Source organism: Lathyrus oleraceus, chromosome 5 (genome assembly GCF_024323335.1).
Source record: "Lathyrus oleraceus cultivar Zhongwan6 chromosome 5, CAAS_Psat_ZW6_1.0, whole genome shotgun sequence".
Classification (NCBI taxonomy): Eukaryota; Viridiplantae; Streptophyta; class Magnoliopsida; order Fabales; family Fabaceae; genus Lathyrus; species Lathyrus oleraceus.
Window position 1 is genome coordinate 358,067,784 of NC_066583.1, and position 72,089 is coordinate 358,139,872.

The following is a 72,089-nucleotide window of genomic DNA, read 5'->3' on the forward strand; positions in this document are numbered from 1 at the left end:
TGATCAAAGATTGATCAAGTAACCAACAATGTCGCTTCAATTCAATGTTATCACGCTATTTCTTTGAACGAAACCACTTGTTCTTCAAAGCATTCACTAGGTCGAATTAATTCCAGGCACACGCTTCTTGAAGCCTAAGATTTTCCAATGCGATCCAGCATCACACCCTACTCCCTTGCAAGGCACCCCTTGTCTCAAGGCTTTCAGTCGATCGGATCCGAATTGTACAATCTTGTCAAAAACCTTCAAACCCTAATGATCTTGAAGGAAAACCCCACCTTAGTTTTTTGATTTAAAGTTCTCAACCCAATATCAACAGTACAAGCAACCTACTTCGATGTTATCAACCCTAATCTATATGGCACCCAATCAAAAAATGATCATGTGTAGTTTGATTGTGTGTATGCATAGAAGAGAGGTTGAAGATGATGATAATGCTTTGAAATTCCGATTTCGTATAGGTTTTACTCACTAGAAACCTTACTAGACTATGATGCATGTATGAAGTATTTATATGTAAACACCTTTGAAGCAAATGGAAGGAAAAAGGAATAGAAACAAATTCATTTTTTCAAGAACTTTAATCTATAGGTTGACCTATACAAGTTATGTGTCGACCTATACATGTTATGTGTCGACCTGTATAAGTAGTACATGGGACAAAACCCACAACCATTAATACTGCAGCATGGGTATCGACCTATGCATCGTATGTGTCGACCTGTAGTTGAAAAAATTCTTCTACAGGTCGACCTATAATCGTAAGTGTCGGCCTGTGGAAAGTTTACCTTTTTATAGGTCGATTTGTACAACGCATGTGTCGACCTATATATAGTTTTCCACCTCAAAAATGAAAGTTTTGATGCACAAAACAATTTATTGATGCATAAAACTTTTCTAGACCATTTTCAAACATGTTGACATGCTTCCTAATGCTAAAATGCACATGCACAACTAGAATCAGATGATATCGTCCAATGTACATAAACGCTAAAGTTTCCTAGTTTTGACATCATACAAAACACATCTAAACGGAAAGTTGCACTCACATATAGTTGTTGATTTGAATCAAATTTATTTTTTCAATTATGTTTTTATTTTATTTTTTTATTTATATCACTTAATTTGTTTGATATGGTCGTTCTTTTGGCTGCTTTTTTATATGTTTTATTTTGTTTTTTTAATACATTTTAAATATTAGAAATCAATTTATTAATTTTAATTTTATAGCTTTGGAGTTATGATTTTATTTTTGAATGTTATATTTTTTATTCTGGGTTGTTTACTCGTCTCACGATGGAAGGTCTAGTGCCATATATCACACGAAAAATGTGAAACATGTAGGGTCTCATCCCAGCTGAAGACATGCGATTATGGACTCCAACACATCTATTATAGTTGGATTTGATTGGACGACAACTAACATGAGGTTTCATATACCACGGGGAAGGTAATAACCACCTGCACTATATAAAGTCCAAACACACATCATTTATGGTATTCTTTTATTGATACACTTATATTGCTTTATTAGTCATTTACTGACTTGGACATTATAGTGCTAACTTTGCAGGATCACCATTGCTCCTTCGTCGTACCCCAAACTCACTTTACCGCGCCAAAACTTAGTCCCACTCGATCTTTACAAAAATATTTTCCAGTTCAGAACAATGACGCTATCTATGAGAGCCAACTTCTGATTCTCGTAAAACTCCACATTAAATTATCATCTCTTCATCAGCATTCCTGATTTTTTTATCTCTTATATAACAAAACATTAGTCTTTCCCCCTTTACAACGTAGCTCAAACAAACCAGACACGCGGTTTGGGCTTGATTACTTTGGTGTAAGTTACTAATTGTTTTGGAATGTTTCCATATAGCCTGAAGCATTTCAAAAACCGATTCTTCTTGGTTGTTCCTCTCCACAAAAGGGTTCATGCAACAATGTGTACCATATGGACCATAGCGAAAGACATGTGTATCGGCCTGTTTCACAAGTACTGGAATAAAGGTCATTTCCTGATGGGTAACTGAAAGTGTGTTGATAAGAAGGGCGATCAGTCTCAATAGGAGCTTTATTTGAAGAAATGGTTTGTTTGTTTCGTCAAAGAGTTGGGTCATGCTAAGGGTGTCAATCCTCGAGATTAGGCATATCAACAGGGCGGGTCGAGGACGGTTTTTACATCCCCTAAACCCAAACCCAATTTCACAAATAATTCCCATTTCTTGCCTTGATACCCAACGGGGATGAAGAATTAAAATCCAAACCCATCCCAAATGGGTTCGGGTATCTCCGCCATGCCACCATCCATTTAGTGAAATCAAAATTTTTTATTTGAAATGTTTATTTTTTTAACATCAAATTATATTACAAATAATAAAATAAAACAATCTCAAAAAATTTCTTATATACATTTCAAATATTTTAATAATAAATACAAATCAAAATATAAAAATGTTAACCACATATTTAATATTCTAAATTATCAAAACTAAATAATAAAATACATAATGAAATAAACAGAGTGCGTTCGGAGTGGGTACTAGTGTCCCCATTATCGAACCTGTCCTCATATTTTGTAATCGGAGAAGACCCAAATCCGAACCCAAACCCAGTCAAAACGGGTTTTCTCTGTCAGATTCATGAGGGTTCAGGTGGGTCCCCGCAGGTGCGGGTTATGAATCTTCAAAGAAACATTTAAAATGGCTAATTGAAACCTGCTTGTAGATTGACACTCGTACTAAGGAGGAGAGGAAGGTCTTCTTTGGTAAGTTCTTGACATTCTTTCCCCCTGCCATCAATTTGGCTGTCTGTAATGCTCTTAACTTTGATGATCATTATTTGTATATGAAGGAGAATAGTGATCCAAGACGCAACGGAATTTAAATTTTTTCCCCTTTAGTGATCCTTACGAATAGGCATGATCAGTGATAGAATTGTTACCTCTTGTGGCAATTGAAACCTTTGATGTAGATCTAAGGAGTGATCACGAACGTTGAATGGTGACAATGCCTCTACTCAATCCACACGAACAAATTCCTTCAGTCTCAGTGCTAACTGCTACGAATGAAGGCTTTGAGTGTGAAAGAGAAAGAGAGAGAGAAACGAAATTTTCATCTAATCCAATGCTTATGCACAAGGGTTCTATTTATAGAACCACTTGTGTGGGTTGTAAGCTAAAAAGCCCAGTTAAGTGTATGTGGCCCATATCTTATGATATACCAAAATCACTTTAGCGCGTGGTACCTTACCATATTTTGTAATCTACTTAAGTGCATTGTACCTTACGGTGTTCTACAATTCACTTAAGTGCACGGTACCTTACGGTGTTCCTTATTTACTTTACCTCTCATCAATCCGTACTTTTGTGTGTGACCCTGTAGGTTCTCGCGACATTGGTAATTATATTAAATCATGTATTTAACATAATAAACAGTGAGCGGTATCTAGCAACACATCAGTGCTACCCAAGACACGAAAATGTCATGTGATCTGACAAATCCTTTTGTGATAATACTTATGTGTATAATTACCCTTTTGCCCTTATGTCTATATTAAACACAAGGCATATACCGTTCCATCCTTGTTCAGTTCAATATTGGGCCCTTAGACATTTATCCTGTTACGTAGGATGGGAAAATTCCATCTAGGTCACTCATGTCCCTCAGCATGCTTCGTGGAGTATCCATCAACTGTCTTTATGGTCATCCAGTTACAGACAATGTTTGATCAGCAATAAGCCATTGGACTCTACATCTAGGGTCCATAGTAGTTTCAGGTCGAAGGGTGGTGGTATACACCATTATCACCATGAGAATAACTTATAACACTTTGCATAACATTCTATATAGTATTCACATAGCGGGTCAATCCAGTATAAATATTACTCTTAGTATTCATACCTATGTTTAAGACTTGATAACTCCTTATCCATGATCCATGAGATGTGATCATCAGTCTATATACATAATAGTCTTAATGCTTTAATGTTATCCCACTTCACAATAAAGCTCGACTACGGATGCTTTAAGAATAACGTTCTTATGTTTAATGGGATCTCATTATTAAGTCACATTTGATACATTAAACGGACTAGCTATTCGAGAGACTTTATTAAACAAACATAATAAAGAAAAAAGACTTTTTATTATTAATAAATAATTCGATACAAGTACCAAAAGTATTGGCCTCTAGGGCTTACACCAACAACATATTCGATTAAGAACGAGGAAGCAATCTTCTAACTAAGATGGGGAATCCGACTCACCTCGATTGTTGTCAGCCCTTAAAATATGTTGTCGTTGCGAATTTTGCAATGTAGGATTTTGATTGTTGTAGCCATACACATGTGGTGTTTATGATAACACCCTTAAGTCTTTGTGTTGGGGGCTTAAATTGCAAGAATAAAGTTCAACCTAAGAGGAGGGGAGGGTGAATTAGGTTTTGAGAAATTTTCTGTTTATTTTGCAGATGTTATATTTCTTTTATTTTTTTAAAGAAAAATGATGAACTTATGAATAATAGTGTAGAAAAATAAAAGTGCAGTAATGTAAATGAGATAAGATATATTCTGGTTCCCCTTTCTAAATAAGGATAGTTTAGTCCCTCCACACCCCATGAATTATTTCATTATGTTAGATCTTTTTACAAGCCTCACACAAATATATCTCTTACAATCTTCTAATATAAACACCAAACCTATAGTGGACTTTGAGTCTCCCCGATTCAAAGGACCTTTTTCCAGCAAACAAAAAGAATACCACTTTCTATTTGTAAATACCTGTAAAAAAGTACAACCACTTTCTTTACAGACAATGTCACCACACACTTGGTGAAAAATTTACAGCAGGCAAATAAATTGAATACAAAACAACATACATATGCTTTCCAATATCTTGAAGATTTAATTTTCTCTTTTAATGAACAATTCAAGACTAAATAAGAATTAAGTGCTCAATGGTTTATGAAACTTTTTCTCAAATGAATGAAACTTTTGTAGTAAGATTTTATTTGTTATTGTATATGGAAAGTTTAAAAATAGTAAGAATTGTTTGAAAATATGATGAAAGGGGTGAGTCAGAAATCTGGAAAATTATGCTATATATACATTACAAATGCCTCTAGAAATAGTGGTAACGTTTGAGAAAATGATCACGAGAACATGTAATGATTTGGAGAAGGTATCATGATCATATGCAATGAAGACGTATGTGATATTTTAGAATTTTTCAAGATGTTTCAGATGTCAATCAATTATATATATATATATATATATATATATATATATATATATATATATATATATATATATATATATATATATATATATATATATATATATATATATGCATTAGTTGATTGTTTCAATTGTAACGTTAAAAAAGATTGAACTTATCCTCTAAATTGATTGTCATTGAAAATATTGAACTAATTAATCGAATGACTCTTAACATTAATTGATTGATGCTTCCAATTTTTCAATTTTTCACTTTATAGAGCTGACAATAATCAATTGTTCCATTGTGTCAATCGATTGTTCCCTTTGAAATCATGAAACTTTGTTCTTTTTGAAATTTCTTTTGAATACAAATGATGCATGAATGGTTAAGAAACACATAATGATTTAGATGAAGATATTTTTTAGAGCCTAAAGCTTATATAGATATGAATTTCCAATGTACCTTAATCTTCATAATTCAATCATTTAATTTCCAAAGCTTATGCAATCTTGGTACTTGATTCCAATCTTTTTTTTCTTTGATATTTCTTCGTTGATAAACTTTTGTCTTCATCAAAACTAATCTAAGATAGGTGATGGACATATTTTTCACATAAATCCCTTTGGTGATACCCCAGACTCGTCGCTACCTTACACAATCACAAACAAAAGAGATATTTCATAACTTTTGGTTTGTTCATTAATAATGGAGAGATCACAATACACGTGTGAGTAATTAGTTATACAAGAAATAACATCAAAGATAAAATTGTAAATATAACCAAGTGGGCTTTCCATATATTATTCTCCCTGGTTTATAACTCGTCGGGTCAACCACTCTAGGCCATTGGGCTGGCATGACATGTTCTTCATGAGGGAGGTCAGATGTTTATGCTCCTTAGTTGCCAATGAGGGGAGATACAATGATTTATATGGATTCATGCTCCCCTTGGTCTTAATGTAATGCTTGGTAGATCCTTTTAGCTCACTCGAGGTCAGAATTAATTGTGTCTGGCTCACCATAAAGGTTGTGGAATTTAAGTTTGAGGTTGACCGGTGAGGCCACAACATTAAGAGCTGCCGTAAAAGGTCTTCCGAAGATGCAGTTGTAAACATTTCTACAAGGGACTACAAGAAATTGCAAGTTTATAGTTCTAACGTCTCTTCCTTCCCTCAATGATATCATTAATTCAATGTATCCCCCCTAGTGCATGGTCATGTTGTTCCAAGCTTGAAAGTCTGACTCTCCATACAGCCACACATTTTCATTCTTGAGGCCAATCTTCTCAAATAACTCTGAATACATTATATCACAAGAGTTAGTACTGTCAATAAGTATTTGTGACACGTCAAAGTTTCCGACCGTGGAAGTTATGACTAGGGGAAGATTTCATTCGCCCCCTAAATTTCTCACTGTCCAGAAACCCGAGCATTGTTCTATCTAAGGTTATAGTTAAGGATTTCACGTCTTTCTTATGGACAACCATCAATTCCAAAATCTTCCTATTCATTTTCCCTTTTGATGGGGGGTTCGCTAGGGGTGTTTCCCCAATGATGGTTGTAATAAGTTGGTGCTTCCTTTTACTTGCACCGTTATCTTTGTCATTGGTCCCTTCATCACTAGCCATGACATCCACAGTCTTGGATGGGGACTTGTTCTTCGCCGATTCTTCTCTATCTCTCTTATCGTCCTTCGTATACTCGGACAAGTAAACCCTCTTTATTAAACCATCAATGGCATCCTTCATCCAGATGCTTTCATTGGTGGTGTGAACGTGATGCTTATGAAAGCGAAAATATTACATCTTGTCAGTTTTAGAAGATTCTCTGCCAGGGAAGGGGTTCCTGATCCCGATCTTACGAAATTATGTGTTGGCACACCCATAATATATCTTCTCACGGGAAGTGTTCAAAAGGGTGTAATTTATATACCGACCGTGAGCTTCACAATCATATTCATCTCTCCGCCTATTGGAGTCTTTCTCGAGTGATCAACTGGAACCTACATCTTACACATATGTGTTGTCGAACCGGGAGGTAATTTTCTCCTCAAGTTTTATGTAGGGATATACCTTGCTCAATAATTGTTTCACGCTATGGTCCTTTATGCGCCCCAATTTCTATTTGAAGGAGTTATCTTGCCTTAGGCCATTCTTAGAGATCCAATACTTAAGGCCTTCTTCAGCTCCTTTTACTTCCATAACTACTTGCATGAAACTCTCAATGTACAACCACAAGCTCTCTTTCTCCCTTTGTGTTATCCCGATAAGGGTAGATATTTTTTATTGGTTGTCTCTTCCAAGCTCTAAAATGAGTGATAAAGCTCTCGCACAGGTCAGTCCATGACTCAATACTTATTTTCCATAACCCTTTGGACCAGATTATGGAATATCTCAATGTTTCTTCATCAGTGTGGAAGTAGCTCAAGCATTCATCAACAAGTTATATTTGATTGTTAGGGTTTCCCTTCCTGTAGTACTCTTTCAGCTTTGAAGGCTTCTTTAGCGACTTGGGTATTTGGATGTCCATGATGCAGGCACAAAGGGTTGCTTTCATGGAAAATACGGTAATCATAAGTTGATTCCCACAAACGACACCACTGTTCCATTATGGAACCAAAGTTGATCGAAGAATGGCGGTTGCAGGATGCAATAATGGACTTGAACTTCTTATGTGGTGAATAATAAATTGACCTACAAGGTTATCATCCTAACACTCAAGTCAGTATATGAGTGAGTTGAATAAATGAAGCTTGAATTTTAAATTATGTACCTAAAGAATGCCACATTTTTCATTTATATAAGGGAGCGGTTGTAACCATCAATTACTCTTTAAGTGTGAAATATGAGGAGTCGTTTGATGTATCTTGGATCTGGATTTCCTATGCTCTTCGACATGGTAACTGTAACACCTCAACTTATAATTAGAGTATTTTATTTAATTGTTCGTGTGATTTATTCATTATATTTGAATTTTGATGTTTTTTGGAGTGTAAGGGTAATTTGGTAATTTTCTAATTACGGATTATTGAAAACAATTAGACATAATTAATTATTTTGTAATAAGGCGTAATATATATATATATATATATATATATATATATATATATATATATATATAAAATAATTATTTTAATTGAATATTTATTTAAAATAAATATTTATTTAATTTAAATAATCATTTAAATAAACAAATAGGAGTTTGGACCATTTGTGGGAGTGGAGGGAAGTATGAGGTGAGATGAGTGAAGCTGGGAATAAATGGCCAAAAAGTGTGATTTTGAGAAATAGTAAAGCCATATAAATTCTAAAATGTTGGGAAATCTAGGTTTTAGAAATTCTATCTGTATGTGAAAAAGAGGCCGAAGAACAAAATGGGTTGTTGGAGAGGAGCGTTGTGTTTGAGAAGAGGGATTCACGAGAGTTACTAAGATCATCATCTTTGTTGGAAAAATAAGGTAATGGCAGGGGGAAATTATCTACTTATGGGTGAATTAGGCATGCAAGATAGTTAGGGTTCCTTACCCTCCTACCAACACCTTGGGGTAATATATTTTCTAATTAGGCATGCAGGATAGTCAGGATTCCTAAATGCGTGATAAACATTGTTCTATTTCCCTATTTTGTTATGAATCGATTAATTCAAGAAATTTTCCCAAATACAGGAAAACCTTAATTTTATGAAAAATCAGTTTTTTGGAAGAAACTTCAAAATTGGAAAATCTTTTTTCAAATAATCAGATTTTGGAAAAAAGTCAAAAAATCAATTCGGGGGATAGATCGCGACCGCAGAGGAGCCAGGTCGAGAGGGGCCGCGCGGCGGGTCACAAGGCGGCGATGACGACGATCATGTCGCGGGTCGCGCCGCACCGAAAAGGCGGCTCTTGCGCGATTTCGCCATCGAGCAATTTCACGATTTTCGCGATCGGGGTGTCGCGTTGCGGTCCGGCGGTTAGCGGTGAATTCTGGCGATTTCTGATTTCTGGCGTTTTTGACATTGTTTTGAGTTCAAATATTCTTGGCAATTTTTTGAGTTCGGAAGTCCTTCGATGATACTTTTAAGCATCTTGTGACATTAGAGTCCTTTTGGTGACCTTAGGGTTACTTTTGAGTAAATTGAGGGAAAACTGTCTGTCATTATCCTAGTAGAGTTATCATTTGTGAACCTTTACCCTTAGAGAATTTGGGTACTTTAGAGTAATTTTGGGGTACTCGAAGGTTATTTTGAGTATGATGAGTTTTGAGACTTTTGGAGTTTCTTTGAGAAGTTGAAAATTTTGGAAAATTACATAACTTTGCCCTTTTTGAAGAAAAATGAGTAAAATTATTTTAAAAAAATATTTTTGAGTATAGTAATCTAGACGGATTGCAGTGATGGCCTTTATTGACGATTTGAGTATAGTAATCCAAATGGATTACAATGATGGCCTGTGAATGACGAATTATAGGTTCAATAGTGGAACCTTTTGAGGATGTGTTGATGTTGTGATTTCATAATTCTATGATGTTGATGTTGTTGCATGTTTGTATTGTCCATAACCGTGCATCCATGTATTTTGTAGATAGTTATGACTTTAGTCCAAAGATGGCCTAGTTCAGAGAGGGACTATGACGGTCTCGCGTCCAGAGAGTGACACGATTCAGAGAGGAACCAAAAACATGGAAAAATCAATAACATACCTCTGATCCCAGTGACTTGGTATCACATACCCTTTGAGAAGGATTTATAGCATTAACATTGCATTTGCATTGTTATATATTTGATTGTTCTTTTGAGTGTGATTGATATATTTTATAATTCGTCATTACTATCCTGTTTTGATAAATCTCACTATTAACATTTGTTAGATGTATTTTCATCCTCTGTTTGTTATTGTGGCGACTGTGTGCTCTTTGGGAATACAGGCAATCAGATATAGGAGTAGCCACTTGAGTTAGAGGATGACGTTAATGCCTCTTTAGCTTTTAGCATTGGATCTTAGAGGAGTCGCTATGATATGTAGCACTAGGGTTGGGATGTTCATTCTTTATTTGTGTTATGTTTTTTTTTATGTTGGAGTTTTTGTTGTTAAGACTTATATGTCGAACTTGATGATTTATGCTACTTATTTTTATATGACCATTTTGTGTTTGATGTTTTTATACTACGGTGAAGCATGGGTGACATTCTAATTATGAACTAATTTATTAAATGTCGAATCGGGATTAAAGTGTTATAATAACACGTCTATGCTGTAGGCAATTGGGTGAATTGTTGCTTCCTCTAGGCCGTGGCCGTTCACATTATAAAATTTCAATGAAAAAATATAAAAAAGAGATCAAAACAATTTGAATTTGAAATAAAATAAAATGAAAAATCAAAATTGTAGTTAAACTTACAAAAATATAAAATTTCAAAACAAAATCATAACTCCAAAACTACAAAATTAAAATAAATAAAAAATGTCTAAAATACAGAAGCTAAAGAAAAATTAATATAAAATAATGTAAAAATCAAAATAATTATGTGAGATGATCAATTATAAACACATACTAAATCAGTTATAAAATAATGAATCAATTTTATAAATTGTATACATTAATCATTTTAATTGTTAATTGACAAATTTATCTTCTTTTTTTTTTGCTCTCCTTTCAATATTTACTTCATCATTAAAAAATCTATATATCTAACACACAAAAGAAGAGAAGATGAAAATTATATCTATAATAAAGTGTTTTAGGAGGAACAATACATTATTTATTCATTTAATCATAATTTTTTCAATTTTCTTTACCATATGTTATATATCTCTAACACTCTCGAAGTTTGAGTCGTGGATTTTTGTTTTTCACATAAAGATAATGTTAATGAATAAATCTTTTAGTCTTAATTAATCTTATAAATATTTGTTGGATTTATGCATGACAACCTCTCCATTGATTTACGTGCATTCTTCAAAATGCCTAAATTAAACCCTTCCATTTTTAAGTTGTACATAAGAAATTAATTCTCGCAAAAAGAAAATTGTAGGTAAGAAACTAAGCCTTCAATCTGGACGATGATCAGGTCAAAAATCAAAAAATAATAATTTTTTTTATTTTTATGTTTTATACTAAAAAAATAATATAATTAAATGAATCAATAATTTTATTTATAATAAGTAAAAATAATAAATTTTAAATAAAAGTTGTTTGTATTCATACGATAAATAGCATTGGTTTGCACGTAAAAAAATTAATTAATAAAATATAAAATAAGTAATATATTTGATTAATTAATAAAATATACTATATTATAGTTGAAATTATAAAATATAAATAATAAAAAAATTGTTTTTCAAAAACCAACTAAAAACTTTTAATTTAATCAAAGGTAATTATTATGATCATTATAGAATGGGTTTTGAATAAGTGAATGAAATGGTTATGATTAAAGTTTGTAAATTTTAAGCAAATTTAATATCTTGACTCAAATATTTAGTTTGTATTTTTTATGTTTTAATGAAGGTTCTGTTTTGTTTATCATAAATAATTATTATTTTATATTTTTTATGTATTAATGATAAATATTTATTCAATTTTTTTTTGTATATTCATTAGTGATAATTTTTTATCACTTTATATCTACTTATGACAAATATACTCGCCATATTTATTTTACGTAGTAAATATCCCTTCAATATATTTTTATATTGATATTTTTTCATACAATTTTTTTTTAATAATTTATCCTGTTTATCTGAGCTTGTTAGTGACAGTGATAATACCTGCTCTCTGATTTTTTATTGTATATATTTTTTTATAATTATTGATGAAAAATATTTATATTGTATATTTTATATTAATTGATGCAAAATATTTTTTAAAAATATATCATATTCTTCTAAATTTACAAAATACGTCAATGCCTCGTAAATGTATTTTTTTAAAATAGAATAAATTATATATCATAATTAATCATATATTTATTTAGAAGATATAAAAAAACAAATTTAATTAATTAATTAAATAAATATATATCGTGTATATGAATTATAAGTTTAAAAAAAATTAAGTGACTCATTTTCTTTATAAAAAAAATGATAAAAGTGCGAAAGTATTAAAAGATGGGTTACTTTAATTATTTTAATATAGGATGGATATGACAAATTTATTTTAATATATGGTGGATAACACAAATGTGATCTTATCCTTATAAAAGTCCACGTGTTGAGTATAAAGGATAGTTTAATATTTTTGATGGTAATTGGTTTTCTCATATAAATATTATAAAACAAAACATTAAAAGGTGGTACTCTGTTATCTTTGTCTTTTCTGATCTCTCACTTAGAAAGCAGAGCATAATGAGCAACATTACCAACATTACCAATTTTTTTAATGGATCAAACACTAATTCAAACTATTAAAATAATTGAAAAGGAATTTACATATTCCCTAATCCCTACCCACATTTTTTAGTTTTAACACGTAAACATATAATAATAATAATAATAAAACAAAAAAACAAAATAATTAAGTTAGAAAGTAGAACATTTGTAGAAAGTTTTATTTTAAAGAAGGGTTAACAAATAAAACTGAATACAGATAGCTAAATTTGGGAAAATATTTATACAGTAGAAAACATACATACATTTTTTACTAATATGAAATAATTCACGATTTATATATTTTTTACCCAACATCAAAATTAATACATACATTTTGTGGGAGTGTTACAAATAAATAAATAAAATAGATATGGTTTGCATAATATTTATGCTTGACATGAATTTGTTATTTTCATATGGTTGGTTATCTCACATAGTCTTTATGAATTAATATTAACCAATAAACATTGTTCTTTATGTAAAGAAAATAAATTATCAATATATATCAGTCAAATAGATAAGCATTTAAATTATGAAAAATGATGTCAACAACACGGGAGCAATAAAATAAAAATAGATGGTCAAATGCGAATAAAAAGTTTAGGAAATTTTTTAATGCACCCTATTTATTTCTTAGCCACTACGCGAAAATACTTAAATATTATCAGATTTTGTATATCCATCTCCGGACACATTAATTTTTTATTGTACGTTAAAATATTTAGGAGATGTACCTCCGTTTATTTTACGGAGTTACATCTCTGTAAGTATAAGAACAACTTGTTTCTTGTTACATTTTGTTTACGCGTATTCAGATGAAGATTTAAAGGTGTTATGTACCATGTTAATTGACAAGATATAAACCATACGATCGATATACAAACAATGACGTACATAAAGGCAAATGGTTCAAAAATATCATATACAAATAAATGAAAGAAAAAAAATCGAGAACAACGATAAAGTAGCATGATGTAAAAAAAAATACAATCCATAGTACTACTACTATATACTAATGCACTACTGTATATGTCAGACTACATCAAATCTGCCTCCTCATCCTCCTCGGCCATCAATCCCCCCATCCTCCAGCGTTGTCTGTCGCACCACAAAAAACACAGAGTCGCCACCGGATTTTATTTATTCCAAAGGAAAAGGAAACGCAGCGGAATTTAAAATTTCTCCTTTAATGATCCTTACGAATGGGCATGATCAGTGATAGAATCGTTACCTCTTGTGGCGATCACGAACGTTGAACGATGACAACGCCTCTACTCAGTCCACACGAACGGATTCCTTCAATCTCAGTGCTAGCTGCTACGAATGAAGGCTTTGAGAGAGAGAGAGAGAGAGAGAGAGAGAGAGAGAGAGAGAGAGAGAGAGAGAGAGAGAGAGAGAGAGAGAAACGAAATTGCAAGTGTAACAATGCTTCTACACAAGGGTTCTATATTTAGAACCACTTGTGTGGGCTGAAAGCTAAAAAGCCCACTCAAGTGTATATGACCCATATCTTATAATATGCCAAAATCACTTAAGTGCGTGGTACCTTACCATATTTCGTATTCTACTTAAGTACACCGTACCTTACGATGTTCTATAATTCACTTAAGGGAACCGTACATTACAGTATTCCTTAATTACTCTATCTCTCATCAATCTGTCCTTTGTGTGTGACCCTATAGGTTTTCGCGGCATTGGCAATTATATTAAATCACGTATTTAACATAATAAATAGTGAGATGTATCAGCAACACATCACTGCTACCCAAGACACGAAAATATCATGTGATCTGACAGATCCTTCTGTGATAATAATTATGTGTATAATTACCCTTTTGCCCTTATGTCTATATTGAACACAAGGCATCGACCGTGTCATCCTTGTCCAGTTCAATATTGTGCCCATAGACATTTATCTTGTTACGCAAGATGGGCAAATTCCATCTAGGTCACTCATGTCCCTTAGCATGCTTCGTGGAGTACCCATCAACTGTCTTTATGGTCATCCAGTTACGGACAACGTTTGATCAACAATAAGGCACTCGACTCTACATCTAGGGTCCATAGTGGTTTCAGGTCGAAGGATGGTATACACCATTATCACTATGAGAATAACTTATGACACTTTGCATAATATTCTATATAGTATTCTCATAGCGGGTCAATCCAGTATAATATTACTCTTAACATTCATACCTTTGTTTAAGACTTGATAACTCTTTATCCATGATCCATGAGATGTGATCATCAGTCTATAAACATAATAGTCTTCATGCTTTAATGTTATCCCACTTCACAATAAAGCTTGACTACGGATACTTTAAGAATAGTGTTCTTATGTTTAATGTGATCTCATGATTAAGTCATACTTGATACATTAAACGGACTAGCTATTCTAGGGACTTTATTAAACAAACATAATAAAGAAAAAGCCTTTTATTATTAATAAATAATTCGATACAAGTACCAAAAGTATTGGCCTCTAGGGTTTACACCAACAGTTATGTACCATGTTAAGTGACGAGATATAAACCATACGATCGATATACAAACAATGACGTACATAAAGGCAAATGGTTCAAAAATATCATATACAAATAAATGAAAAAAAATATCGAGAACAACGATAAAGTAGCATGATGTCAAAAAAAAATACAATCCATAGTACTACTACTATATACTAATGCACTACTGTATATGTCAGACTACATCAAATCTGTCTCCTCATCCTCCTCGGCCATCAATCCCCCCATCCTCTGGCATTGTCTGTCGCACCACAAAAAACACAGAGTCGCCACCGAATTTTATTTATTCCAAAGGAAAGGGAAACGCAGCGGAATTTAAAATTTCTCCTTTAATGATCCTTACGAATGGACATGATCAGTGATAGAATCGTTACCTCTTGTGGCGATCACGAACATTGAACGATGACAACGCCTCTACTCAGTCCACACGAACAAATTCCTTTAATCTCAGTGCTAGCTGCTACGAATGAAGGCTTTGAGTGAGTGAGTGAGAGAGAGAGAGAGAGAGAGAGAGAGAGAGAGAGAGAGAGAGAGAGAGAGAGAGAGAGAGAGAGAGAGAGAGAGAGAGAGAGAGAGAGAGAAACAAAATTGCAAGTGTAACAATGCTTCTACACAAGGGTTCTATTTATAGAACCACTTGTGTGGGCTGAAAGCTAAAAAGCCCACTCAAGTGTATATGACCCATATCTTATAATATGCCAAAATCACTTAAGTGCGTGGTACCTTACCATATTTCGTATTCTACTTAAGTACACCGTACCTTACGATGTTCTATAATTCACTTAAGGGAACCGTACATTACAGTATTCCTTAATTACTCTATCTCTCATCAATCTGTCCTTTGTGTGTGACCCTATAGGTTTTCGCGGCATTGGCAATTATATTAAATCACGTATTTAACATAATAAATAGTGAGATGTATCAGCAACACATCACTGCTACCCAAGACACGAAAATATCATGTGATCTGACAGATCCTTCTGTGATAATAATTATGTGTATAATTACCCTTTTGCCCTTATGTCTATATTGAACACAAGGCATCGACCGTGTCATCCTTGTCCAGTTCAATATTGTGCCCATAGACATTTATCTTGTTACGCAAGATGGGCAAATTCCATCTAGGTCACTCATGTCCCTTAGCATGCTTCGTGGAGTACCCATCAACTGTCTTTATGGTCATCCAGTTACGGACAACGTTTGATCAACAATAAGGCACTCGACTCTACATCTAGGGTCCATAGTGGTTTCAGGTCGAAGGATGGTATACACCATTATCACCATGAGAATAACTTATGACACTTTGCATAATATTCTATATAGTATTCTCATAGCGGGTCAATCCAGTATAAATATTACTCTTAACATTCATACCTTTGTTTAAGACTTGATAACTCTTTATCCATGATCCATGAGATGTGATCATCAGTCTATAAACATAATAGTCTTCATGCTTTAATGTTATCCCACTTCACAATAAAGCTTGACTACGGATACTTTAAGAATAGTGTTCTTATGTTTAATGTGATCTCATGATTAAGTCATACTTGATACATTAAACGGACTAGCTATTCTAGGGACTTTATTAAACAAACATAATAAAGAAAAAGCCTTTTATTATTAATAAATAATTCGATACAAGTACCAAAAGTATTGGCCTCTAGGGTTTACACCAACAGTTATGTACCATGTTAAGTGACGAGATATAAACCATACGATCGATATACAAACAATGACGTACATAAAGGCAAATGGTTCAAAAATATCATATACAAATAAATGAAAAAAAATATCGAGAACAACGATAAAGTAGCATGATGTCAAAAAAAAATACAATCCATAGTACTACTACTATATACTAATGCACTACTGTATATGTCAGACTACATCAAATCTGTCTCCTCATCCTCCTCGGCCATCAATCCCCCCATCCTCTGGCATTGTCTGTCGCACCACAAAAAACACAGAGTCGCCACCGAATTTTATTTATTCCAAAGGAAAGGGAAACGCAGCGGAATTTAAAATTTCTCCTTTAATGATCCTTATGAATGGACATGATCAGTGATAGAATCGTTACCTCTTGTGGCGATCACGAACATTGAACGATGACAACGCCTCTACTCAGTCCACACGAACAAATTCCTTTAATCTCAGTACTAGCTGCTACGAATGAAGGCTTTGAGTGAGTGAGTGAGAGAGAGAGAGAGAGAGAGAGAGAGAGAGAGGGAGAGAGAGAGAGAGAGAGAGAGAGAGAGAAACAAAATTGCAAGTGTAACAATGCTTCTACACAAGGGTTCTATTTATAGAACCACTTGTGTGGGCTGAAAGCTAAAAAGCCCACTCAAGTGTATATGACCTATATCTTATAATATGCCAAAATCACTTAAGTGCGTGGTACCTTACCATATTTCGTATTCTACTTAAGTACACCGTACCTTACGATGTTCTATAATTCACTTAAGGGAACCGTACATTACAGTATTCCTTAATTACTCTATCTCTCATCAATCTGTCCTTTGTGTGTGACCCTATAGGTTTTCGCGGCATTGGCAATTATATTAAATCACGTATTTAACATAATAAATAGTGAGATGTATCAGCAACACATCACTGCTACCCAAGACACGAAAATATCATGTGATCTGACAGATCCTTCTGTGATAATAATTATGTGTATAATTACCCTTTTGCCCTTATGTCTATATTGAACACAAGGCATCGACCGTGTCATCCTTGTCCAGTTCAATATTGTGCCCATAGACATTTATCTTGTTACGCAAGATGGGCAAATTCCATCTAGGTCACTCATGTCCCTTAGCATGCTTCGTGGAGTACCCATCAACTGTCTTTATGGTCATCCAGTTACGGACAACGTTTGATCAACAATAAGGCACTCGACTCTACATCTAGGGTCCATAGTGGTTTCAGGTCGAAGGATGGTATACACCATTATCACCATGAGAATAACTTATGACACTTTGCATAATATTCTATATAGTATTCTCATAGCGGGTCAATCCAGTATAAATATTACTCTTAACATTCATACCTTTGTTTAAGACTTGATAACTCTTTATCCATGATCCATGAGATGTGATCATCAGTCTATAAACATAATAGTCTTCATGCTTTAATGTTATCCCACTTCACAATAAAGCTTGACTACGGATACTTTAAGAATAGTGTTCTTATGTTTAATGTGATCTCATGATTAAGTCATACTTGATACATTAAACGGACTAGCTATTCTAGGGACTTTATTAAACAAACATAATAAAGAAAAAGCCTTTTATTATTAATAAATAATTCGATACAAGTACCAAAAGTATTGGCCTCTAGGGTTTACACCAACAGTTATGTACCATGTTAAGTGACGAGATATAAACCATACGATCGATATACAAACAATGACGTACATAAAGGCAAATGGTTCAAAAATATCATATACAAATAAATGAAAAAAAATATCGAGAACAACGATAAAGTAGCATGATGTCAAAAAAAAATACAATCCATAGTACTACTACTATATACTAATGCACTACTGTATATGTCAGACTACATCAAATCTGTCTCCTCATCCTCCTTGGCCATCAATCCCCCCATCCTCTGGCATTGTCTGTCGCACCACAAAAAACACAGAGTCGCCACCGAATTTTATTTATTCCAAAGGAAAGGGAAACGCAGCGGAATTTAAAATTTCTCCTTTAATGATCCTTACGAATGGACATGATCAGTGATAGAATCGTTACCTCTTGTGGCGATCACGAACATTGAACGATGACAACGCCTCTACTCAGTCCACACGAACAAATTCCTTTAATCTCAGTGCTAGCTGCTACGAATGAAGGCTTTGAGTGAGTGAGTGAGAGAGAGAGAGAGAGAGAGAGAGAGAGAGAGAGAGAGAGAGAGAGAGAGAGAGAGAGAGAGAGAGAGAGAGAGAGAGAAACAAAATTGCAAGTGTAACAATGCTTCTACACAAGGGTTCTATTTATAGAACCACTTGTGTGGGCTGAAAGCTAAAAAGCCCACTCAAGTGTATATGACCCATATCTTATAATATGCCAAAATCACTTAAGTGCGTGGTACCTTACCATATTTCGTATTCTACTTAAGTACACCGTACCTTACGATGTTCTATAATTCACTTAAGGGAACCGTACATTACAGTATTCCTTAATTACTCTATCTCTCATCAATCTGTCCTTTGTGTGTGACCCTATAGGTTTTCGCGGCATTGGCAATTATATTAAATCACGTATTTAACATAATAAATAGTGAGATGTATCAGCAACACATCACTGCTACCCAAGACACGAAAATATCATGTGATCTGACAGATCCTTCTGTGATAATAATTATGTGTATAATTACCCTTTTGCCCTTATGTCTATATTGAACACAAGGCATCGACCGTGTCATCCTTGTCCAGTTCAATATTGTGCCCATAGACATTTATCTTGTTACGCAAGATGGGCAAATTCCATCTAGGTCACTCATGTCCCTTAGCATGCTTCGTGGAGTACCCATCAACTGTCTTTATGGTCATCCAGTTACGGACAACGTTTGATCAACAATAAGGCACTCGACTCTACATCTAGGGTCCATAGTGGTTTCAGGTCGAAGGATGGTATACACCATTATCACCATGAGAATAACTTATGACACTTTGCATAATATTCTATATAGTATTCTCATAGCGGGTCAATCCAGTATAAATATTACTCTTAACATTCATACCTTTGTTTAAGACTTGATAACTCTTTATCCATGATCCATGAGATGTGATCATCAGTCTATAAACATAATAGTCTTCATGCTTTAATGTTATCCCACTTCACAATAAAGCTTGACTACGGATACTTTAAGAATAGTGTTCTTATGTTTAATGTGATCTCATGATTAAGTCATACTTGATACATTAAACGGACTAGCTATTCTAGGGACTTTATTAAACAAACATAATAAAGAAAAAGCCTTTTATTATTAATAAATAATTCGATACAAGTACCAAAAGTATTGGCCTCTAGGGTTTACACCAACAGTTATGTACCATGTTAAGTGACGAGATATAAACCATACGATCGATATACAAACAATGACGTACATAAAGGCAAATGGTTCAAAAATATCATATACAAATAAATGAAAAAAAATATCGAGAACAACGATAAAGTAGCATGATGTCAAAAAAAATACAATCCATAGTACTACTACTATATACTAATGCACTACTGTATATGTCAGACTACATCAAATCTGCCTCCTCATCCTCCTCGGCCATCAATCCCCCCATCCTCTGGCATTGTCTGTCGCACCACAAAAAACACAGAGTCGCCACCGAATTTTATTTATTCCAAAGGAAAGGGAAACGCAGCGGAATTTAAAATTTCTCCTTTAATGATCCTTACGAATGGACATGATCAGTGATAGAATCGTTACCTCTTGTGGCGATCACGAACATTGAACGATGACAACGCTTCTACTCAGTCCACACGAACAAATTCCTTTAATCTCAGTGCTAGCTGCTACGAATGAAGGCTTTGAGTGAGTGAGTGAGAGAGAGAGAGAGAGAGAGAGAGAGAGAGAGAGAGAGAGAGAGAGAGAGAGAGAGAGAGAGAGAGAGAGAGAAACAAAATTGCAAGTGTAACAATGCTTCTACACAAGGGTTCTATTTATAGAACCACTTGTGTGGGCTGCAAGCTAAAAAACCCACTCAAGTGTATATGACCCATATCTTATAATATGTCAAAATCACTTAAGCGCGTGGTACCTTACCATATTTCGTATTCTACTTAAGTACACCGTACCTTACGATGTTCTATAATTCACTTAAGGGAACCGTACATTACAATATTCCTTAATTACTCTATCTCTCATCAATTCGTCCTTTGTGTGTGACCCTATAGATTTTCGCGGCATTGACAATTATATTAAATCACGTATTTAACATAATAAACAGTGAGCGGTATCTAGCAACACACCACTGCTACCCAAGACACGAAAATGTCATGTGATCTAACAGATCCTTCTGTGATAATAATTATGTGTATAATTACCATTTTGCCCTTATGTCTATATTGAACACAAGACATAGACTGTGTCATCCTTGTCCAGTTCAATATTGGGCCATAGACATTTATCCTGTTACGCAGGATGGGCAAATTCCGTCTAGGTCACTCATGTCCCTTAGCATGCTTCGTGGAGTACCCATCAACTGTCTTTATGGTCATCCAGTTACGGACAATGTTTGATCAACAATAAGGCACTCGACTCTACATCTAGGGTCCATAATGGTTTTAGGTCGAAGGGTGGTATACACCATTATCACCATGAGAATAACTTATGACACTTTGCATAACATTCTATATAGTATTCTCATAGCGGGTCAATCCAGTATAAATATTACTCTTAACATTCATACCTATGTTTAAGACTTGATAACTCTTTATCCATGATCCATGAGATGTGATCATCAGTCTATAAACATAATAGTCTTCATGCTTTAATGTTATCCCACTTCACAATAAAGCTTGACTATGGATACTTTAAGAATAATGTCATTATGTTTAATGTGATCTCATGATTAAGTCATACTTGATACATTAAACGGACTAGCTATACTAAGGGACTTTATTAAACAAACATAATAAAGAAAAAGCCTTTTATTATTAATAAATAATTCGATACAAGTATCAAAAGTATTGGCCTCTAGGGCTTACACCAACAGTTATGTACCATGTTAAGTGACGAGATATAAACCATACGATCGATATACAAACAATGACGTACATAAAGGAAAATGGTTCAAAAATATCATATACAAATAAATGAAAAAAAAAGTCGAGAACAACGATAAAGTAGCATGATGTCAAAAAAAATACAATCCATAGTACTACTACTATATACTAATGCAGTATTGTATATGTCAGACTACATCAAGTCTGCCTCCTCATCCTCCTCGGCCATCAATCCCACCATCCTCTGGCGTTGTCTGTCGCACCACAAAAAACACAGAGTCGCCATCGGATTTTATTTATTCCAAAGGAAAGGTAAAATAGAGATAAACCCCTAAATGAGAATGTTCTCGTGACTAAGAGCGAATTCAGAAGTCGGTTATGCAAGGACAATGTATTAACACCCCTCATATCCATGGTACTTCACGGAAACCACTTGTTTGTATCAATGCGTATGAATGTTGTTTATCTGTAAGTTTACTTACTATCGGTAATGAGATGAAAGAATGGGATCGGGAGAGAAAATAAGTTTTAAATTAGTGTGCTCGCCAAGGATTTGGGCCCTTGTGCCTACGTATCCTCATACGTGCAATGAGGAAGTCAGAGCTCCGTAGTTCTGCTCAAAAATAGAGTGTGTGTTTGGTTATTTTTACTAAATGGTGTTGACATTCACGTGCTACTATTCACTTGCTTGTATACTCTATCATGGGAGCGGGAAGTATTTGATTGTTTGCGGTAAAGTGGATGTGCTTGGATCACACTCTAGCAGTTAAACATTACTTGCTCACACATGGAGGCTTAAGCTTCTTCACGGTAGAATGAAAGTAACACGTCCTTTTTGAAAGGTTTTAAAGAGAGTGCAATGAGGCAAAATATGATTTGATTTTTTGGGTTTGATTTTATGTACGAAGACAAGCAGGAGACTCTTGGCTAGATACAGTTAACAGTCCAAAAACTCGGGAGTTGAGAGGACAATGTTATCCTAACCACTCTTTTTGTCCAAAAGAGATATGAATTGTGAAAAGATTTTGACAAGTCTAATCATTGGAACTTAGAGCGAGATAAGTATCTGAACCTTGACTAAGTATGACCAATAATCAGAATACTTGGGAGTCGAGAGGACAATGGTATCCTAACTACCATTTTTCTCCCTCATAGGACCTAGATCTAACTTGTTTGAATCATTAGATGTTTTAAGGGGGAAGTCAAGTGTCGGGTCCTCAAGTTAGGCACGATCGACAACCTAAGTACTTGAATATTGTGTTCAAGGACATACACCCCATTTTTGCAGTCCAGTTTGCTATGAAAATATTTTGAAAAAGGCATTTGACGTTGGATCAAGTGTTTGAGATTTTTTGTGAAAAAGTGTGTGTGAAATGGAGGTGAGAGAGATAGAATGAGATTGAGAATAGAATGAAGGAGAGATGGATCATGGATCACAGAATGGATGGGAGACACTTGACGTTGGATCAAGTACTCGCGTTACAATTGTGTGAGTTTGATTTGGAAAACAACTTGACGTTTGATCAAATACCTTTTGTTTCTTTTGGAATGCTTTATTTTATCGTTTGTTTTTATCTTTTTAGTTAGAATGCATGATGGACTAATAAAAGAAATAAATCTAAGCTATTATATGTTCATGGGGTGGGGGGACATATGACTCCCAATGGGGGATGTAACTATTACAACATGGAAAGGAAAATGGAAAGAAATTAGAAAAGTTTACAAACTATATACCATGCCTAAAACATACAAGTGGCATGGTACTCTACACAATACAAGTCAAGTGAATGGGTTAGAGGCATGACTAGTTATGAGTGTGCTTGAAGCTCAAAATCACATGCAGAAACAAACAAAAAATGGGGTTAGTATCAGATTAAGTCAAATGAGAATAGTACAACAAGTGTAAACATATTCAAAGATCTAAATTAACTCAAATGGTAATGGATTAATCAATTACAAGTAATCAAAGATCTATCACGTGATCATGACAAATGAAATTACACATACAAAGCATTCATCACCTAAATTGAAATGAGATTTTCAAATTATTCAATATGATCACAAACCAAATGAATCGATTAAATGGACAATTAAAGTGAATATTAATTCTAAGGATTAAAATCTACTTAAACATGACTTAGGGGGCAAACTAAAGAAATGGGAAATTAATAATCCAAATCACAACTTCATCTAAGGAACATGATCATGAAAATCATAATGTAGTATACAGATCAAAATGAAAAATCAACCTAATGGAAAAATCATGGTAAAATATACAATTAACCATATTAATTCAAATCATGAATAAAATGAAATCAAGATCAACAAAGTGAATTTAACAAACCTAATGGTCAATTACAATTCAATCAAAGCATGGTTAAATTATAATGAGATTAATCTGGGAAAAAAATGAAATCAAAATCTAGATGATGATTACTAATTTCTAAATCTAATTAAATCACAATTAACCATGAATTAATCTATCTAGTCACTAAAATATTAATTCCTAATATTTCTAAACAAAACTATGAATTACCCTAATTCCTATCAAGATTAACAAAACAACATCAATATTAATCAAAGAAAAACTAGAATTAAAAATGAATTAATTAAGTGGATAATCAAAGATTAGTGGAATTAAGAACAAAAAATCAAGAAAATGGGCCAGGGGTGAGTTAAATGGAAGGATGTGCATGAATATCTTGCTTGTTTGCTTGGACCAAAGGCCCAAGTCTTGCCAAAAATAATCAAGGAAGGGTTCAATACCCACGTGACTGAGAAGAAAATTTTACTTCATACCCCTGCAGTTATACCAATACCCCTATATTTGTTAAAATATACCAATTTTACCCTTGTTTGTTTTTACCATTTCACTTTTAACCATTCAACTGAGACTTCCGAAAATTGTACTATTCACCCTCGTACTGGAACTCATTGGAAAAGACTTTCGGTATGTTTTTTTTCAAACCATAATACTTTGTGAAAGACATCTGGTTTACTGCATAACGTATATCGGAAGAGTTAGTTAAAGAATTCCGGTTCAGTTTTGAAAAAAAACGTTCCAGAACACTTATCATATGTGTTCCGGTTAACAGAGTAACATACACCAGAAGTCTTTTCCAAAGACTTCCGGTGTTTTATTTGTATGATCCAGAACTCTTCCTTGAAGACTTCCGGTTTACGTTTTTAATTTTTTTTTTTACTTTTTTTTATTGTGCAGGTATGGAAATTCTTCCCCAAATATGTGTAGATACTTCTAATGCATTTTTAATCACTCGGAGATTTGATACACGAGAAGAGGTGATCAGATGGATTAAATAGGTTGGAATCCATAATAAAGTAACCGTTATTATCACTCGTTCAGATACTGAATCAGGCAAGAGAGAGAGAGAGAAGTAACAAATTAGTAGTTGGTTGTGATAAAGGTGGGAAATACAAGGGTACTGATCGTGGAACCCAAAGTGCGTTCAAAAAATGTGGATGCCCATTTAAAATCAGGTTGACTCCGATGAAAGATGAGTCTGGTTGGAAGATTGATGTAAAATATGGGGCATAATCATGGTTTACCTAATAGATTAGAAGGTCATTCCTTTGTTGGTAGGTTGACCACAAATGAGAAGCAACATGTCGCTGATTTGACAAAGAGACATGTACCACCTAGACACATATTGCTTTCCTTGCAAGACCGAGATCCAGAGAATGTCACTTGGATTATGCAAATATACACGCATAAAAGTACGATAGAAAAAGAGATAAGAGGTCCTAGAAGTAAGATACAACATTTTTTTAAGCTTATTGAGGATGCATGCTATGTGTATTAGAGTAGAAAAAGGGATGCCTCGAAAGTTATGAGAGAGAGAGATTTTGGGCGCATCTTGATTGAGTTAAGTTGTTGAATATTTTTCCTATTGTGTTAGTTATGGATAACACCTACAAGACAAACAAATATAGACAACCTTTGTTTGAAATTGTTGGCATTACATCAACCGAGTTGACTTTGCTGTCGCATTTGCGTATTGGAGTCTAAGCAAACAGAAAATTTTTGTTGGGTATTGGAGAAACTTAAAGAATTGTCTGTGAAGAAAGATTTGTGTCCACAAGTGATTTTGACAGATAGAGATCTTGCTTTGATGAAAGCAATTGAAATTGTGTTTCCCAGGTCGATTAATTTGCTATGTAGATTTCAGATTAACAAAAACGTTGGTGCAAAATGCAAGCAATATGTGGTGAATGGCATGTAAAAGACGATAGACACATTATGGATGGAAGTTGTTTGGGCTAGTGATGAGGTTGAGTATGGTCAACGGTTGTATCAACTTAAGCACGCATGTGTTGATTATAGTGGATTTATTAATTATGTGAAAGACACATGGTTGACTCCATATAGACAGAGATTTGTTGGAGCATGTATTAATCGACTGCTACATTTAGGTAATACGACGACTAATGGTATGTATTATATTTTTTACTATGTATTTTTTTTATATGTAATATTTTTAATATTTTCAATATGTTATTTTTAGGGTTGAATTTGCTCATTGGAAGTTAAAGCAGATGTTGAGAAACAATATAGTGACATGGTCAAATATTGGGAAGCTATGAATAACAACTTGAGGTTACAACTGGGCAACATTATAGCTTCTTTTCAAAAAAAAAATTACGAAGTCGAGCACGCGCACATAAGTCCATTTTATGGTAATTTGCGTGGTTCAGTGTCTCGAGCTGCTTTGAGACGTATTTCTGAAGAGTTATTGAGAGTTGATTATGTTGGAATTAATAGGCAAATATATGGTTGTACTCTTAGAACATCTTATGGTTGTACTCTTCGGCATTAACTTGTCTCAGATAATGATGAATCAATGTAGAAACATGAGTCGAATTAGGATCAGATTGTCCTGCTTCGTAAACAGGAACTGGAACCTCTCTTGGTTCATCACGTTTGTCAGGCAAGTATGGAACAACTGTGTCATCATACTTCAAACACCCCCTGTACAAACATAACTCATCAAACTGACGCCATCCTCTATGATCCTCAAATGGACGCCATATGATGTTGGCATGTGTCAGCTCGTCCAAATACATTGCAAGTCATCCACCTTCAGGACTCCTTGCCTATAGGACCATCTCATCGCTCGAGGAAGACCAAAATTATCAACTAGTTTCCAATTATCTCCTCTTTTTCCAACAGTTGGAAAGTACCCGTGAATCCAACATTGTTACAATATAAAAACATAATAAACAAAATAAATTAAATTAATTAACCCAGAATAAATTAAATTAAATTATATACCTATAGGAGAGTAGGATATCCATCGAGCTGCTTGCAAATGAACATGGACGCATCTCCAAGGTATTTGTATAGGGTAACTAATGCAGCTGCTCCCCAACTGTATCCCGAACATCTATTTAAGCCCATATGCAGTAGAAGATATCGTGCTTCGACAAGCGTAAAGGTCTTGTCAAAAAAAATTGTGGAACCCACCAAAATCAACAAATATGCTTTAGTTGCATATGCCCAGCTAGAAGCAACTCTATGTTGTACGAATAAATTGTATAACCACTACAATTTATAATAAGAACCCTTGCAGCTGCGAACATGCGCATGTGCCTCACTATGTGACACTCCTAAGTAGTCAACAACAACCTCTTCAATGACATCTTGAGGACTCCAAAACAAACCCGTGATGGACAAGTGAAGCAGACAAGAGACGTCATCCAAAGTAATGCTCATCTCACCAAATGACATGTGAAATGAAGATGTCTTTAGATGCCATCTCTCCATAAATGCGTATACCAGATTTGTGTCTATCTTGTTCAAACTAGTTATTTGAAGTGAAGATAACTCAAACCTAGAAACCCAACTCTCCATCTGTTGTGGAAAACCTAGTGGAACCCTCGATGTCAGCTTAAGTCCGTATCCAGCAACCTTCAACTCTTTCTTCGGACCTCTTTCCTGAAAACAATTAAAACACATATTATAAAACACAATATAAAATATTCAAATATTATTCAATTTCAAATATATGTCATTTATTTCCTCGCCAAACCATAAATGACGAGCAACATGATGCTCGTACTTTACCAACGTATCGTATGACCCTCATAGATAACCAACCAGCTCTGCTACAGATGTAGATGTACCTCGTCCTAAACTAAGGTCTGGAATCCTACCATCGACACCTCGTGTTCGAACCACTATAAAAAAATATTAAAAAAATTATTTAAAAAAAACACATCGAAACACTTCTAAAAAGAGTTCTGGTGTGATGAAAAATGAGTTTGACTTCCGGAACACTTTACAAAAGACTTCCGGTTAATTGAATGAAAATCGGAAGTCTCTTACAAAGAGTTCCGGTAATCAGTCTTCAAACCGGAAGTCTTTTTGAAAGAGTTATGGTTCAACGCCTCAAATTTGGAGCGAACCGGAAGTCTTTTGGAAAGTGTTCTAGCATGTTGTTTGTGAACCTGAAGACTTAGGGCCTGTTTGAAACACTTTCCAATTTTAGTTCTTAAAATTTGTTTTTCAAATCTATTTTAAAAAATTATTTTTAAAAAGAAAATTAAAAAAAAAATTGTTTGATAAGGTAATTTTTAAAAACTGTTTTAAAAATATGAAAATGAAAAAACTTGTTTGATAATCTAATCTTTTAAAATCACATTAATGTTATTAATGAAAATTATAAATTTTTTATGTTTTGTCTTCAAGTTTTATAATACTAAAAACTAAAAAATGAGAAGGAAAACACAACTAAACTGTTTCACTTTTTTACTTCTAAAAACTGAAAAATAGAAAAGAGTTTTTAAAAACACTTTTGCAAAACATTATATTCAAACAAGTTTTTAAATTTTAAATTTTCAAAAACTAAAAAAGAGTTTTTAAGATGCATTTCAAACATACCCTTACTCTTTGTGTTCCGATTTAATGGCAAAAAGGATGTTCCGAAAGTCTTGAAGCGAAAATGAAGTAAACCCAATTTTTTCAGAAATATAACCTATTTGAATTAGGGCATTTTGGTCCAAAAAATCTATGGGTATGATTATAATTGATGGGTTATCAGAGGTAAAATTTTCGATTGAGAATAGGATTTTCTTACCTTCAATCCAAATGGACCGCTTAGTATACGTCTCCCCTCACATCCACCGTCTCCCTTTCAACTCCGCAAACCAACAGAAGCTCCGTCATCAACATTGTCCAAGGAGCATCGTCGGAAACTTAGAACCGGCGAGAAGTCATTGGGAACTTGAAAGCGGAAACGGCGACATGATCTATTGGAACCGAAGTAAGTCGAGTGGCGGTTGGTCGGATTTCTTGAAGGTAGAATCGGAGAGATCAAAGACGGTTGTGAATTGTTACTGTTCAAGAACCGATTTGGTGATGATTTCAAGAGTGAGGAATGAAGACGATTGAAAAGGTGAGATGGTTTTTTTCGTTTCTGAATTTTAATGCTTCTCTCCCCTTTTTCTTAATTTTTTCCTGCTATCTCTCTTGTTCTGCTTGTATTGTTGTGCCTTCTAATGATGAAGGTCTGTTAGAGGTTGCGGAGGTGTTTGCAAAATCCTTCAAGCTTTTTGGAAGGTTCAATTTTTTGGAGAATGAGTTGGTCATGTTTGTAGGTTATGAGAGTGATTGGAAGAGGGAAGTTATAGGTGTTTTCCAAATGGTTAGAGAGAGTCAGAGGGTTCCGTTTGAAGGGTGGTCATTGGGGTTAGAAGCTGGAAGTTGAAGTTGGAATTATGTTAGACTGAAGAAGTTGGAGGAGAGTTTTTGAAGCAGGTTTATGCAGGTTTCGTTTCTGTTGAAGCAGGGTGTTTGTTTTGGAAGTTAGAGGCGAGTTTTTGGATTGTGATGGAGGGTTAGGTTCTGAATTAGCGTTATCAATGTTGGTTCAGAGTTATTAGTTATTGAGGTTAAGGGTAGTCTGATTATGTTATTTCAGTTTGAGTTAGTTAGGAGGGTTGGAAGTTTGTTAGAGAAGTTGGAAGTTAGAAAACGTTAGATCAATTATGAGGAAGTTAGCTTAGTGAGTGTCAATTCGATCCAGTTTGTGAAGTCCGTTAAATTTGTTGAATGGAATACGTTTTGTTTTTATGCAGGGTTTTGTTTCATATGGTATTTTGTTATATACTTAGCAAGATTAAAATATATTGAGTTGTTGTTATAATTGTGCAGGTGAATGGTTTGGACATGTTGCCATGAGTATCAGGAATGCTATTTTCCTTGAAGTTACTATTGCCAAGTTGAAGTATAAGCAGACTTGGAAGTTTGGACAACTAAGGAGGAAGATATCCTGATAAATTGTTGTTGTCAAGAAGGAAGCGAACAAGCTTTGGTAATCGCCAGAGTTCGGGTGGGACTTTCCCGCTAGTTGAATTATTGTTCATGTGAAAGCGCTTTGTATTGTTTAGGTTTGCAAATGTTGTTGGTAGAGGTCCTGATATATTATTTTGATCGATTTGTATTCTGTCAAGGTTCAGAAGAAAGCCAAGCTCATCTGGAAGTGAATCTGTTAACATATTTTCATTTAATAACAAGAGGACTAAATATTTGATACTGCCAATTTCCTTTGGAATACTCCTAGTTATTTTGTTCCACATGAAGCTTAATCTTTCCATATAAGCCAAACTGCCAATTTCTAGCGCCAAATTACCGGACAATCTCAAATTCATTACTTGCAATTCTTGAACTTGTAAATAGCCATCAATTAGTGTTTTTTTGAAACATAAAACTCTTGTCCAAAGAGATATACATATGGATACGATATCCAATCACTCAAATTTCCATTAGGATCAATCAACCTTTCTTTTATGGCTTTTAATGTTTCAACTTCGGTAGGGTTAGTGATATTATCTTGTGCAGCAATAAGCACCAAACAGAAACAAAACCATAAAATGAAAACAATTTGATTCTTGTGACCTTCTGAAAGTAACCATCTTGAAAAATATAGAAATCACCACAACAGATCCCTTTAAATATCTCTTTCAATACTCGTCACCATGACAAATGTAGGTGGTGGTGGTGTTGATTATAGAGGCCATCACTTTCAATATTACAGGGTTGTTTTCTTGGTCACGGTTAGGCACATGGAATGGACAAAGGTAACATTCCATCAAAATTGGAATTTGGATTGTCATGTGCAAAAAGGAAAAACTTCAAGATCAAGGGTCAAAGATGGAGTTAGGATTGGGATTAGGGATTTAGGGTTTTAGGACTTTTGGGGATTGGGATGACTTTGGTCAAAGTTCACCAAAAGCCAAATGTTGACCAAAGTCAACACTTCATTTTTTTTTGTATTTTTCTCATGTAATGGACATTTCATGGATTGTAATGAATGACATTTTTTCATATTTGAATGGATTGAATTGGATTTGAATGAATATTAATCATGAACATGACATTTGTATGGAATTTTGAATATCGTGGACCATTGTATGAACATGCTTGAAACTAGATTAAGATGAACTAACTTGAACATGACTTGAATTAAACCACTAATCATGAATCAATGGATATGACCAACACTTGAATTGAACTCAACTAGGCTTGAAATGGATTGAATGATGAAAACATGGAAATGAATGAACCATACTAACATGAACCAATGAATACCAATTGGGAATGACCAAACCAATGAATGCAAAATGCACAAACCAAGAATGAAACATGCACTTGAAATGACCAGATGAAATGGGCCTAGGCAAGACATGATCAAGCCATTGGATAGGCATGAGGAGATAATCAGGTGGAATGCTATGGAATGGAAGCAAATAAAAGTTGTGGAGCCATGGAATTGGACTTAAACCAATGATCATGAACAAACACAAGATGCACATGTAAGAACATGACATGAATTGAATCAAAACAAGGAAATAACATGAAGAACCATGAACCAATGATTGTGATGAATCTTAACCAAACAGGTGCATCAAGCATAATGGGTGATGAAGAATCAGATGAAACTAGGGTTATAAGGCCACCCACAAGGGCATGGGACATGATTAGGGTTTATGGAAACCAAGACCAAGTGAGGATCCCCAAATTAGGGTTTTGCTTCATCAAGAAGCCACAATTGAAACACCAATGATGGGCACAGTGAAAAAGCATCAAGAGCTACCCTCAGATCAGGGTTTGATGGTTGAGTTGCCTCAAGTTACAGAGAAACCATAGTTTTCACTAGGTGCAAGCACAAAGCTTGGAATCCATGATACATGTCCTCTTGTATCGTACCATGATTATGCAAATGAAATGAATGACCCATAAGGATATGCAAATGGTTAGGGTTAGTGACCTAGATGGACATTGCGAAGAGTAGGGTGAATTTTGGGGTATGACATTGTCTCTGGTACATCAATGCCCCCATGCCTACGTCATGATGGCATCTAGGACCTGCCTCACATCAGACCCATCAAGGAAGATACCTCTGTCAATGCTTGCCTGCACAATTCCATAATGCGACACCATCTAGGCAAGACATCCTTAGCATGATCTAATTGTGTCTGCTACTCCTCTAGTATCTCATGATTAGCTGACCTAGGTGGGTATCTAGGAGCAACCCGCACCATATACGAATCTGACACCCTAAAGAACCACCTGATGTACCCATCCACGTAGCTAGAGTCGCTCGGGACTATGGTATTCTGTGCCTTCTCTAGTACCAGATGACTCTCATAATCATCAAACATGTCATCCATTTGTCTACGTGTCAAAGCAGGAGGAGTAGATACAATAGGGTGTTTAAGAATGGTCTGAGTGTAGTCGAACTGCCGTATGACGCGTTCGAGAAGATGACAAGCAGTAATATATGATCCGCAGGCCAACCATCTAGAGTATAGAACTATATCGTCAAATGGCCGCGTCTCACGGTGATCGACATAGCTGCTGAAATGCATGTCCTCGGCAACCAAGCGGTCAATATACACTCTGAACGACTCAGTCGCATGGTTCCTTCTGAGTGGGGAAAATGAAATAGCACGCAACATATCCTCAACGTAAGTCGGTACACTCGCCCAACCAGAGATGTGCAGGACGTATTGGAGGATCTAAGCCTGAAAAGTTTGGAACACACGAATCATAAGTAATGGTGTTGTAAAGATGAAATGAAAACGAAACAGAAATATTAAAAGACCAACAAATATTATCCTCAGTAGTGTGATGCTGCCTGTGACCTACTTCGTCTTCCACCTACAGCCCTCTGATAACTTTGAGTACAGGTAGACCAAACAAACGGCCCCCCAGTTGCACTCATGGATCCGCTCAAAATCCTCGAAGTATTGTAGGTCGATGACGTATGTATAAATGATACTCTTGTCCATAAAAACCACAGTGCCAACCAAATATAGCAGGTATGCTTTCATAGCATATGCTTTGTGGAGCCCCACCTGCTCGTCATCACCTGTAGCCTGATGTGCTATTTGGATGTTATTTGTATATATCCGCTTCAGGTATTCAAACCTAGCATGAGCCCCCTAGTCCTATCCAACTCCTCATTCGCCTCTTCTAGGCCAGTCCCCCAGATAGTCTATCATCATCACGAGTGCCTTGTCTTTGGTAATACTCCCATGATCTAGGAGTCTCCCCCTGATAGGAAGATGTAGCAAACACGACACATCGTCGAGTGTGATATACATCTCACCATGCGATAGGTGAAATTGTGAGGTCTCAGAGTGCCATCTCTTTACGAATGCATTAAGCATCTCGTGGTTGGACGTAGTATAACCGGTCATGCACAAGTCCTTCAGGTCAAATAAGGATAAAGTAGCCTAAAACTATTCCTCATTCGGCTGAGGCAAGCCAGTAATCTTCCGCCTGTGGTTAATAAACTTTAGCGGATCACGGTCCTGAAAAAAATAAAAAACAATGTCACAATTTTGTTAATTAAAATAAACATAAATTAAAAAGAATGAAGAGAATTAATGCTACCACTCTGTCCCAAATATGTATGTCAGTATGGTCTGGATACAAAGGTAGTAGTGAAAAATCTACAAAGCCTCCTCCAAATACCTCTGGCTCAGTATCCGTAGCAGTCTCATACTTAGGAAGTGGCACTGGCTCACCAACATCAACAATAGGAGGTGGCAGTAGTTCCTTTGGTATTACTGGTGACTCGGGTACCTCAGATGCCTGAATAGGTGAAACCTGACGCCTACAGGATGATGGAGAGACATATGTGTCGGTAGGTGAAACTCGTCTCCTACGGGAAGAAGAAGATGGAGAAGCATGAGGAGAAACAAGAACCCCCAAAGTAGATGGCTCTGCATGGCCAGAGGGACCAAGAGCATTAGAAATATGTCGACTCTTCTCTCACCGTATTGATGCGTGCTCTGCAACCATCATGTAACTTAGTCTATCGTGTTTATCATTTATTATGCCTATCAATTAAAGTAAAGTAGATAATTAATGCAAGCATACAACACCACAAGAAAGAAAAACAAAAAAAGAACAGAGAAAATTCCGGAGATGCATCTCCAGTTGCTGAGAAAATAAAACGTTGGAAAATTTCGGAGATGCATCTCTGAAATTTTCTGCAACTCAGTAGCTACGACAATGGCAGTAATGCAAGAATGGAAACTAAAAATATATTGCATTGATCATAATTTCCAGTCAACTATCATGTTTTACACTACGTCTAAACTATCAATCATGCAACTTCTACTCATTTCCTAACTTATACATCAATTTCTACTCATTTACACAAAAACTCAAAAACTATTCGAAACATCAAAAAACTTACAATTTTTCACTTTGCTTTAGTGTTGGGTGATGTTTCTGATGTTGATTGAGATTCCTTTGACTTTGGTTGCTTGATTTTAGACTTATTGATGAGAATAAATTTGAGAAAGTTTGGAGTGATTTTTGAGAAATATGAGAAATGAGGAATATGAAGGGTTCTGGCGCAATTTAAGCTCCTAATCGTTTCGGAGATGCATCTATGACATTATTTCGTAGATGTATCTCCAGAATATTTTAACGTTAACTTAAATTTGGATGCATTCGGAAATACATCTTCGAAATCTAATGACATTTAAGTATTTTTACATTGTGATTAAACACATATATAGTGCATTAAGAAGTCTCCAAAAATCTATGGTTGACCATTCAATTGGTACACAACCCAACAATATGAAATTGATGAATATTTAATGACAAGATGGAAGAGTATAACTTACATTTAGCCAATGCCAATTTGGAGGATCATGGGTGCCTATATCAATGGAGAGGGTGCAATTGATAAATCGGTCAAAAATACAATAAACAAAAATAAGGGTTAAAAAGAGTGATTAAAACTCTAAAAATTGATAGATTGCCGATGAAAGAACGTATATAAGAAGGCGGTAGATCAAAGAATTGTTGATTTTCGTTTGTTTAATTAAACCAAAGGGCTAGCAATTTATTGATCTGTAAAACAGTGGGAAAATTATTGATGTAGATTTTAAAGGATAAAATAATGATAATGTCCAAGCAATTTTTATATAATAGAGAGAAGAGAAAGGAACAAATATCACAAAAATGCAGAGGGTGCTCCGATGGGAGTTAAGAACTTTGAGTGAGTTAGAAGATTGAGTGTTGTGCATTAGCAATACAAATTTAAATGTATAATGTGATCAGTTTATAAGGAGTTACAAAGAAAGTTTAATGCTTGATTAGAGAAGAAATCATAAATTATTTGTATTCAAGATACTAAATTGGAAGTGGTTGATGATTTTGTTGGATTAAAGTTGTGGGATTCTATTTATATATGTTACTCGTTTAGAGCTTCGATTGGAGCATTTAGTAGGATTTTTACCAAATGGGGAACTTTGTTGGTGCTTATGGAACTATCCATCAACATGGATCATGTTCTTATCATTGGAGGTTTATTTAAGAATAACGAACAATCGTTTCATGTGACAAATGTATATGCCTCTTTGTGATTGTAGGGGTAAACCATTGTTCTGGAGTAGAATGGATGGCATGATTTAGAATCAGATTCGATCAAATTGATAGGTGTGAGACTTTAACTCTATTCTTTCCGGGAGCATTTAATCTGCCATCTTCTAGTTTTATTTGACACCTTCACATTTAAAGCAATTTCATCATTATTTTTTTAATAAAATATGGGTATTTTCAAAATATGTATCAGAAATTTGGATTATTTATTGAAAATTTTCAAAAACTATATTTTATTTACCGTAATAAAGGTAAATGTACCGGAAATTTGGAATTTCTGGTATATGCATACCAGAACTTCTGAAATTTCCGAAAGACAAGTGCTCTCTTATCGGGATTTGTAAAATTTCTGATATTTATCACAAAATTTTGAAAATACGAAATTTCTGATATACATTGAGTGAAAATTATTCATTTTTTTCGGTATTACTTTTTCTAGAATAACTGACTCGATAAAAAACCAACCGATAAAATATATACATATAATAAAAAATGTGTTACATACAAGAATACAAAACAAATTATGACGACTTCCCAACTTCATCTTCCCACTGCCTAATGTGTCCTGCATATGCTGATTCTCATGTTTTTGCATCTTCGGTACAGTTCTGTCTCCAACGGCCTGTGACGGGAGACAATGGACAATCAGGTTTCAACTTTACATAAACCCAATTATTGTTGTTGACAAAATCAACATCAATTATTTTATGTCTGCTCGTATACATAGGTCGAGCTAAGGCAAGAGGGAAAAACGCGATGTTAAGTCTCTTGGACTGGGAGACAAATACGACATTGTATCTACAAGCAATAGGGTAACTCATATCAGGAATCGTCATCCATTTATTAATACCCTGCACACCCAAGTGTTCTACTCGTAACACATTTTTAATTGTAGAGATTGTGTCATAGAACAAATTAAAAAACAACTAAGGATGTTGATGAACTTGAGTATCTAACTGCGTCTGAATCAAAGGCCATGACTCTTTGCCCCATCCAAGTAAACCTGCAATAGCTCGAAAACCATAATTTCCATCGTCACCCATATCAAAAATGTCATCAATGTATGGATGTAAGAAATCAGGAAACTAAGGCAAGTAAACATCTCTCGAAGATGCAGTGGACGATTGACTTCTAGCCAACATACTTGACGGATGACTTCCAGTTGGTTTTGTGCATGATCTTTTTGTAGTATGACTCCCCTGCGAGCCTTCACCATACTTCCACTATGAAGGATCACAATGCACATCACTCTCTTAATCATTTCTTCTTTTCTTAACTCCCCTATTTGGCTTGTACTTCACCGATGGTGAACACATAGAAATTGTGGATGGATGTGTTAGTTCCCGAACCTTTTTCTTCAATATCTTCTGGCCTACAATATCCAAAGTACTAAAATATGTATTCAACTCTTCACACTCTGATTTTATATCCAATTTTGTACAACTTTCTTCATGACTGACATCATGCCCTTCAATGTGTAATTTCTTCTAAAACACATAAATTGGTTCTAAAGGAACATGATTTCCTTGTATTTGGAAACCGACAAGTTGACACGCACACGATAGCCCATGTGTTGTTCTAATGAAGCAACCACATGCATCTTGTCTTGCACCAACAAAGTTTACCATTTCTAGTTCCTTTCCTATGTGATGTATACATTGTCTCTAAACAAAACCGTGCAAGTTGGCATATAATGGAGTGTTATACCGACGTTCAATATTGACAATAATTTTTTGAAATGATACTCTGATTGAACCTAGTTGCAACTTCAACATGGTGTTCACAACATCCCAACTTTGACATAAATCTCCTCGGCTTGTAGTCAACATGTTTTTTAGTCTCCAACGAGCAGACTCCATCCTAAAAACCATAAATAGAAATATATGTTAAATTATGTTTAGTAATGTAATAACATCAAAATAACGTCCGTGTACCCATTCGTTGTTGTGTTCCCTAAATGAGTGACTCTGTTAGTCCAAGCAGCAAGAAACCTTTCTTTATAAGGTGTCAACCATGTTTCACTCACATACTTATCAAATAAAGGAATATCAACACAAAAAGTCTCAAAGTGCTTCAAGTGTTCGACAAACTCAGTTTCTCTATTAGCATACATGATGTTGTTCCATAGATCCATGACATTTTCTTGTCTTTCAAATTTAACATACTCTTTACATTTCATACTAATATTTTTTGAAATATGGAACAGACACAATAGATGAGTTGAATTTGGGAACATAACTTCCATGACATTCATCAACGTAAGTTCCCGATCCGTCACAACAACCTTCGATAACAAATTCTCTGAAGAGAACAACTCTTTGAGCTTCTCTAGTGCCCATTTAAAGTTCTCCTCCCTTTCATATTCCAAAAAGGAAAAGCCAACCAAAAACGTCAACTTTGTTGACGTAACACCAACAATCTCAAGTAGTGGTAGTCGGTACCTGTATGATCACGATGCACATAATAAAAAAATATGATAAATCAAAATATGTCCAAAAGATATCAAAAATTAAAATCTGTAAATTACTTATTTGTCTTGTATGTGTCTAAAAGATATCATTAACAACATTTGAGTCTTCTGTATTTCTAGTTCATCACATGTATTTCTCTCTATGAATAAGACTCAACAAAATTTGCATTTTTGTCAATGGACCTCTCTTGCTAGCATTGTATATAACTCTAGATTTATACATTTGGAGAACACTGGTGAGGTTTTTTGGATCTTTGTCTTTCAAAGCAGCAACTATGTACCTTGGAGCCGTATTGTACTTTGTCATGTCATTCACAAACTGTCTTTCATGATCTTTTAGATGACCCAATATGTCATGACCTTATAAATCTTTAGATAGTTTATGATTGTGAAATCCACACCTAACCATCATCTTCCAACCTCTACCACGTGGCAAGATCTCAACCTAATAGGACATTTAACTTTCATACTATAAATGCCTTATGAGAAATTATTGCTTTCAGATGCATTCTTCCTTTTGTAGTTTCCTCCTCTCTCACAATCCATAATCAATTTATCTCTTCTCCCTCGCTTCCCATTTGCAGTATCAGAACGAACAGTGACAATAATAATATCATGTTGTTTACCAATAGTTTGTACCCATGCTAATACTTCAGACGGGGACTCAAATATATGTCACTTACAACATAAACGAGTAAAGTATTAATCATAGAGACAAAAAAACCTTTAAATTAAATTTGTTACATAGAAAACATTCAGGGCAGTGGTTCATAATTGCGTAAAATATGTACAGGAATCTGTAGAAGACCTTGTCGGTTCTGGACCACACAAGTAAAGCATTATTCTGCATTACCAAAAGTTATATGTGTAGGCAAAGAATTTGGTATACCGGAAAATTTGAAAATTTCAGAAGTTGTAATAGATATCCATAAATTTTGAAAATTTTTGGTATGTTTTTGTTTTTTTCCAGAAAAAATACCGGAACTTACAAAATTGCTGGTATTTTTTCATTGAAAATTTACAACAAAAAAATGGTAAAAATGCTTGTTTTTCAAAAATGCGAAAAAATCGTATCGAAAATTTCCTTCCGACTACCAGAAATTTAGTTTTTTTACAAATTAGTAAAAGTGATTTTTTTAAAGAAATGTAAATTTGGATTAGTAAATAATAGCAGGGACAGTTTAGTCAATATGAAAATATGCGGGGGGAGAGGTTGCTAGGTATAAAAGAGGGGGTGGCAGGTTAAATACTTTCTATCCATGGATGAGAAGAAAAACTTATTGGAAAGTGTAAGAATTGAGGATTTTAGCCCTTTCAACCATCTCATTGAAGATTCATCGTTGATAAATCAACATCTATCTAGAAGACATTTGACATGGCTTTTTGGATATGGTAGACTTATAAGTAGGTTGGATAGATTCTTTGTGTCATAGGAGTGGCGTCAACATTTGCCAAATAATATGGCACCTGCGATGTCCTGTGGATTGTCATATTATTTCCCGATTTTATTGATCATCGACGACGAGAATTGAGGTTTAAAACCTTTTCAATGGTACAAGGAGTTCTTTAGAGAGTATTGAATTTTGTTTGAAGTGAAAGGGTGGGGTGGATATATTCTAAAGATAAATTGAAGTTAATAAAAGAGAGACTAAAGGAATGTCATTTGAATCACTAAAGTAGTGTTCCAAGAGAATAAAGGATGTGGATCTATGTGCTTACAGGTACAACTTCCTGCATTCGTCAGATGATCGTTATGATTTTGATGATGACAATATCTAAGGTCAAACGAAGCTCGTTGAAGTCTTCAGTAACCTCCATCCAACAATCTCTGATGATTGCGTTTATCAAATAAGTTATCTCAACCCTCATTAGTTAGAAGATTTAAATTTCAAATGAAGTGTTAAATCAATATTGAATCCAACAAGGTAACTTGAAGCTTCGATGTTGTGAAAGAGAGGAAGTGTGAAAGCTCGCATGGTTATGTGTTTAGCGCATGTATGAGTAATCATTTTATTATAAAGGTATAAGAGTAACTCTCGAGATATTAAGGCAACACACACAGACGCACATTCGCACATGCAACCCCCCCCCCCCCCCCCCACACACACACGCACAAACACACATACATGCACACTCACATGCACACACACACACACACGCATACACACACACATGCACACGCACACAAGCACACACACATACGCACATACGTACATGCACACACACACACACACACACACACACACAAACAAACACATATACACACTTAAATATGCTTTGAAGCCTCTCTTATTTGATAAACATCTAAAAATATTTTTATAGGCGTACTTAATTGATTATTGTCTTGTTTAATTAATTAGGAGTTTTTTATAATGATTAATCGAATAGCACATTTGGGTTAATCAATTAACTCATTTGTAATGCCTCAAATCGATTAAGGAAGCCTTTAATCGATTACTGACGGTGTGATTCAAAAACCTTACATATTTGGCTTGTTTAATCAATTAATAGAAAGAGTTAATCGACTAGATTATTGAAAAAGGTCCATAAATCTTTTCCTTTTTGAGCCAATTCTTATCTTATAAATAGAGGCTTTCTCCTCATTCCATTTTACACCATTTTTTAAAATTAAAATATACTGTATCATTTTCTACGCTTTTCTTCTCTATTTTCTTATTCTTCACCAAAGTTGCCTAGTGCTAAGTGAGTGAAAAATACTTGTTAGAGTTTTGTTGTACTGGTGGGGTGTTGCATGTTCTCTTATTCAAGGGTGTGATTATATTTATTAATATATTTATTTGATTCTTAATATTAGCTTGTGAAAACATTTGTTTGGTTATTAAGATCAGTCAGTTAAAATCTCTGTTTGATTTGTGAGCTTAACATCTTAAAAGCTCTATTTGTTTTGAGGGAGCAACCTGTGTAAAATCTCTCACTTGTAGTAAGAAGGTTTGTGGGTATATTTTTAAAAGTTCAAGACATATTATTAGTGGAACTCTCAAGAGGAAACTCTTTGGGATATGAGTAGGCTTAAGTTGTAGGACGAACCTGTATAAATCTCGGGTGTAATCTCTATAACTACATCTTTTTACTTTCTGTCATTTATTTTCTTTCCTCTTTCTTTCCTTTTTCTTTTTCTTAGTCCCTTTATCTCTGTTGGACTAATATAAACCATTTTAAAGAAATATTTTAAAAAATAAATTTGATTTCTAAATAACATAATTCATACATTTCTTGTGTTTGAAGTCACCCGATCAACGAGTGACATCAGATTCTAATTCTTATTTTAAGACTAATAGTCCCAGGAGGAAAGAATGAATTCAAACGATTCACTAAATAAACCCCTATCCTTTAATGGAGAAGGGTATGCTTTATGGAAAGAGGAGATGAGAATCTTTATATATGGGATGATTTTTTTATATTTGGAAAGCTGTAAAAAAATAGTCTTTTTGTTCCCACATATTAAGATGATGATGTCATGGTAAATTAAGAGGAAGATGATTGGACCAAAGAAGAAATAGAAAAGGTGCACCTTAGTTTGAAAACTAAGACTATCATCACTATCGTTCTTGGTATTGACGAGTTTTTATGTGTTTCTTACTGCTAGACTGCAAAAGAAATATGGGACACTCTTTAAGTTACCCATAATTAAATAAATAAGGTAAAAAAGGAAAGAATGAACACATTAACCCATGAGTATGAATGCTTCAGAATGAAGCCCAAATAAAATATTTATGGTATGCAAAAATGATTCATCCACAGTGTGAATCCCATGAGAATAATAAGGAAAGTTTTTCAAAATGAGGATTTGGTTGTAAAAGTCCTTAGATGCTTAAACTATAGTTGATAACCCAAAGTCATTGCTATTTATGATCTAGGGACTTATCATTCATGGATTTTGTTACTTTATTTGGTAAATTACCGAAACACAAGATAAAGCTGAAAAGGCTTGCGGATGATGAAGAAAGTAACAATAAGAAAAATAAAAGTTTTGCTCTAAAAGTTAAAAATGTCAAAGACATGGATTCGTAATATGAAGACTTCCAAAGTAAGAGTGATGAAAATATGAACTTCATGTTTTACAAATTTAAGTAATTTCTAAGGCACGAAAAACAAACTTCAAAATCTCAAAAGCAATAAGATGACCAACACAAGAACTAAGGAAGTTCCTCATTTGTTCCTACATGCTATCAATACGGAAATAAAGGGTACATAAAACTAAATTTCCCTTAAAACTAGAACCAGAGGAGAAACTAGAATCACATCAAATAAAGTTGAAGAAACCTCAAGGAGAATCTAAGAAAACATAAATCGCATGGGACAAAAAAATGACATGGAATCCTTAGATAATGAAAACTCTAACATTTGTTTCATGGTAAATCATAAAGAAGATGAGGTAACTTCACATTTATCTTATTATGATTTATTTCACATTTGTAAGAAATTAAATAAAGAAACAAGACGTCTTCCACTGATGCTCTCCTCAACACTATTCTCCAGAGTCAACAAGTCCCTTTCCAAAATCAAAAATATCAAATGATGATGCAAAAAAGTAAATATTTAGGAGTTTGTCACTTTTCCCGCAAGCTCGCCAAAATCGAAATTGGATTTACGCCTTCTCCGGGCATGATTAGAGATGATGAAGACGAGAAGACTGGTTAGTTTTTGCTTGTTTGTTTAATGTTCGCTTTAGTTGTTGTCGTTTTTTAATTTTTATCTCCATGTTGCTTCCTTCCCTTTTACTCTTTATGTTTAATTAATGAAATATTTTTCCTTTTCTAGTAAATCATGTTTGACTTATGTGCTTGCTCGATTATTATTCTTTTCTAGCATCTTTTCCCCACCTTTTTTATTTTATTCCAAAGGGGGGTAATTATACTCTCAGAGGGAGTAGAGTATACTCTCTACTAATGTGAGGAGGATTTTAACCTCTCCAAATTTTACCATTTTGTTTTCTCTTTTGCCATCTCCATAAGAGGCGTTGTCATCAACAAAAAGGGGGAGAATTTGGATCTATGTGTTGCAGATACTGTTAAGGTGATCCGAAGTAGTGGAGTTTATTAATAACAAATCTAAATCAATTGTTTGGTTTTGAAGACGACAACACCTAATATCCAATGATGTTTAGTGAAGTTATAATCTATTGAAGATAGCTCAAGAGATATAAGATGCTCAAGAAGTCTATCAAGCTATCCTTTTTGAAGATGACCTTAAAGATTAGGTCATATCTTTGAAGTCAATACCTCATATCTAACAATATCCAAGTGAAGACATTTATTTCAAGATTCTCCAATGGTTCGGTCTCTTAACTCTCTGATGATGGTAATCAACTTGAAGATATCTCAAGCCTCATCAATCTAGAAGATTAAATGTTCTTGTGTGATGGAAATTCAAATATAATGATGCCACTAATTAAAGCTTCAGAGTTATGAAAGAGAGAAGTTTTAAAGCTCTCTTGATTGTGTCTGTTTGGGTGACCAGTGTCTTGTAAAGGCGCAAGGGCATTTCTGGAGATACTATGGAAAATCACACACACTAAAATATTTGATAAGCCTATCTTTATTTATTAAAACCACCTGAAAATACTTTTAAGGTCTATTTTATTAGTTAGGGAACTCTCTGATCAATTAGAAGCCTTTTTACAACTAAATAATTGATTACTCCTAAAGCTATAATTAGTTATTTTTACTTTGTAACACCTACAATCAATTACAATAGTATCTTAATGACTGTTGACAACTAAATATCAAAACCTTCCATTTGTAACTCGAATAATCGGTTATTCATGTGTGATAATCGATTAGCCTAATCGATTATGGAACTTTTTTCGTCCATGGAATGTTTCCAAATTTAAACCATATTTTCTATCATTTCAAACAACTCAAAAAACGATTGGCCTATAAATGGAGAGCTTCTCTATCATTTCAAACAACTTAAAAAACGGTATTTGATCCTACTTTCTCATCCTCTCATCATTTTCTATAAATCTATCATTTTCTCACATATATTTTGTCATCAGTGCTTCAAGAGTGTTATTTTTCTTAGTAAGGGTCATTGTTTTTGGTAAGGGAATAATCTTAATTTACTACGATTCTATTATCTCTTGAGTAAAAGTTTCTTCTATAAGAAGTTATTTGTTTGTGAGTTAAACCAGTAAAAGCTCTTGTTTGGTTTGGGATTATCTTAGGAAGTCTCTATTTGGTTCGTGAGTTTTCCCTGGTGCAAAACCTCTCTCTTGGTTCATGAAGACCAGCCACTAAAATCTCCACAACGGATCATGAGCTCATCCCGGTGTAAAAGCTCTGTTGGTTTCAGATCAGCATGTAAAAAATCTCATAATTGTTCCTAAGCTTAACCTGGTGTAAAAGCTCTGCTAGTTTGAGATCAACATGTGAGAAATGCCATCTTAGTTCACGGTTAGCCTATATAAAATCTCATATTGGTTTGGAGATAAACCCATGTAAAGCCATAGTTTGGTTCAGAGGATAACCAATATAAAACTCCATATTGATCTAGAGAATATCCAGTCAAAACTTTGTTTATTGTTTGGTTGGAAGTTAGCCATTGAATAAACTCAAATCATTGTAAAAGGAGGTCCATGGGCATATCCTATTTAAGGCTCTAAAGATAGTGGAAACTCTTAAGAAGAATTCTTGTGGATTGGAGTAGGCTAAGTGTTTAGACCAAACTTGTATATATCTCCGATGTCTTTCTCTTTCCCTTATCTCTTTTACTTTTTCAATTATTTTCTTTCCTTTGTTTTCCATCTATACTTTTATTCTGTTACTTATTTACTTGTTTGTTTTACAAAAAAGATTTAACTCTTATTTAACTAAAGATTTTGTTTTCAACCAACATTTTATAAATATGAGACTTTGTTTTCAACCAACGCTCAGATGAATGAAAGATGAGATGCACAAACGACAAATACATCACACTTACCACACAAGGATAATCATAAATAAGAGTAATACAAGAAGAATGAGGGAGTTTGGAATGATTGTACTAATTTCAACAATATATGCTTAACTTGCTGCACATGTAAACGATTCGTAAACAACAAAAAATATATCATAAGCAAAATATGATCAATCATATAGAAACAGATATGGCTCCTTTGCACGTCTCAAATTATGCACTATCAGAAATGCCTTCTAAGACATCATATGAACTCGTACAACATGTTGGACTTGAGACTTCACACGCAAGAGGGGGGTGAATTGTGTGGTTCAGAAAAAAGTGATTTTGAAAAACTTTGGGAAGTAAAATCAGGTTTCAAAAACATTTTAAATAATTAGCAGCGGAAAAAATATTTTGCAAAAAATAAATAGCAGAAAAAGATGAAGAGTTAACAGAAAAATATGAACACCGCGATGTATAGAAGTTCGGTCAAACAATACAATGACCTACTTCTCTCCCCAATAATTGATCTTAAGAGTATCCAATAAACGTTGAGAGCTTTTAGTAGAAAATACTCACGAACCCCCTTATACAAGAAAAATGGATGATCTTCAACCAAATAATACAAGACTTCATAATATAACAATTTGAGTTTTCTCTTCCAAACGGAAGGTTGAAGCGGTTAGTCTTCTTTCCACACTGTAGATTGAAGTGGCTAGTCTTCTATCCATAAATAAGAATCTTGGAGTGGTTAGTCTTCAAGTTCCTTAAACCTTGCAAGCTTGTACACGAGCTGAGCTTACAAACCTTAAACCTTGGTTTTACACGGCCTAACCAATAACCTATGATATTTTAATATCGGGCTAATCTCGAACCTTATCCAAGCTTTTACCACGGGCTAAGATTTAACATAATCTTGGTTTTATACTGGGATGACCAAGAACCTATGAGATTTTAATATGATCTAATCTCGAACCTAAACTAGGGTTTGATTACACAATCCCCAAACCTCAACTTTTACTAGTTTAAATTCTAACCCAAACAAAATTCCCTAAATAGATAATATTCGACCAATGTATAAAACAATGTGAAGACAAGTCTCTTATTGAAGATATTTTGATGAAGACAAGTGTCAAAGTATCTTAGAAAGAAATAATAAATAATTGATCATCAAGCATGGGCATATGAAATTTAATCAAGGCTAAGTTATTAATGATATAATCTTAGATGCTCAAAGAAAAAAATACTCAAAAATCATTGTGTGCATTGGTTCATCAATTTTCAAAAAATAGCATGACGTGGCACTTTTAAAAATTATGAAAATCTCTAAGTCCTTCTCTTCTTCTAAAGGAAGAGGTGTTAATCGATTAACCAAGTTTTTGTCAAAAGAAATTTTGGGCTTTCAAAAGTGCACAATCAATTATCCTTATCTTCTTCTCACAAACATAATGGACTATTCCCTTTAAAAAGGGATAGCATAATCGATTATCTTTATCTTCTTCTCACAAACATAATGGATTATCCCTTATAAAAAGGGATAGCATAATCGATTAACATCTTTTACAAAGGGATAACATAATCGATTAACATTCATTTTTTCACTATTTTTTTTCACGTTAAACTAAAGCTAATAAATTAACCCTGAATTCTAATCGACTAGCCTGTTCTTACTTTTCAATTCTATTGTAGCAATGCATTTTTCCATCACTTTTTTTCATCCGTAAACCATTTCACATATCATGGAAATTATTTATCATTTATTTCCAACAATTGCTTCTTAAAATTCAAGAGGTGTGTATGATTATTATAAATATTAGAATTTTCAAAATCAAAATAACCTTTTTCCTGAAATTTTTTATTATGTTCAATATCTCTTGACATAAATTTTTCTACTGCTAATTTTTCATATCAGATAAATGTTTCTCTTTTAGAACTTAAGATATAAATTATTGATTCATATTGTTACAGGAAAGGTAAGAACAACTTTGTTAGAATTTTGATGTTATCAAAATTCTATTGCATTTATATATTCCAAACTCAAAATTGTTGATATTATCAATATTATGTAACTTATTTATCAGGTTGTTGATAACAAATTATTTAGGGGTGTTCGTTGGTTCGGGAAAATTTGAAGCAAACCGAAATCCAAATCAAACTATAGTGTTTGGGTTGGACTTTTTTTAGTTTGGAAAAAAATCAAACCAAACCAATGAAATCCAATGTTAATTGGTTCGGGCAACTGATTTCCAAAATTCTTCCCACGAATCCGTTTACCTGAACGAAACATAAATAATTCATGTCGTACCCCAAATTTTGACCACCATTCTCCTAACCTAAGATTTAAATCACTAATACGTACAAAGTATGTATAAGTCATCTGGTTAACTCCGATGACCTAAACAGTCAAAGGAGGACCATTTTGACTTTCTTTGATCCGTCTTGATTAACTGATAGTTTAGGACAGTCCAGAGTTAGTTTAAAATAACATTTTGTTCTTAGAATTAATTAGGTTAATATTAATTCAATCAATTAGATGTTATATTATTATTAATAAATTAATTGGATTGTGTTAGTTTATAATTAAATATGGTTTGATTTATGATCAACTTATAATTAATTTAGATTAAGGAGTGAGTTTAGTTTTATTAAGATTAATTAGGTTAATAAGTTAATTTAATCATTAATTTAATTATCATATTTTGACCAAGTTTATTAAAAAATGTTAATTTTGTTGGGTAGGCCAAGAGCTGACCGAACCAAAGCCCAAGTCACCTCAGTTGGGCCAGATTGGATGACCCAATGTTCAAGTCAGCTGGGTCAATATTGACCCAAATTCGCCACTGAACTGGGTCAAGTCCATGACCCAGGTTCATCCCCAATCAATTCTTGGAAAACTTAGATTACGCGCAATGAAAGACAAAATTGGATCGAAACATAATTTCAATTAAATCAAAGCTTTCCAATTCAATTCATTGAGAAATTACATAGTTTGTATTCACAAAGAAATCGGACTAGATACAACTAAATTGAAACCATGATTTCTAATTACAACCAATCAAATAAACAATCAAATCTTAAACTTCCTAATACAAATTAATCTAATTTAAATTTCTAAACCTAATTCTAACCTATAATTAATTAAAAAATAGTTCAGAAGAGGGGACGAAGAATTGAAAACCCTAAAAGTAACTGCAATCCCTAACCCCACTAAAGCTCCTTTGAATCTTGATACTTGGGGTTTTACATCGAAACCCTAAGTCATCTGAGCTTAATCTCATAGCATATTTCCATTTGGACCTCATACCTGCAAAAGAAAGAGAAGAGGATTAAAGGGACACCAAGGAGATTAAGAGCAAAAATCAGAAACTAGAATCAAAGCAAGCAAGGGGACTCGACTTAATTAGGTGACGACAGGGAAGGTAAGGATTGTTCTGACCCCATGAATATGTGATTGTGTGTGGTCGATGTTTAGAAGTTGGCTTAGGGTTTCGAGATTTTTTTGTGTGATTTTGTTGTTTGAAGGTTTGATTTGGGTTCAGGGTGGGTTGATCTATGGATTAGCCAAGGTTTGGGGTTGATCTGGGTAGGTTTAGGGTATTTCTAGTTTTAAATTAGGGTTAGGGTTCCTATGGTTCATCTGGGGAACCCTATGGTTCATCAGTTCTGGGTAGGGTTCATGTTGAACCCATGTTAGGGTTCGAGGTTAGGGTTGAAGGTTTAAAGGGTTTATAGGTGAAGGGTTTGAAGGTTTGAAGATCCCTGTTGAAGTTCAACCGGAGACCTAGGTTATAAGGGGTTTGGAGCGGTGGTGATTGAGTTCTGGGTTGGTGTTCATCATTTGGATGAACACCAGTTGAAGGTATGAAGGTTCTGGTTGAGTTTCAACCGGAAACTGAGTGTTGTGGTGGTTTTAGGGGCAATGTCTGGGTTTGGTGGTGGTCGAAATGGAAGAGAGATAGAGAGGGTTTGAGAGAGAACGAGGAGGAGTGAGATCAAGGGAGAAAATAGAAGGGAGGAAATGAAATTGGTTGAAGGAGGTTTCTTTAAATACCTCATCTAGTTATATCCATGTCATGCGCATGTGGTTCATCCTAGACCAATCATTTTGCTTACTCACTTGGACCACTATGCGTGTGTGTGTACCATGTTCCTGGGTTGACCTTGCATCTCAATCCTCCATTCTACATACTTTGACCAATAATCTGTATGAAGGAGGATCTAGAATCCATTTAGAAGAACAAGACTTGTGAGTTATTTTATCTATTGAATAGGAAGAAACCAATTGGTGTAAGATGGGTGCTCAAAATGAAGACAAATCCCAAGGATGAAATAATTAAGCATAAGGCTCGATTAGTTGCAAAAGGATTCTTGTGAAGAGAAGGCATAGACTTTTAAGAGGTATTTGCACTGGTTGCTAAAATTGAAAACATTGGGTTAGTTATTAGTATTGCAAATAACAACAATTGGTCCATCTATCAAATGGATGTGAAATCTGCATTTTTGAATGGACCACTTGAAGATGAGGTATATGTAAAACATCCCCCTAGAGTTTTGTTGTGAAAAACCAATTGTCAAAGTTCAACAAGTTGAAGAAAGTGTTGTACAGATTAAAACAAGCTCCAAGAGCTTGGAAGAAGAGGATAAATGGTTTCTTAAATGAGATTGGCTTCAAGAAGTGTGTATCCTAACATGATGTGTATGTGAAGAAGGATACAAGTGAATGGGTGATAATCCTTTGTCTATATGTAGATGAATAGTTGATTACAGGCAATGACGAATAGTGCATTTCTAAGTTCAAGAGTGACTACTCGTGACATACTTCCTTGGTATTTAGTTCCACAAGTCCAAAAAGGGACTGCTGATGCACCCAAGAAGGTATGCTTTTGAGATTTTGAAGAGGTTTGAAATTGAGAATTGTAATTTTGCCATTACTCCTGCTGAGCTGAGGCTATAGTTGTCGAAGAATGAGGATGAGCAAGAGGTGAATCCAACTCAATATAGGAGGCTGATTAGATCCTTGTGTTACTTGTGCAATACGTGAGTGGACTTGGCATTTAGTGTTTGTACTTTGATTAGATTCGTGGAGAGACCGAATGTGTCTCACTTGGTAGTAGTTAAGAGGATTCTAAGATACATCAACGGATCTATTGCTTGCGGAATTCTATTTCCTGAGCGGACACGGGCAGAAAATGTAATTTACTGTTTTATCAATTCCAATTGGTGTAGAGATAAAGATGATCGAAAGTGTATAGCTGGATACATATTTATGTTCGGTGGAACATTAATCTAATCCTGTTCGAAGAAGGAACCGGTAGTAGAACTCTTGTCTTGTGAGGCCGAGTACATTGTCGCTTTATTATGTGTCTGCAAAGTTGTGTGGCTAATGAATCTATTAAAGAAGCTATGCAGCGATGCGGGTGACGTTGTAACGCTTTTGGTAGATAATGTTTTCGCGATAAATCTTGTAAAGAACCGAATTGCACATGGGAGGAGGAAGCACATTGAGATGAGGTTTCACTGATTGAGGGAACTTAATAGTGAAGGAATGTTGAGATTGGATATTATAGAAGTGAAGATCTAGTGGATGATTTGTTGACCAAGAGAGTCACAATTGAAGTGTTCAAGAGGTTCAGGATGAATATCATAATGGAAAACTTAGAACACTTGAATTAAGGTGGTGTGTTAAGTGAAATATAATCATTCAAGTGTTGTAAACGATTACCACGGGCGTGTAACTGGTTACAGTTGTGTGAAAAAGTAATAGGAAAGCTAAAAAATAGAAATTCTCTAAGGTTTAACTGGTTACAGGCTTTGTGTAACCGGTTACAGGTAGTTATTTTCTATTTTTAGGCTTTGTTACTTATATCTTAATCCAATTGTTTTGTGTATAGATGCCAAAGGGGCATCCTCATCCATGTTTAATGAAAGTGCATATTCTCACCCTCAATTATATTCTCTCTTTATTCTCTCTCAATCCCTCTCCTTCTCCACGTCGAATCACTCCACTCTCACCGACCGGGTGATTCTAAGTTCCAACAATTACGCTTTCTAGAAAACATAAAGTTCATATTTTCTCTTGCTTGTCAAAACTTTGCTCTTACTCTCTCTTTACTTCACCACCAAAATATGCCCCTCGACTATGTACTCTATATGTGACCTTGAAGAGGAGAGTTTCCTTCATTATGTTTGTGACTTTATGGATATTGGAAACTTTTGGATGTACCTTGGGTTTAATCTTCCATATTTCGTTTTTACTTATGAAGGTGATTTTTGGATCAAAAAAGTGATACAGGGTACCCGTCATAACCTATTTGTTGCAGGAATTTTGTGGGCGAGGAGAAATTGTAACTTTATTTGTATATCTCATGAAACTATTCCCATATATATGTTATCCCTAGCCGCCCACTATATGGTTGATTCTTTCATTATTTGCTTCAGCAAACCTCAAACAGGGCACACAAATAGGCATTCATCATATGTGATTCCCAAAAGTACTCATGAAATATTATTAATATAGATGAAAGTTGAAATGGAAATCCAACTTGTCTTGGCTTTGGTGTCACCTTTTGAACATCCACTTGGAATTGGCAATGTGGTTTCTATGGCATACCGAACTCTTCAGATATCTTCCATGCAGAACTTTGGATAATTTACCAAGGCCTTTCACTAGCTAAAGGTATCAGCATTACAAACTCAACTTGTTACTTTGATTCATCCCTTAATATCAGTCTCATTGAGAATCCCTTGAATAAGTATCATAAACATGCAGTGTTGATCCAAAGTATTAAAGATATATTTCTTGAAAACATTATGTTTAGAGTTATCCACGCACTCAAAGAAGGTAACCAAAATGTTGACTTCATGGCTAAGATTGGAACCTTTATGATACACTACAAGCATACAACTATATCAAAGTAGTATAAAATATTATCGTACCTCAGAGACCAATTTTGAGTACCGAGTTTTATTGTCCTAGTGTTTATCTAATATGACCCATGATTTTGTTTAGAATATTTTTATAGTTTTAGTAAATAAAAAATATTTAAAATAGGACTTGGAGTTTATGATTTGCATCTATAACAAAGTCATGCATACTCCAATTCATTACAAGAAAAATAATTCAATTTCTAGAAAAATAGATAAATTGGACAACACCTACATTTGTCAGCGTATTTTCCAGTTCTATTCAAACAGACACTACTACAAAATCTACATTTAGTAACAGTTTCTTACTACGACAATTTATCCCAACAAAGTAATATCTATTCATTAGGTGCCTTTCTTTTTAAATCACTTTTCCTCATGTTTCAAATTAACAAATGTGGTGAAATGAGAAGGAGTGACACACTTCAAATCACAACACCGACAATTTTATGATTTTTCTTTACAAAAAGGGTGTGCTCATTTAATTTATATTTTTTAATAAAAATTAAACTACTTTTCACCACGATCCAAATTAACAACCATGGTATAACTAGGTTATATCGATGGAAATTTTTACCTATATTCTGAGGGAAAATATGCTCAGTCCTTATTTTAATGATGTCAAACCTTTATAACCGCCCACAACGTGTCTTTGGACAATATCATCATAGTATAGAATGCATTCATCCTCTAACATGTTCAAAATATAGGTTCAATGTATCCAACCATATAGGAGCATATCATAGATTTGAATCATGCAATTAATCATAGTAAATTGGTCAAAATACATCTCAAAGCTCATTTTTGGGAGTTCAAGTACTGTGAGTCGACTCATGACTCAGAGCAAAACTCTCGGGTCTGAACAGGTCGAGTCACAGGTTGACTCAATCCTGGTAAACCTGAATGAGTCGACTCATCCACTTCTTACGTCGACTCATTGCCTATGTTCATTTGAACCATGTATCCACGAGTCTGAACAAGTCGACTCATAGGTCGACTCAACCCTGAAATAAACTCTGTTTGAGTCGACTCATCCCCTGTTTGAGTCGACTCATCGCCTGTTTTACTTAATTTTCTATTGTGTAACTTTGCAAAATATTTTTGTTATGTTTGTTATTTGGTCCATGCATCATATAAATATTCTTATGTCTCTTCTTCAGCAATTTATCAAGAAAAGTGAAAGATATACACCAAAGTTCTCATCACCTTCATTCTTCATTGCATTTCTCAATAATCACATATGATAATCTTTGTTTAGCATTGTGCATTGTTGTTGTGATAACGTTCAAATAAGATTGGATTATCTTAGTTTGGGTTGAGACTTTGTGTGGGTTTTTCTTGAATAAAACCATTGAGGTTTTGTCCTCCAAGAATTGGGGTTTTTTGCACTAACCTTTGCTTCGCAGATTCAGCCGAGTGAAAAGTTTGAAGAACGGAAGGTTCAGTCAAACAAGTAGCGGTAACCGGAGGATTGTGAAGAAAGCTTAGGAATCAAGCGACTTGCGTTCGAAATCAGCCGAGCTGGAGTTTTGGATAACATGCCGTTCTTGCAATAAGGTAGCGGTAACCGTAGGTTTGTTCGAAGCGCTTGAAGGACTTGGTTCAACTCGAATCAAGGGGAGAGAATAAAATAGGATTTGCAACAACTCTAGGGGTTGATTGGTGGTGATCATTTCTTCTCCTGTATTGACATTGCAACATGTTAATAAAAACATCTTAATTCTAGATTTAGAATTGAGCGTAGGCGTACCCTAAGCGAGGACGATAGGGGAACTGCCTCATCAAATCTGATCTTGTTCTCTCTATCTCTTAACTCTTTAAATTCTGCATTAATTACAGTTTGTATGGAATTAATAGTAAAATCAATATCGCTTGATTGCTGTGCATAGTAACTATTCGATAAATCGTTGCAATCACTTTGATTGCAACTGAGTAAAATTCTGCACATTCAATTTGAGTGAAATTGAAACTTGGTGTGGAGTGCACTCCAAGTGTTCGAGAAAATTAATCTCACACAAACTTAGTAATATTGTACTTGATCTCTTATCGTGTTTAAGCATTATTGGAGATAACGATGTCAAGGATTATAGTGGTTAATCAATTAATTTAGATAGGGGTTGATAATCTATATCTTAAGTAAGATAGGGGTTGATAATTTAGATAGTGGTTTCACGCATATCTGATCTTTCCATTAATGGATCGTTTAGATGATTCTAATCTAGTGTGCTTCTGCAGCCGTTGAAAACAATTTTAAAAAGCGCTAAATTTTAAAACTAGTCTATTCAACCCCCCTTCTAGATCGGTACTATTGTCTAGCAAGTGGTATCACGAGCGCAGGTTCATCTAGTGCTTCGCATATAACTTTTTAGAAAATGAGTAACGATCCTAAAGGGGCGTACAATAGGGCACCTATTTTTACTGGTGAAAACTAGAGTTATTGGAAAGATTGTATGCGTATCCATATCAACTCTATTGATAGGAAAGTATGGAAAGTCATCTAAGATGGTCCTATGGAAATAACCATGACCAATGCGGATGGTTTTGTTATACCTAAACCTGAAGCACAATGGAATGAAGAAGATGAGAATAAGTATAGCTATGATTGGAAATCCAGAAATATGCTCATTGCAAATTACCCATGAGGGAACCAATGATGTCAAACTAGCTAGAATCAACACTTTAACTGAAGAACTTGACCTTTTTCATATGGAGGATGGTGAAACCATTGCCGATATGCAAAAGCGATTTTCTCATCTAATCAATCGGTTAAATGCTCTTGGTAGAACTACCCCTAATAATGTTGCTACTAATAAAATCTTAAGATGTCTTAACAGGGATTGGCTACCCAAGGTCACCGCGATTAAGGAAGCCAATGATCTAAGAACATTGGACATGACAACATTTTTTGGCAAGCTTCAAGAGCATGAGCAAGAGCTCATGAACCTTGAGAAACATGAGAAGAGTCAAAAGAAGGAAAATAAGGAGAAAGCTAAGGACACCAAAAGGAAGTCTATCACTTTAAAGACTTCAAGATATAAGTCATCCACCAATGATGCATGTGAGAGTGAAACAAGTGATGATGATAAAGATTCTAATGAAGACATGGGGGTGTTCGTAATGAGGTATAACCGATACCTTAGAAAGAATGAAGTCCAACATTCGGATAAAAATCTTATCAACTATAGAAGACAATCAAAATTCTCGAATCAAGAGGAAGGTAAGACAACTAAGTCAAAAGGATCATGCTTTAATTGCGGAAAGGCCGATCATTATAAGCCGGACTGTCCCTTGCTGAAGAAAGACAAAGGAAAAGACAAACGTCACAGCAAAGCTAGAAGAGCATACATTGCATGGGATAAAATGTCTTATTGTGATTTGCAAAATGCCAATCTTTGTCTTACAGCTCATTGAAAGAAGAAAAAGAATGCAAGTCATTCTAAATATGATCACGTTGATAAAATGTCTTATTGTGATTTGCAAAATGCCTTTAGTACTCTACACAATGAGGCCAAGGAAGCTTTCAAACTCCTAGCCTCAAATAAGAAAATTTTCTGTTATTTAGGAAAGAAGATTTCTGATTCCGAAAAGGAATTAGAAACTCTCAAGAAATCTATGATAGAGGTTACTAAAGGCAAAACTGAACATGATAAGGGATTTTGGTTTGGATGGTCTGGATGTGAAACCTGTCACATTTGGCAAAGAGAGGTTAGAACTCTTCAAGCCAAATTAGACAAGGCTTTATAACCTAAAGTTACCTTTGCTATTGATCAATCACATTTTAGAAGTAACATGAATAATCCTTATCAAAAATACACTTATGTGGTAAAGGATCAAGTTAGAAAAAGCAACTCTCATCCTAACTTAAATTGTCTATATTGTTGCAAAATGGGACATATTATTGCTAAATATCGATTTAGGAGATTTCTAGTCCCTAAAGGCATTTTTCAATGGTTGCCCAAATGCAACCAAAGTTTCACTCACACACTAGGACCCAATGAAAATTGGGTACCTCATTCCCTTGTTTAAATTTGTAGGTGAAATGTCTTGAGGATACAGAGGGAACATGGGTTCTTGATTGTGGATGCTCAAGACACATGACGGGTGACACTTCCTTATTCTTTGACTTTGTGGCTAAGAAGAAACGGTTTGTAACCTACGGTGATAATAACAAGGGAGCTATACTCGGAAAAGGTAGTGTAGGTAATCCCTTCTCTACTACTATCTCAGACGTCCTTTTAGTTAAAGGCCTTAAGCACAATCTCATTAGTATTTGCCAATTATGTGACAAAGGATATAAAGTATCATTTTCAAAAGATTGTTGCATGATTGAACATAATGATAATAAGAATGACGTGCTTAAGGGCTGGAGGGAAAATAATGTATACATGCTTAACTTGAATGAAGTATCTTTGACTAATGCTAAATGTCTCGTCTCCATGAGTGAAGACTCGTGGCTTTGGCATAGGCGATTAACGCATGTCAACTTTGACTTGCTAAATAAAGTTGTCGCAAAAGATCTAGTAGTTGGTCTTCCCAAAATCAAATTTTCAAAAGATCACTTATATGATGCGTGCTAAATGGGAAAGCAAACAAGAATCTCGTTTAAATCTAAAAATATGGTTTCCACAACGAGACCCCTTGAACTTCTCCATATGGACCTTTTTGGGCCATCTAGAATTCAAAGTCTAGGTGTAAACTACTATGGTTTTGTTATAGTAGATGACTACTCTAGATTTTGTTGGACTATCTTCTTAGCAAGTAAAAGTGACACTTTTTCTGCTTTTGAAAAGTTTACCAAGATGTCTAAAAAAATTGACCACTAGCATAGTTACTATTCGAAGTGATCACGAACGTAAATTTGAAAACAACCTCTTTGAGGAATTTTGTGAAACAAACGACATTGATCATAATTTTTCTGCTCCAAGAAATCCATAACAAAATGGAGTAGTGGAACATAAAAACAGAATTTTAGAAGAGCTTGGAAGGACTATGATCAATGAAAACGACCTTCCTAAATACTTTTGGGCTGATGCCAGAAATACGGCTTGTTATGTATTCAATAGGATACTCATTTGTCCTATTCTAAACAAAACCCCTTATGAATTGCTAAAGGGAAGGAAACCCAATGTTTCACATCTTCATATCTTCGGATGTAAATGCTTTGTATTAAACAATGGTAAAGAAAACCTTGGTAAATTTGACTCAAAATCCGATGAAGGTATCTTTCTTGGATACTCTCATTCTAGTAAAGCATATAGAGTATACAACAAAAGGTTACTTATTGTTGAAGAATCCGTGCATGTTTCCTTTGATGAATCTTATCTGAAAACTGTTGGAGAAGGTATTATTGTTGATGGTGCAGGTGTTCCTTCGGAAGACATAATAAAATATCAAGAAGAAAAGTGTGTTGAATCCCATCCGGGAAAAGGTGAGGAAGAGCCGGATCAAATTTCCGAAAAGAAAGAGGAGGATCATTCCCTTAATAACAATGATCTTCCTTTGGAATGGAAATCTTCTAAGGATCATTCCATCGATAATATTCTAGGAGATATCTCAAAGGGAGTTACCACACGGTCAAAGATAAGTAACTTTTGTTATCATTTCGCTTTCGTCTCTCAAAATGAGCCTAAAAACTCCAAAGACGCATTACTCGATGAACATTGGTTTTTAGCGATGCAAGAGGAACTTAATCAATTCAAAAGAAATGAGGTGTGGGATCTTGTTCCCCCTCCGCGAGACCATCGTGTAATCGGCACTAAATGGGTGTTTAGGAATAAGTTAGACGAAAACGGAGTTATAACTCACAATAAGGCTCGCCTTGTTGCTCAAGGGTATAACCAAGAGGAAGGCATCGACTATGAGGAAACTTATGCTCCGGTTGCCCGACTCGAGGCTATAAGCCTTTTGCTTGCCTATGCTTGTTCTCAAAATTTCAAATTATTTCAAATGGATGTTAAGAGCGCTTTCCTAAATGGTCACATTAATGAAGAGGTCTATGTATCTAAACCTCCCGATTTTGAAAACCATGAGCATCCTAACTATGTTTATAAGCTTAAACATGCTTTGTACGGTCTCAAACAAGCCCCTATGGCATGGTATGAGAATCTTAGCAAATTTCTACTAGAACAAGGATTCTCAAGAGGGAAGGTTAATACAACCCTTTTTATTAAGCGTCAAGGAAAACACTCTACTTTAGTTCAAGTCTATGTAGATGATACCATTTTTGGATCTACTAACATAAATTTGGTCAAGGAATTCTCTAAGTTGATGCAGGGAGAATTTGAAATGAGCATGATGGGGGAGCTAAATTACTTACTCAGACTTCAAGTCAAGTAACTTGAAGAAGGAACTTTTGTGAGCCAAACGAAGTATTGTAATGAGTTACTCAAGCGCTTCGATATGGAAAACTCCAAGGTAATCGACACTCCAAAGCCTACTGCTGTAAATATGGATCGGGATGAAAATGGTAAGGTCGTAGATATAAAAAGGTATAGATGTATGATAAGATCTCTCCTCTATCTTATTGCTTCTCGACCATATATTATGTTTAGTGTATGTATGTGTGCTAGGTATCAATCATGTCCCAAAGAATCACATTTAAAGGCCATCAAACGCATACTTAGATACCTTTGTGGTACTTCAAAGTATGGGCTTTGATTTTCTAAGGGAAGTGATTGCTCTTTGGTTGGCTACTCTGACTCCGACTTTGTCGGTTGCAAATCGGATAGGAAAAGCACTAGTGGCACTTGTCATTTTTATTCAAATTCCTTAGTGAGTTGGCACAACAAAAAGCAAGTTTTAGTTGCTTTGTTAACATTCGAGGCGGAATACATTGTAGCCAGTAACTATTGTGCTCAAATTTTGTGGCTCAAACAACAATTACTCGACTTCAATGTTCAACTTGAACGTATTCCCATTTTTTGTGACAACACAAGTGCTATCAATTTAACCAAAAATCCTATACTACATTCACACACTAAACATATTGAAATTCGGCATCACTTCCTTAGGGATCATATTGAGAAATGTGATGTTGTCTTCGAGCATGTTGATAGCAAAAATCAACTTGCTGATATCTTCACAAAACCACTTGCGACAGAGCCTTTCTTCCACATCCGTAGGGAACTTGGTGTTCTCGATATCTCGGATCACGTTTAAATACATATAGTATGCATGTCTATTCCTTGATTTATAAGTGCGGCTATGTGAGGACACTCGTCGTCTATCACTATTGGAGGTAATATTGTTCCTATCCATTTGACCTATATTGTATGTATATACTTGATCTATGTAACTCTTGATATCTTTTGATGGCTTGATCTAAGTTTGATCAACTACTATGTTTGAATTATACTTGAACTTGCTTAGGTATCATATCTACTGTATTTAGTCATTTGTTCTAAAGTTTATGTTAAACAAATGTGACAATGTTATTTACTTAATTATCTTTACTCCGTGTAATATTTATGCCTATACTTCTTCCATTGACTTCATGTTATGTGCATAGTCGTTGATGTCTATATGTTGCAAAGTCATTGACTAAGTGATTCTGAATATCTTTACTTCATGTTAACCGTTTCATTGTTTCTTTTTGATGTTGACAAAGGGGGAGAAGCAATGGAAATAAACACAATAGTTGATTTAGCAGATGGATAGTAGCAGAATGTTTGAAGGCATGCATAATAGCAAAATGTTTGAAGGCATGCATAAAATCAAGGGGAGGATGTCTATCAAAGTATGCGTTTGTGCCACGGTTTACCATCATCAAAAGGGAGGAGTATGTGAGGGAAAATATGCCCAGTCCTTATTTTAATGATGTCAAACCTTTCTAATCTCCCACAACATGTGTTTGGACAGTATCATCATAGTATATAATGCACTCATCCTCTAACATGTTCAAAATATAGGTTCAATGTATCTAAGCATATAGGAGCATATCATAGATGTGAATCATGCAATTAATCATAGTAAATATCCTAGGTTCATAAGTGATTGGTTTAAATTGGTCAAAATACATCTCAAATCTCATTTTTGGGAGTTTAAGTACTGTGAGTCAACTCATGACTCTGAACAAAACTCTCGGGTCTGAACAGGTCAAGTCACGGGTTGACTCAATCCTGGGAAACCTGAATGAGTCGACTCATCCACTTCTTACGTCGACTCACTGTCTATGTTCATTTGAACCATGTAGCCACGGGTCTGAACAGGTCGACTCATAGGTCAATTCAACCCTGAAATAAACTTTGTTTGAGTCGACTCATCCCCTATTTGAGTCGACTCATCGCCTGTTTTACTTAATTTTCTATTGTGTAACTTTGCAAAATATTTCTGTTATGTTTGTTATTTGGTCCATGCATCATATAAATATTCGTATGTCTCTTCTTCAGCAATTTAACAAGAAAAGTGAAAGATATACACCAAAGTTCTCATCATCTTCATTCTTCATTGCATTTCTCAATAATCACACATAGTAATCTTTGTTGAGCATTGTGCATGTTGTTGTGATAACGTTCAAATAAGATTGGATTATCTTAGTTTGGGTTGAGACTTTGTGTGGGTTTTTCTTGAATAAAACCATTGACGTTTTGTCCTCCAAGAATTGGGGTTTTTTGCACTAACCTTTGCTTCGTAGATTCAGCCGAGTGAAAAGTTTGAAGAATGGAAGGTTCGGTCAAACAAGTAGCGGTAACCGGAGGATTGTGAAGAAAGCTTAGGATTCAAGCGACTTGCGTTCGAAATCATCCGATCTGAAGTTTTGAAGAACATGGCGTTCTTGTAATAAGGTAGCGGTAATCGGAGGTTTTTTCGAAGTGCTTGAAGGACTTGGTTCAACTCGAATCAAGGGGAGAGAATAGAATAGAATTTGCAACAACTCTAGGGGTTGATTGGTGGTGATCATTTTTTCTCTTGTATTGACATTGCAACATGTTAATAAAAACATCTTAATTCTAGATTTAGAATTGAGGGCAGACGTACCCTAAGCGAGGACGATAGGAGAACTGCCTCATCAAGTCCGGTCTTGTTCTCTCTATCTCTTAACTCTTTAAATTCTGCATTAATTATGATTTGTATGAAATTAATAGTAAAATCAATATCGCTTGATTGTTGTGCATAGTAATTGTTCGATAAATCGTTGCAATCACTTTGATTGCAACTGAGTAAAATTCTGCACATTCAATTTGAGTGAAATTGAAACTTGGTGTAGAGTGCATACCAAGTGTTCGAGAAAATTAATCTCACACAAACTTAGTAATATTGTACTTGATCTCTGATTATGTTTAAGCATTATTAGAGGTAACGATATCAAGGACTATAGTGGTTAATCAATTTTGATTTAGATAGTGGTTGATAATCTCTATCTTAAGTAATTCCATTCAGTTTCACGCATATCCGATCTTTCCATTAACGGATCGTTTAGACGATTATAATCTAGGGTGCTTCCGCAACCGTTGAAAACAATTTTAAAAAGCGCTAAATTTCAAAACTGATCTATTCAACCCCCCTTCTAGATTGGTACTATCGCCTAACATATATAACCTAACTTTATTCACTTCAGAACAAGTTGGATTCATAAGTGAAACCCTAACTTCTCATGTCTTATCTCAATCTCATAAAACTCCAATATATCTTTACAAAAATACAACATAACTTCTCCAACTAGTATGGATCAAGGAAAGGTGTTAGAAATCTTTGCAAGGCGGAAAAAACAAACTCATTTCTTTGTCTTCCACTACACATTTCCGGTACGTGCATGAAAAAATTTGCACCATTCATTTTATGAGTTATGTTATTGTTATTGTTAAAACTATCTGTTATTTAGGATTTGTTATTTTTCTTGTTGTTGAGACATTAAATAATATACGTTGAATGTTTTTTTGTTGCGTTATTTTCTTGTTTATGTTGAGTTAATAAAAGGTTTATAATTATTGTTGTTGTTTTTGTTAAGATGAGATTAAAGGTTTTATGTTTTTTTTTTGTTGAGATAAGTAAAAGGTATATGTTATTGTTATGATTTTTGTTAGTTATGTTGTTGTATTGTTGAGTTATGTTGTGGTTTTTTATGATACAAGTAAAAGTTTTTTGTTAATGTTGAGTTACAGATTTTTTTTTTAGATAAGTAAAATATTATGTTATTATTGTGGTTTTTGCTAGTCATGTCTTTTATATAGATAAAATGTTGTTATTATTGTTGCTTTTGTTTCCCTGTGTTGTTGTTTAGAATGTTATTCCTTGTTCAGCTTTCACTTCGTTCAGTCCAACATGTTTAGAGAGCATAATAAAGTGATCGGAGATACAATTGAGTATATTATATCGTATGTGAATTGAGTCTTTTACCAATCCTTCACTGAACATATAGTCTATCAAATTGAATTAGAAAATAATAATATAAAAAAATTAAGTTTAATTTTAAGAACAACTTACATTAATCATTGTTTTTTAAGCTTTCTGCAGCCCATTATCCATATCTCGCTCTTTAAGTGTTAGAATTTCGTTCGATACTTCTAATTCTTCAATCAACACTTCCTTTTCCATAAGTTCATTCTACAAAACATCAAAGTTGTTGAGAAATTCGGATTCATCATCATGATCATGACGATGAATCTTAATTTCTCAACAAATTTGATACTTTTCAAACTAGACTAGTAGAGAAGAAAGTGTTGATTGAAAAATTAGAAGTATTGAACCATATTCTAATAGTTAAAGAGTGAGGTATGGATAATGAGTTGTAGAAAGCTTGAAAAAACATTGATTAGTGTAAGTTATTCTTCAAATATAACTTAATTTTTCATATTATTATTTTCTAAATCAAATTAAAAGATTATATGTTTAGTGAGCGGTTGTTGAAACAAGTATTCCACATAAGTTATACTACATCTGGTCCAATTTATAAGAGACATATTACTTTTTAGATACATTTAATAATTAATGTATTTGGTTCATAAATAATCTATATACATTGATTAGTCAATGCATCTAAAAACTAATTTGTCTCGTATAAATAGGACTGGAGGTAGTAATAAACTCATATGTATATATCACCACAATTGAAATCTACAATCATGGTAAAATGTATAAATGATCTAAAATATTGGTGTTGGGTATCGAGTTCATGACCATTCCACCTTTTACTACGGTTGACACTTTCAATTATGGTGAAATGTAGTGCCCTATTTTGTTTTTACCACGGCTACTAGCTCGTGGTGGAAAATAAGGCACTTGCTACCACATCTTTATTACCACAAACCTTCAACCATAGAAAAATCCTTCTCCTAATTGTGGTAAAAAAGTTGTTTTAATAGTAGTGAGACTACCTACTTTAGTCAGCATAACATGTTTGTTTAGAATCAATTTTAAGCGCAACTATAAAATGGGACTTTCACAACTGAGTTTCAAGAAACTTCTGTAGCCTTAACTAAGTTGTCACATAAAAAAAATGAAATCAAAACATGTATTACACTGAAAATGGACTAACAATTGCTCCTGAGAGACTTGTACAAGGCAACAACAACTTAGAAACTCTTACAGAATAAAAATACAGGAAAATGAAAATTTCTTAAAACTGAAATAAGGTAAAAACTTGATTTATTTCTCAATGTTACATCACTCTTTTATAGGCCTCCAGGGCAATGATCAGCACTAAAATGACTTAATCACAAAGAAAAATGCCTGAGAAAACCAAGGGACTTTAGAAGAAAATGAAAGAACTCTGAAAATTGCCCTGAATCTAGGAGGATTACGGTTGTAACCCAGAATTACGGGCTAGCCGTAATTCTATCTGGAGCCAAAATAGTAAATACTATCAGGAGGGAATTACAACTGTAATACCTTGTTATGGGCTAACCGTAATTTTCTCTATTTTTTAATTTTCAATGTTTTCTTATCCTGGTCATCAATAACGAGTTCCATATCTCTAGAGTGCCTAAAACTCAGATAAAACAGATAAAATTGGCAGTAAACTATATAAAACGGGAATAAAAAAATCAACAAAACTACTAAAAATACATAGTTAAAAACGATGAAAATATCGTTGATCAAATCCCCCCATGCATAAATCATTGTTTGTTCTTAATCAATTTGGTTTGCATCGAAAGAATTTGAACATAGCCATAGTTTTGAGAGAAAAGTTCATGAAGGCATAAACGGTACTCATATAGGAATCCATGATCTAATCAGATAAAGGTTAATCCTCAAGGTACTCATTTAGTCCTACGAGATATGTCAAACATACATTTTTCGCGTCATCATTTGTTGTTGGTGGATTAATTCATTTTAACCATTTATCAAATCAGACTGCCCCATCAGAAGGACAATTTGTCTCTCATGTTCCTCGCGGCTTCTAACCAACTATTACATATGGCTCACTAATTCAGCCTTTATTCTAGATCGCTACTCCTTATCAATATTTAGTGACATGTAGCTTCTGGTAGGAGGAGGTGGTGGTGGGGTTTACTCTCTTTCGAGCATCTAAGCATTATCATTTTCTAAAGTTTGGGGTCTTGTTATTTATCTGACCCATATTTCCAATTTGCCTCATTTTTCACGGTGGTTAGGATTGGGTTGGGGAGAAGTACATGGCTTTTTTTGTTATGGATCATCATAACACATTACTCATCTTTGTAGAAATTAGCTTCATGGTTAAGCACACCTCCAAGTCTAGCATGGTGTTTCCAAGCACAATAGTTAGGGTTTCTAACTTCCTCTCATACCCTATACTTGTAGCCAGTGTTGTAACCAGACCACCTATCATTATTTCCCCATTTCTGGCCTTGACGACTTTTTCAAAGTACTTTTCCAAGAAACATGCAGTGCTTAGGGGCATATTGTTCAGCATACTCCATATAAAAATAAATCTTTTTGCTCCCACATTTACTGTATTATTCCCTCTTCTAAAGACCGAATAAGCCATGACTTTTCATGCATAGCAGAAACATGGGTTGTGGATGTGCGAGGATTTTGCTTCCCCTAGGTCTGTAACATTTACATATGTTAATCACTTCCAAAATATTTGTAATCAAAACCTAAGTCCCTTAACCCAGTAAGTACCATTTATTCATCTCCTATCTCTAAGGAAACCCAAATAAATCATCCAATTAAGTAATGGATAAGTTATGCTCTTCACTAAACGTTCTAAAGCTCAACACAATGTAGTGTCCTCTAAGTTTCACTCCTAAATCTAGCTTAACATAATCGAGGAACTCTAGAGCGGGACTGACTTATATGGTACTTTTAAGAGATAGAAAGTGTGTTCATCCAAGGGATTCTAAAGTAGGCTCATGAATATACCTGGTAGGAAGAATTCCCCGACAAACCAGGGCATCATATTAGGCTTGTTGATGTGAGTCTCTAAATATTATCATGTAATGGTTTTCCACTCTAGAAGTTGTATTTATCCTTTTTCTTGTCCCTACAACTTGGGATGTTTCCGTATCTTTTCCACTTCTCCTCTTTAGCGTGATTAATTTGTAAGGAAATACAAATAAAATGGTTATGGAGTGTTGGAAAATTTTGATGTTTTCAGGGTTTAAAATGAGAATGAAAATTGAAAGGAGGTTATTGAAGGTTGCTTATTTGTGGGTTAATTGAAGGTGAATTTTTGGTAATGGGGGGTGTAAGACCCCAATTTTGACCCTAAGATCCCTCATGTTATCTCATCATATGCATTAGCATTGGGATCACAACTTGGCATCCTCCTTACCCCTCATTCATTGGGTTTGCATTGGGAGAGATCACCAAGCACATTTGATTGTATTATACTTATTTTTTCTTTATTTTACTAATCAAAATACCAAAATATGTCATTGTATAGTTTAACTCTTTTGTAGGTAGTGTGTATGTTCATATATGCTCTATCAAGCTCATATCTAGGGTTTAAGACCCTCAATGCAAGAAGCTCAATCAAGAATTGGTTTAATTTGGATCTAAGTATCATATATGGATCCCCATGATCTACACATGTTATTTTGATCAGGAAATCATCAAGAGTTTGGAGTTTGTTTGCCTTGGAAACCCTAATTCATGTGGGTATCTTATGTGACTTCTTCAACAAGTTTCTTCAACAAATTGATTAAATATTTCAAGGGATATTCTAAAATTTATCATATTATGCATATATGATCCTCCATGAGTCCCAAAAGTCAAGAGAATGACAAGCTAGCAAGATGGTTCATGGTGGTTGATTAGAGGAAGTCAATTAGTCAAAACTGGGGTTCCCTGGACCCTATATCCTACACTTTTTGTCATATGAAAATGATTCCAAGAGAAAAATTACTCTAAATGACTTTACAAACAACTTTCATTTTGAGTTCAAGAGCTAATTCTGCTTGGAAAGTGATTTTTTATGCTGAAAGATTATAAGTCATTTTGTCTAAACCCTAGTTTGGAGGTCAACTTCCCAAGGCCATAACTTGCTCAATTTTGATGAGATGAAATCCATTAAATTTTCATTATCAATTTAAATATGTCTACTTCTACTTTTATGTTTAGAGGAACTTAAAATTCAATTTTCAAATGCATGTGCCAAGAGGAAACATTATAGGTCATTTTGGACCATTATCATTGAACAAGTGATTTTCCTCAATTTATAAAATGCATAACTCCTTCATTCAAAATCCAAATGAGGTCAAATTTGTGACCTAATTTAAGATATTTTAAAGAGCTACAACTTTAATGAAGGAACTTTTCTCATTTGAAGCCCATAGAAAAAGTTATTCAAGGTGGAAGAAGTAAACATTTGACTTAGGACTTAGAAAATTTTCAAATATGTTTGATTTCCCAAAATTCCACCTCAAAATTCATCATGATCCAAGCTTCAAATGAAAAAGTGTTCAACATGAAAGTTGTTACCCTTGATCTTACCTTTCTAAAACATCCAAGATTATCTCATTTGGACCAAACTTGAAGGACTTGCGCATGGCTTCACTATGGGAAGGGTTTTGGCAAGTTTGAACTTCAAATGATCATTTGCTTTTGCATGCTTGCACAATATGAGTTCAGTAGACTTTGTGCACGATTTGGAGTTGGATTACATCACTCTCAAGGCCTAAATGATTGCCCATGCACCCATGCAAGTGAATTACTATTTTTGTCTAATTTTCAAGTGGTGCAAATATCAAACACAATGCCTATTTAAACAAGCTCAAGGCTTCAGATTCATCATCAACACCTTGCCCAAGCTTTGCTACACCTCTGCAAACCCTCACTGCCATAGAATTTTCTAAGATTTCTTTGAAATCGAGCTTGAACTTCACCATCTGTTTGGAAGTTCAAACTCCAGAAATTCACTTCCATTTTCAGTTCATTTGGTTCCTACAAGCAAGAGGAGGAGAAAGCAATCAAATCTAGATCAAGATCAAGTCAAACTGGATCAACTCGAAGGTGAATTTTCAGAAACTTTCACTCTTCAATTCTCTCTTATTTCTCCACTATTCTTGTTGATTTTTGGTTGTCTGAAGTCCTACCAATGTAGGCAACAAGATTGAGTTGCTTTGAGGTTAAATCGAAGCAACTCAGATCATGATCCTCAAAATTCAACTCCATGTATCTTTTCATATACTTGGAGTTAAACAAAATTGAGGCCAGATTCGAGCTCCTGAGCATTTTTTCTTTAGGTCCACCCTTTGATCATTTTCTTTTTGTGTGTGGTATGTTTTAGGAGTATGGTTCATTATACCATATCTCTAACATGCATTAACACCAAAAAATTTATTGCCCGACCTCAGATAGTTGTGACTTCTACATAAGTCCAATTACGATTGCTTAACATAGCGCTAAATTTTGACACAAAAGGCATAGCATTCTAGTAAGTGAGATTGTAAGTCTCCCCCCTTTCATGGTATTGTGTGGAAACTTGGCCTTTTTCCTTCGTTTGGAAGATGTCTTGGTTCAAGGATCCATGCTTGTGAATAGAGGGTTGAGTGTTCTCCAAAGAATGACTTAAAAAGTTAAAAATAAAAACTCCACTAACTTCTAATCAACTAACATTTGACTAACTTTTAATTTCAAGTCATTTAATTTATGCAATTTAAATTCAAGCCATTTATCATTTGTCATTATACATACCATTTAACTTGTTTATTTTAATGTCATTTTCTCTTTGCTCACTTGAGCCATGAATTGTGATTGCATATACTTGTTTGTGTATTTTGTATGAGTTTGTGGTCTTAGGACCTTAAAGTTCATAATAAACAATAAAAACCCTAAAAATTATTTGTGTGGACTGTTGGATTGTGATTTGAGCTTTGGATTTAGAATTAGGAAACACTCCCTATGCAAAAGGACTTGGCCAATGCCAACTTTTCTGAAACCAAGTCATTATGAATTGAACTTTCATTTGATGCAAGTATTGAGATCCCTCTGAGTTCATCTGCTACAAGGTCTTGATGCAAATGTTACTTTGAAACCGTGTCTATTGCTTTATTCTAAGCCATTCAAGGAGTATGTCATCTGATACATGGGAGCTTAAGAAAAATACTATGGAGTTGCTAGCTTGGATGTGGCTATCTTTATTTGATGTCTTGCTCTTCATCTTTCTACTTATGTATTGATATTGCTTGATTTGAAAGTCCAAGGGAAAAGTGGGTTTCTATATGACATTCTTGTCTATTGGATTGCATCCCATTGGTCAGATCTTTTCAACTCTTAACTTTTAAATTCTTGCTTAGGATTAGTCTCTTCATCTCCTCCCACTTCTTAAATTTCAAATCTCTCCCCCTTTTTAAAATCTTCTTTGCTTGTGATTTCTAAACTTAGACTTTATTGCAAACTAGAAACTTTGGCCTTATGCCATTGCATTTTTTAGCTCTTTTCTTAAATCAAACTTGTAAATGAACTTAACCATATTGACTTAAAATTTCAAAAGACAAAAAGAACTAACACTCATCAAACCTTTTTTGGCCTTTTGTGCCTCTCTTAAACTTAAATTTTTGTTAAAAGCAATTCACTCATTTTGAAATTGATACCACGAACTACGAGGTTTTGATCCCTCATTTTTATGTTGGTACGTAGGCACAAGTCCGAAGGTCTTGTCAAACACAAAAATATAATTAATAAATTCATTTCTCATCCACTCACTCTATTTATTGCAAATATCTTTTATACCAAAAAACACATACGCACATAAAAAAGGGCTCCCTATGGGTACCTGGGACACTTTGGGTACTAACACCTTCCCTCTGTGTAACCCACCCCCTTACCTGTAATCTCTGGCGTTTTATTAGTTTTGATTTGAAAACTTCTTATCTTTGGGTTTTGTTCATACTTTTCCCTTTTCCTTTGGAAACAATAAAAGCGCGGTGGCGACTCTGGTTTTATTTACGTTACATTTATCCATAGCTTAATGGTCATGAATTTACCGCTACAAAAATTAAGTGGCGACTCTGTTGGGGAGTAGTCTTCACTGGGTTTAGCCTACTTTTTTATGTGTATATAATTGTATGTTTGATGTTTGTATATTTGATGTTTGTATATTTGTTTGTATGATATAATCTGCTTGTTGTGCTTGGTGATCTCTGAGTGGTGAGATAGGTTCTAACCTGGACTTGAGTGTAAATTAAGATAGGAGGATGGTATAGTCATGTTCAACTTGTGTGGAGTAGTCCTTAACAAGTTAGCTTGAGACCCATCTACTTAGTGGAGACCCTTTTGGAATTATTGATGTCACACAAGTTATTTGTGGTTAGACATTACTTTCTCTGATTAGGGGTCCGAGAAGCTGAGAATCGTAGAACATTTAACCCAACTTGGCCTATTTAGGACGTAGTGCGGAGACTGTTCAGGTGTAGACTTGATAACAGTTGTTACGCGATACTAAACTCGTTCGAGTTTCTCTTGAGAATATTATGGGTTGATGAGTCAGTCATCCTAACCTGTAATATCCGATAGATGGAATTAAGACTCTGGGAACTTTTTAGAACATGATCTATAGGTTTTTATCCTTAGTACACTCCTTTGGGATGGTTCTTAACCTGACTCCATGCTCGTGACTCACAATAAACCCTTGATTCTTGGTTGATCCAATCAAGTCTTGTCAATATCAATGGAACTTGGGTGTTGATAAGGTGAAAACCATAATCCCCCAAAATGGATGATTGATCTTGACAATGACTTGATTCATCCCTTGACCTTTGTTTGTTAGCCTTGTGTGTGATCCATTATTTGTGATTGTTGCATTCATGCATTCGTGCATTCATGCGCATCATAACATTCATCAACAAAAATAGCTTCAAGGAACTGAGGTTTTATTTACAAATATATTCAAACCATGGATTATGGACGAAGGAACACTAAGAAGTTCAGTTTCAGATATCCCGACTTGAAAGAGCTAAGGAAGATATCATCTTTTGTATTAGATCCCTTGGACTTCAAGCAACGTCATGGGAAGCTTATGCATGTATTGTGTGCTGATGTAGTTGAAGGACTCTTGAGTGTGTTAGTTCAGTTATATGACCCTCTCTACCGTTGCTTCACTTTTCCTGATTATCAGCTTATGCCTATGTTAGAGGAGTATGCCCATATCTTGGGAATACCTGTTTCTAACAAAGTGCCTTTTAGTGGATTGGAGGAGATTCTTAGATCTCATCTTATAGCTAAAGCTCTTCATCTGAAGAAGTCTGAGATTGAGGCTCATTGGGTGAAGAAAGGAGGAATATTTGGGTTGATTTCCGAGTTCCTTATTGGGAAAGCTACTGCTTTTTCTCAAGCCGGTAGTATGGATGCTTTTGAAGCTATCTTGGTTTTGCTCATCTATGGTTTGGCTTTGTTCCCTAACATTGACGGTTTTGTTGATGTCAACGTCATTAGAATCTTCTTGATTAGGAATCATGTGCCTACTCTGTTAGGTGATATGTACTTCTCTTTTCATTTGAGGAATTCTAAAGGTGGTGGAACTATTGTGTGTTGTGTTCCTCTTTTGTATAAGTGGTTTATTTCGCACTTGCCTCAGACGCCTGCTTTTGTGGAGAACAAACAATGTCTACGGTGGTCTCAGAGACTTATGTCTCTCGTTAATGATGATATAGTTTAGTATGAATCCGCATTGAGTAACTTGGATATTATTTATAGTTGTGGTGAATTCTCTAATGTGCCTCTCATTGGTACACAAGGAGGAATCAACTACAACCATGCTTTGGCTCGTCGTCAACTTGGGTTCCCCTTGAGAGACAAGCCTAATAACACTCAGTTAAAAGGTATTTTCTATCAAGAGGGTAAAGATCCCCAACATTTAAAGCAAAAGTTTGTGCATGCCTGGCATAATGTGCATAGGAAAGGAAGACCCGAGCTTAGTCTGTGCAATTGTGTAGCTTTGGAAGCTTGCACTACTTGGGTGAAGAAGAGAGCTTTGGAGTTGAAGATGCCATATGCTTGTGAGAGACCTATGTCTTTGGTTATGGCTAAGCCGTCAACTCTCCCTAACCAATATGTAGAGGAGTTGGAAGATGCACTCACCAAGATGAAGCAAGAGAAGGATGTGTGGGAAGAGCGGTTCCATGCTTTGAGCCGAAAGCATGAGGAGTTGCAGCTTGAGTCTAAGGACAAAGATGCACTTATCAAACTTCTTGAAGACCGAGCAGTGAAGAGACAGAGAGAGCCAGAGGGTCCATCTTCCTCTAGTATACCTTAGCCTTCCGGTGCTTGGAAGAAGATTGTTGATCAGCTTGTCCTTGAGAAGGCTCAGATGAAGACCTCTTTTGAGTCCGAGATCCGACACATCCGAAGGAAGTACGCGCATGCAGCCAAATCATCTGATACCGTCATTAGGGGATCCTTAGGATGATTAGTTTCCTTTTCTCTTGTATTTGTACTTTAGTTTCTGAAATTGTACTCGGTGTAATCCTTCCAAATTATATGAATAAAAGAGATTTTTTATGGTCAATCAAATTATTACAATTGTTATTATATATTTGCAAATAAAATAGTATGTTCCTTGAAAATAAAAACAATCAAAACATTGCATTTCATGCATCATTTGCATAACAGGTTTTTCTTCTGCCAGATGTCTTATTGGTTATTCTTTTGTGTTTCGGCCAAGCTGACTCACCG

At 34.7% G+C, this 72,089-nt stretch overlaps 1 protein-coding gene and 1 long non-coding RNA gene across 2 annotated transcripts; one reads left to right on the top strand and one right to left on the bottom strand.

Moving 5' to 3' along the window:
- Positions 1-28,785: 28,785 nt before the first annotated feature.
- LOC127084683 (uncharacterized) lies at positions 28,786-30,392 on the top strand. Its single transcript, XR_007788769.1, has 2 exons — positions 28,786-29,246; positions 30,005-30,392. It is a non-coding gene; the product is annotated as an uncharacterized LOC127084683 (long non-coding RNA).
- A 1,939-nt stretch (positions 30,393-32,331) lies between these two features.
- Positions 32,332-32,721, bottom strand: LOC127080681 (uncharacterized). The gene has a single exon (XM_051020992.1). The coding sequence runs from the start codon at positions 32,719-32,721 to the stop codon at positions 32,332-32,334; it is 390 nt and encodes a 129-aa protein (XP_050876949.1).
- Positions 32,722-72,089: the final 39,368 nt, after the last annotated feature.

What these genes read in the sequence shown, in the direction of transcription:
- LOC127080681 (XM_051020992.1), bottom strand. Translation starts at nt 32,721, where the DNA reads ATGCATTTCAGCAGCTATGTCGATCACCGTGAGACGCGGCCATTTGAC.